General features: G+C 41.6%; 1 protein-coding gene and 1 pseudogene across 2 annotated transcripts; both read left to right on the top strand.

Annotated features, from left to right (window-relative positions):
- The first annotated feature begins 20,075 nt into the window (after nucleotides 1-20,075).
- On the top strand, nucleotides 20,076-30,380 carry LOC106582495 (guanylate-binding protein 6-like; annotated as a pseudogene). The gene is made up of 8 exons (XR_014382077.1): nucleotides 20,076-20,218; nucleotides 20,861-20,970; nucleotides 21,582-21,778; nucleotides 25,074-25,316; nucleotides 25,437-25,717; nucleotides 26,896-27,107; nucleotides 27,273-27,375; nucleotides 29,606-30,380. The product of XR_014382077.1 is annotated as a guanylate-binding protein 6-like (transcript).
- Nucleotides 30,381-50,281: 19,901 nt separating this feature from the next.
- LOC106582503 (guanylate-binding protein 1) lies at nucleotides 50,282-66,376 on the top strand. Its single transcript, XM_082967236.1, has 9 exons — nucleotides 50,282-50,453; nucleotides 54,491-54,618; nucleotides 55,748-55,857; nucleotides 56,438-56,634; nucleotides 61,465-61,707; nucleotides 61,828-62,108; nucleotides 63,122-63,334; nucleotides 63,502-63,604; nucleotides 64,463-66,376. Exons 1-9 carry the CDS (start codon nucleotides 50,282-50,284, stop codon nucleotides 64,924-64,926), a joined length of 1,911 nt encoding a protein of 636 aa, XP_082823362.1. The 3' UTR covers nucleotides 64,927-66,376.
- Nucleotides 66,377-72,089: the final 5,713 nt, after the last annotated feature.

Here is a 72,089-nt window from a genome sequence, read left to right as displayed (position 1 = left end):
TAGGTCTATTGATACACCATCCAAAGTGTAATAACTTCACCATGCTCAAAGGGATATTCAATGTCTTTAAAACATATATATTAAGTTATCTACCAATAGGTGCCCTTATTTGCGAGGCATTGGAAAATCTCCCTAGTCTTTGTGGTTGAATCTGTGTTTGAAATTCACTGTTCGGCTGAGGGACCCTTACTTTTTTTTGTCCATGCAATTTATTATGTCACTTGAAGTCTCCTTTTATCTCCACTTCCTGTCTGAACAACATGCCCAAAGTAAACTGCCTGTTGCTCTGGCCCTGAAGCCAGGATATGCATATAATTGTTACCATTGGAAAGAAAACACTTTGAAGTTTGTAGAAATTGTAAAATATGTAGGAGAATATAACACAATAGATATGGTAGGAGAAAATCCAAAGAAAAACCAACCAGTATAAGGGCATACTCAATTCTAGCTCCCATGATGCAATTCCTATGGCTTTCACTGGGTGACATCAGTCTATGTTCAAGGTTTCAGGCTTGTAACTTTAAAAACGAGTTAGAAATTACAGTTTTAGTAAAGGGACATAGTCTTGTAAATCCGTGCTTGCGTGCGCCAAGAAGACAAGACGCACCTGCTAAAATCGGTTTCCTATTGAACATACTTCTTTCCGTAAGAAATATTATAGTTTGATTACATTTTAGGGTATCTGAGGAATATATAGAAACGTATTTTGACTTGTTGAAACAAAGTTTAGGGGTAGATTTTGGGATTCCTTTCTTTGCATGTTGAACGAGTGGATTACTCAAATCGATGGCGCCAATTAAACAGACTTTTTGGGATATAAAGAAGGATTTTATTTAACAAAACGATACTACATGTTATAGCTGGGACCCTTTGGATGACAAATCAGTGGAAGATTTTCAAAAGGTAAGTGAATATTTAATCGCTATTTGTGAATTTATGAAACCTGTGCCGGTGGAAAAATATTAATATATGGGGCGCCGTCCTCAAACAATCGCATGGCATGCTTTCGCTGTAAGAGCTACTTTAAATCGGACAGTGCAGTTAGATTAACAAGAATTTAAGCTTTCAACCGATATAAGACACTTGTATGTACCTAAATGTTTAATATCCATAATTTTAATGATTATTTATTTGAATTGCGCGGCCTCCAGTTTCACCGGAAGTTGTCCCGCTAGTAGGCTTAATTAAGGAAATGTTTACTCTTGAACTTATGGCATGCTTTCTCTGTAATAGCTACTTTAAATCGGACAGTGCAGTTAGATTAACAAGAATTTAAGCTTTCAACCGATATAAGACGTATATACCTAAATGATTCAAATCCACCATTTCTATGATTATTTATTTGAATGCGCACCCTCCAGTTTCACCGGAAGTTGTCCCGCTAGTGGGCCGCCTAGGCTTAATTAAGGAAATGTTTACTCCTGAACTTATTTAGGCTTGCCATAACAAAGGGGTTGAATACTTATTAACTCAAGACAATTCAATTTTTAATTTTAACATTTTGAAAACATAATTCCACTTTCACATTATGGGGTATTGTGTGTAAATCAGTGAAAAAAACATCTCAATTTAATCCATTGTTTATTCAGGCTGTAACACAACAAATTGTGGAACAAGTAAAGGGCTGTACATAATTTCTGAAGGCATTTGCAATGTATCAACAGTTATTTATTTCAATTCAATCCAGGGATCAACTAAAAATAGACAATACATAAGCTTAGGGTTTCAAGCGTTGGTTGATTTCAAATGTAATCTTGAAGTTAATCATGAATATGTTGAATTCACTTCTCCATTTCAACCAAAAATCTCAATTTAAAGAATAGGACTAAATCAAATCAGACTTTATTTAAAATGCATTTAAGATTAGATTAAGTCCTATTGTTAAACTAAGATTCTTTTGGGCTGAGATGTAGACCAACATGTCAATTATTCATTTGTAGACAAACTGGATATTGAATTATGTTTGGTTGTCAACTCAACCAAATATCAACATTTGAAGGGGATGTACTATGTCTTCGTATTGGATAGTTCCATCTGTTCCGCTGACTTAGTTTGTCTACAAATGTATTTGATTTAGTCCTATACTTCAACGTTTATTCTTGGTTGAGATAGAGACGTGTATCCAATATATCAATTATTAATGTGGAGTTATATACAGGGGATACCAGTTCCAGATCAATGTGGAGTTATATACAGGGGGTACCAGTACCAGATCAATGTGAAGCTATAGTACCGGTACCCCCTGTATAAATCAATGTGGATCTATATATGGGGGGTACCAGTACCAGATCAATGTGGAGCTATATACAGGAAGTCCCAGTACCAGGTCAATGTGCAGAGGTACGAGGAATTTGAGGTAGATATGTACATGAAGGCAAGGTAAAGTGACTAGGCATCAGGATATATAATAATAAGGTATTTGAGGTAGATATGTACATGAAGGCAGGGTAAAGTGACTAGGCATCAGGATAGATAATAATAAGGTATTTGAGGTAGATATTTACATGAAGGCAGGGTAAAGTGACTAGGCATAAGAATAGATAAGAGTAAAATAAAGAATAGAGTATGTCGTGGATGAATCAGAATTAGTTGGGTAACATAGATAATTAAGATGTTTTATTAGTATAATATGCTTATGTGAGATACTTGTCATTAGAAAGTGTCCATTGGACTCTGGTGTTTTTCAGTTGCACGACACTTGGGGCCCAGAGAGGGGAGAGGTCAGACTTGTCGTCATGGGAATGTGTCTTTACCTATTCTTAAACCATGTGAAGGGATGGCGTGATTAATAGGGAACCAATGACTTGTCTCCACAATGTCTGTGAGCAAGTCACTCCCTCCTTTTCTTTATAGTGGGGAGGATTATGGCAGTGTCTGGACCATTGTATGTCCTCTGTTAGATCTCGCACTTATCCTGGGATAGTATATGGCCTAGAGGCTCACTCCCCCCAGTGAGCCTGTCCAGGAGTGGGGTCAAGAGGGGGTTTGCTTGAGATAGGAGTATCTAGAGTTGACAATTGATATATGCCATTGGATGAAATGGTGTTTTTGTTCTGTACCGTACCAGGGAGGGACGGTTCTAAGGAGACCAGATACTGGGCTATACAATGAACCCTGTTGACATAGCAGTTACTGTCTGTTGTATTTTATGGATATCTGTCATACAAAACTTAATATTGTGACCCATTCTATGTATCTGTGGTTTGTCAATTTGTAAGTCGCTCTGGATAAGAGCGTCTGCTAAATGACTTAAATGTAAATGTAAATGTCAATGAACGTTGAAGGGGGTGTATCTTTGCTATAAAAGATCTCTGTAGCCATTGTGTAATTACCTTATGCCATGGTTCATTCGAGAGAGTGCATTAATGAAGGTGAAGTGCTTTTGCAAAAGTATCTTAATTAAGTATTAAAGATTTAGTTTAACTCAGACTGGTGTGTTGTAACTCTCTTCATTTGGTAATACAGAAATTAGCCACCACTAGTAGCAGCAGCAAATGATGTGTGTAAAGTATACAGTGCCTTGAATAAGTTCTTCCACCTTGGTGTTTTTCCTATTTTATTGCATTACAACATGTAATTTAAATTGATATTTATTTGGATTTCATGTAATGGACATGAACAAAATAGTCCAAATTGGTGAAGTGAAATTAAAAAAATTACTTGTTTCAAAAAACAAAAAAATCAAACGGAGAAGTGATGCATGCACATGTATTCACCCCCTTTGCTATGAAGCCCCTAAATAAGATCTGGTGCAACTAATTGCATTCAGAAGTCACATAAGTAGTTAAATAAAGTCCACCTGTGTGTGATCTAGGTGTTACATGATCTATCACATGATCTCTGTTTATATATATATATATATATATATATATATATATATATATATATATATATATATATAAACCTGTTCTGAAAGGCCCCAGAGTCTGCAACACCACTAAGCAAGGGGCACCAGCAAGCAAGCGGCACCATGAAGACCAAGGAGCTCTCTCTCCAAACAGGTCAGCGACAAAGTTGTGGAGAAGTACAGATCAGGTTTGGGTTATAAAAAAATTGCAGAAACTTTGAACATTCCACGGAGCACCATTAAATCCATTATAAAAAATTGAAAGAATATGGCACCACAACAAACCTGCCAAGAGAGGGCTGCCCACAAAAACTCATGGACTAGGCAAGGAGGGCATTAATCAGAGAGGCAGCAAAGAGACCAAAGATAACCCTGAAAAAGCTGCAAAGCTCCACAGCTGAGATTGGAGTATCTGTTCAAAGGACCACTTTACGCCGTACACTCCACAGAGCTGGGCTTTACGGAGGAGTGGCAAGAAAAAAGCAATTTCTTCAAAAAATAAATAAGCAAACACGTTTGGTGTTTGCCAAAACGCATGTGTGGAGACTCCCCAAACATATGGAAGAAAGTACTCTGGTCAGATGAGACTAAAATTGAGCTTTCTGGCCATCAAGGAAAATGCTATGTCTGGTGCAAACCCAACACCTCCCATCACCCCGAGAACAGCATCCCCACAGTGAAGCATGGTGGTGGCAGTATCATGCTGTGGGGATGTTTTTCATCGGCAGGGACTGGGAAACTGGTCAGAATTGAAGGAATGATGGATGGCACTAAATACAGGGAAATTCTTGAGGGAAACCTGTTTCAGTCTTCCAGAGATTTGAGACTGGGACGGAGGTTCACCTTCCAGCAGGACAATGACCCTAAGTGTACTGCTAAAGCAACTCTCAAGTGGTTTAAGGGTAAACATTTAAATGTCTTGGAATGGCCTAGTCAAAGCCCAGACCTCAATCCAATTGAGAATCTGTGATTGCTGTACACCAGCGGAACCCAGCCAACATGAAGGAGCTGGAGCAGATTTGCCTTGAAGAATGGGTAACAATTCCAGTGGCTAGATGTGCCAAGCTTATAGAGACATACCTCAAGAGACTTGCTGCTGTAATTGCTGCAAAAGGTGCCTCTACAAAGTATTGACTTTGGGGTGGGGGTGAATAGTTATGCATGTTCAAGTTTTTTGTCTTTTTCTTGTTTGTTTCACAATAAAAAATATTTAGCATCTTCAAAGTGGTAGGCATGTTGTGTAAATCAAATGATACAAACCCCCCAAAAATCCATCTTCATTTCAGGTTGTAAGGCAACAAAATAGGAAAAATGCCAAGGTGGGTGAATACTTTCGCAAGCCACTGTATGTCTGTGTTTTGTGTGTGCATGTGAGTGGGTGCGTATATATAGTCGAGTGAGTGAGTGTGTGTGTATACAGTCTAATGAGTGTGTGTATATAGTTTAGTGAGTGTGCGTAGGGTCAGTGCAAGGTAGAGTCAGTGCAGTTCATTTGTGTACCATTAATTTACTATTTAGCAGTCCTATGGCTTAGGGGTGGAAGCTGTCTCGGAGCCTGTTGGTCCGAGAGCCGATGCTTCGGTACCGTTTGCCGGACTGTATCAGAGTGAACAGTCTATGACACGGGTGGCTGGAGTTTTTGGCAATTTTTCTGGCCTTCCTCTGACACCGCCTGATATAGAGGTCCTGGATGGCAGGGAGCTCGGCCCCAGTGATGTACTGGTCTGTCCGCACCACCCTCTGTAGCGCTTTGCGGTCAAGGGCAGTGCGTTTGCCACTCCAAGTGGTGATGCAGCCAGTCAAGATGCTCTCGATGGTGCAGCTGTAGAATGTTCTGAGGATCTGAGGGCCCATACCAAATATTTTCATCCTCCTGAGGGGGAGGAGGCCCTGCTGTGCCCTCTTCATGACTGTGCGGGTGTGTGTAGACCATGTTAAGGTCTTAGTGATGTGGACACCATGGAACTTGAAGCTCTTGACCCGCTCCACAACTGCCCCGTTGATGTAGATGGGGGAATGCTCTCCCTTCTTTCTGCTGTAGTCAGCGATCAGCTCCTTGGTCTTATTGACGTTGAGGGAGAGGTTGTTGTCCTGCCACCACACTGCTAAGTCTCTGACCTCCCTGTAGGCTGTCTCATCACCTTCGGTGATCAGGCCAAACACCATTGTGTCATCAGCAATCTTGATGATAGTGTTGGATTCATGCGTGGCCACGCAGTCGTGGGAGAACGGGGAGTACAGGAGGGGACTAAGCACACACCCCTGAGGGTGTTGAGGGTTAGCGTAGGAGAGATTTTGTTGCCTACCCTCACCACCTGGAAGCCGGCCCATCAGGAAGTCCAGGATCTAGTTGCAGAGAGAGAGGTTGAGTCCCAGGGTCTGTAGTTTGGTGATGAGCTTGGAGGGGACTATCATGTTGAACGCTGAGTTGTAGTCTAAGAACAGCATTCTCACATAGTTATTTCCCCTCATGTCCAGATGGGAGAGGGCAGTGTGAAGTGCAATTCAGATTGCATCATCTGTGGATCTGTTGGGGCTGTAAGTGTATCCTAGTACAAATTCCCTGTCTTAGGTCAGTTAGGATCACCACTTTATTTTAAGAATGTGAAATGTCAGAATAATAGTAGGGAGAATGTTTTATTTCAGCTTTTATTTCTTTCATCACATTACCAGTGGGTCAGAAGTTTACATACACTCAATTTGTCTTTGGTAGCATTGCCTTTAACTTGTTTAACTTGGGTCAAATGTTTTGGGTAGCCTTCCAAAAGCTTCCCACAATAGGTTGGGTGAATTTTGGCCCATTCCTCCTGACAGAGCTGCTGTAACTGAGTCAGGTTTGTAGGCCTCCTTGCTCGCACACACTTTTTCAGTTCTGTCCACAAATTTTCTATAGGATTGAGGTCAGGGCTTTGTGATGGCCACTCCAATAGCTTGACTTTGTGGTCCTTAAGCCATTTTTCCACAACATTGGAAGTATGCTTGGGGTCATTGTCTATTTGGAAGACCCATTTGCGACCAAGCTTTAACTTCCTGACTGATGTCTTGAGATGTTGCTTCAATATATCCACATAATTTTCCACCCTCATGATGCCATCTATTTTGTGAAGTGCACCAGTCCCTCCTGCAGCAAAGCACTCCCACAACATGATGCTGCCACCCCCGTGCTTCACGGTTGGGATGGTGTTCTTCGGCTTGCAAGCCTCCCCCTTTTTCCTCCGCACATAATGATGGTCATTATTGCCAAACAGATCTATTTTTGTTTCATCAGACCAGAGGATATTTCTCCAAAAAGTACAATCTTTGACCCCATGTTCAGTTTGTGGCGGATGAATCAGAATTAGTTGGGTAACATAGATAATTAAGTTGTTTTATTTGCATAATATGCTTATGTGAGATACTTGTTGTATGTGAATGTATCTGTTAAACCATGTGAAGGGATGGCGTGATTAACCTCTTACATCTAGACGTTCCGCTAGCGGAACACCTGCTCCAATATCCAATGATAGGCGTGGCGCGAATTACAAATTCCTCAAAAATACAAAAACTTCCATTTTTCAAACATATGACTATTTCACAGCATTTTAAAGATAAGACTCTCCTTTATCTAACCACACTGTTCGATTTCAAAAAGGCTTTACAACGAAAGCAAAACATTAGATTATGTCAGCAGAGTACCAAGCCAGAAATAATCAGACACCCATTTTTCAAGCTAGCATATAATGTCACAAAAACCCAGAAGACAGCTAAATGCAGCACTAACCTTTGATGATCTTCATCAGATGACACACCTAGGACATTATGTTATACAATACATGCATGTTTTGTTCAATCAAGTTCATATTTATATCAAAAAACAGCTTTTTACGTTAGCATGTGACGTTCAGAACTAGCATACCCCCCGCAAACTTCCGGAGGAATTTGCTAATAATTTACTAAATTACTCACGATAAACGTTCACAAAAAGCATAACAATTATTTTACGAATTATAGATACAGAACTCCTCTATGCACTCGATATGTCCGATTTTAAAATAGCTTTTTGGTGAAAGCACATTTTGCAATATTCTAAGTACATAGCCCAGGCATCACGGGCTAGCTATTTAGACACCTGGCAGGTTTAGCCTTCACCAAAATCAGATTTACTATTATAAAAGTTTGATTACCTTTTGTTGTCTTCGTCAGAATGCACTCCCAGGACTGCTACTTCAATAACAAATGTTGGTTTGGTCCAAAATAATCCATCGTTATATCCAAATTGCGGCGTTTTGTTCGTGCGTTCCAGACACTATCTGAAAGGGTAAATAAGGGTCGCGCGCATGACGCAATTCGTGACAAAAAAAATCTAAATATTCCATTACCGTACTTCGAAGCATGTCAACCGCTGTTTAAAATCCATTTTTATGCCATTTTTCTCGTAAAAAAGCGATAATATTCCGACCAGGAATGTCCATTTAGCTAAACAGAGGAAAGTAAACAAAGCTTTCGGTCGACGCGGGCACGAGCCTGAGTCTCACAGTACTGTAACCAGCCACTACCCAAACGCGCTACTTTGTTTCAGCCAGAGCCTGCAAAGCCACGATTCCGCTTTTTGCCGCCTTCTGAGAACATATGGCAGCCGTAGGAAGTGTCACGGGACAGCTAAGATCCTCACTCTTCAATAAACAGAGACAAGAAGAACGACACCTTGTCAGACAGGCCACTTCCTGAATGAAACCTTCTCAGATTTTGGCCTGCCATATGAGTTCTGTTATACTCACAGACACCATTCAAACAGTTTTAGAAACTTTAGGGTGTTTTCTATCCATATGTAATAAGTATATGCATATTCTAGTTACTGGGTAGGAGTGGTAACCAGATTAAATTGGGTACGTTTTTTATCCAGCCGTGAAAATACTGCCCCCTAGCCATAACAGGTTAATGGGGAACCAATTACTTGTCTCCACAATGTCTGTGCGCAAGTCACTCCCTCCTTTGGCATTGGGGGAAGGTGTATGGCAGTGTCTCGACCATTGTATGTCCCCTCTGATGTTACACTTATCTTGGGATAGTGTATGACCTAGAGGCTCACTCCCCTCAGTGAGCTTGTCCAGGAGTGGAGTCAAGAGGGGGTTTACTTGAGATGGGAGTATCTAGAGTTGTCAATTGATTTATGAAATTGGATGAGCTAATGGTTCTGTTCTATACCGTACCATCGAGAGACGGTTCCAGTTTGGAGTAGGAGGACCAGACACTGGTCTATACAATGAAAACTGTTGACACAGCAGTTGCTGTCTGCTATGTTTTATAGATATCTTTCATACAAAACTTAACCTCTCTAGGGCTGGCGGGACGAAATCGTCCCACCTACGTAACAGCCAGTGGAATCCTGTGGCGCATTAATCAAATACCTTAGAAATGCTATTACTTCAATTTCTCAAACATATGACTATTTTACAGCATTTTAAAGACAAGACTCTCGTTAATCTAACCACACTGTCCGATTTCAAAAAGGCAAACTATTTACTATTTATTATTGTTACAGATCATTATTGGAAGTAAAATGGTTCATGATGACAAACTGTGTTGTATTTTGCTATTGACACGACAAGGAATAGCATCATAGAGGTTAAATAAGTATTAATGATGATTAACTTGTATCAACCATTTACTTTGAAGCGATCTTGTGAAGCCACTTGACCATGGACTCCCCAATGTGCCTCGTTAAAAACTCTGACGGAGAGCTTTGCGTAGAACCAGAGGCCATCGACTACCTGATGGGACTGAAACAGAAAGTCGTAGTTGTGGCGGTGGTTGGGCTGTATCGCACCGGCAAGTCCTACCTCATGAACAAGCTGGCTCAGAGAAAAAGAGGTGAGAGACAAATATATCTTACTTAACAAACAGGTTTGGACATCATCTGTGCCTCAAAGTCTTTTTTTGGTAACACTGTACATAAAGTTTCCCCTACTACTTTGTAACTACACAGTATTAACTGTAGAAACATAGTAGGACAGGGAATCTTGAAACTCGTACAATATTTGTATGGCAGGAAGACATTATCTGTGCTTAACCTCTTAGATAAATTGGCAAAATGTTGATTTCCCCCAAAATAGACATCCCCAAAAGTAGCTGCTATTCGTGTGTTATTAGATGATTCTGACATGCCAAAACTTGGTATGTTTGGAAAGAAGAGATCTGGGAGATTATGGGGAAATTATCATAAAATAGATAGGAGTTACATAGTTCAGAATACACAAGATCAAGCACACACAAAATAACCGTTTATTTTTTATTTTGAATGTCATCTTTCATTGACAAGCTATAAGTGAATTATTGATTCCCAGAGCTGGAAACACATCAGAAGGCATCCACATCATGTGAACAATATCAGAAACAAAATGGGATTGATAGATCCAACAACTAGAAATGGGCAGATGTTTTAGTAAGTGGTGTCAGGTGTGGTCACGGGACGTTTCCAAGTGTCCCTAAACCTCTCCAAAGTGGCAGATGTCTGTAAATGTGAAAATTCCAGTGCTATTACATATCTGCAATCCCTAAATGCTATTTGTTCAGTATAAAAACACAATTTCTACCATATTTTTACATTTTATTTAACCTTTATTTTACTAGGCAAGTCAGTTAAGAACAAATTCCTATTTACAACGACGGCCGACCAGAGAACAGTGGGTTAACTGCCTTGTTCAGGGGCAGAACCTCACTCAAACTGTGGTGGTATTATGGGTTATCCAGGGTACATTCATGTGCCCTTTAAACCTTTCAAAATTGTCTGAATGTGGTAATTGCACTGTTTTTGCACACTGGATGTGCCCAAAAGTTATTGTTCAGTATAAAAACTACATTTCTACAACACCAACCTCTCTCAAACGTTGTGCTGGTGTCAGAGGACGTACAAGGGATATCCAAATGGTTTTTCAACCTCTCCAAAATGCCTGAACGTTTAGCCTAGGCCTATCCAATGTATTGGCCCCATATACAAATTAACTGTTCACAAAAACATTTACATTTTAGTCATTTAGCAGACGCTCTTATCCAGAGCGACTTACAGTAGTGAATGCATACATTTCATTTCATGCATTTTTTTTTTTTGTACAATATAAAAGCAACACATATACATTAAAGAATATATCAATGTCTTATCAAACACAAACTTGGTTACATATGTGTCCTTCACAAAAAAAAGTCTAAAAATAGACATGAGCTATGCACCAGAGCCGCCACCGACACTAGACACCCCCCTAACCCTCCCTTTTGGTTTCAGGTTTTGCATCCGGAGTCCGCCCCTTTGGGGGGGATACTGTCACGTCCTGACCATAGAGAGTTCTTATTTTCTATGATGGAGTAGGTCAGGGCGTGACTGGGGGGGTTAGTCTAGTTTATATTTTCTATATGGGGTTCTAGTTTCTTTTTTCTATGTTGGTGTTTTGTATGATTCCCAATTAGAGGCAGCTGGTAATCGTTGTCTCTAATTGGGGATCATATTTAAGTAGTTGTTTTTCCCACCTGGGTTTGTGGGATATTGTTTGTGTAGTTGCATGTTAGCACTCCATTGTCGTCACATTTCGTTTATTCTTTATTGTTTTTGTATTTTGCTAAGTTTCACTTTATAATAAAGATGTAGAACGCTACTCACGCTGCGCCTTGGTCCAATCATTACGACGATCGTGACAGCTGAACTATTTACCAAATGGCATTCGTGTTTGTTTTACATCCCAAGTGTAGATGATTAAATTTCACTTTCACCGTAGCTTGTGCATATCGTGATAGTCTTTGAAGGAGGCTCTCTCTGACAGGAAACAAAAAGAGAACTGGCATTTCGGACAGAAGATCTGGCATTGCACCCTTTTTTCCTGTCTGTGTTTAGTGAAATGCTTGCAGTTCTTTCTTTTTGTCTTTTGGCATGTGTGTTGGATAGTGGCACTCACCTTGAGTGGGGGGTCTTGTGATGGTTGTGAGGTTGCTTTGGGACCCCAATTCAGCCATTTCCCACACCAGCTGCTATCGGAAGGCCAACTGGGAGAGAGGGGTTTGACTTTTTGTTTTGGCCATATGCTTGTGGAGAATGAAAGTATTTACTGTAGCAATGTCCACAAAGTGGTAAGTAAAGAAAAGTTTTATACCACTTCCTGGTCTTGTGGAGGCTACTACCAGGTCCTATCAGACCATCAGATAGGTTGACACGCCCCCATGCTGGCATTGTAAGTCCTTCACAGAAACAGGAATGGGGACATTCTTCCTTTTTCACCCTCCTTGAGACATGGTAGTTATTGAATGCCTTATGCTGTGTGGTGAGCATGGTTACTTCCCTAGTGTCCTTCCATTTCACAGAAAGCAGCTTGTTGGGGAGAGGTAGCTCCCAAATGTCATCATCCAAATCCTCTGCATCCTCCACTCTGTAGTGAATCAAATAAAGGGATATATTGTTGTAAGACACACAGAATTACAGTTGACTAAGTTTACAAAACAACATCACTGTAAAGTAAAAACACCAAGCCTGAACTTCATCTGTACAGTTCACCTAATACATTTTTTGCACTGTTGGTTAGAGCCTGTTAGTAAGCATTTCACTGTAAGGTCTACACCTGTTGTATTCGGCATTTCACTGTAAGGTCTACTACACCTGTTGTATTCAGCGCACGTGACAAATAAACTTTGATTTGATTTGACTCACATAGAAGGTGTGAAGCACACACACAATGCAAACAAATAAGCAATGGCCTTGAGAGTTTAGTGGCCTCTGCAAAGTAACAAGGATGAAACTTAGAACAGCAAACAGTGAACTAATATGAAACAAAAGACAAAAACTACATTGGAATTGTATAACATTGACATTTCTTGTTACATAGGCCTATGTAAACTAAATCCAAAGCACAAAAAGCAGACAATTCACCAAAAACAAAATACATTTACATTACATTTACATTTAAGTCATTTAGCAGACGCTCTTATCCAGAGCGACTTACAAATTGGTGCATTCACCTTATGATATCCAGTGGAACAACCACTTTACAATAGTGCATCTAAATCTTTTAAGGGGGGGGGGGGGTTAGAAGGATTACTTTATCCTATCCTAGGTATTCCTTAAAGAGGTGGGGTTTCAGGTGTCTCCGGAAGGTGGTGATTGACTCCGCTGTCCTGGCGTCGTGAGGGAGCTTGTTCCACCATTGGGGTGTCAGAGCAGCGAACAGTTTTGACTGGGCTGAGCGGGAACTGTGCTTCCTCAGAGGTAGGGGGGCCAGCAGGCCAGAGGTGGATGAACGCAGTGCCCTTGTTTGGGTGTAGGGCCTGATCAGAGCCTGAAGGTATGGAGGTGCCGTTCCCTTCACAGCTCCGTAGGCAATCACCATGGTCTTGTAGCGGATGCGAGCTTCAACTGGAAGCCAGTGGAGAGAGCGGAGGAGCGGGGTGACGTGAGAGAACTTGGGAAGGTTGAACACCAGACGGGCTGCGGCGTTCTGGATGAGTTGTAGGGGTTTAATGGCACAGGCAGGGAGCCCAGCCAACAGCGAGTTGCAGTAATCCAGACGGGAGATGACAAGTGCCTGGATTAGGACCTGCGCCGCTTCCTGTGTGAGGCAGGGTCGTACTCTGAATACAAAATACATGTAGTAAATTAGCTATATAAAGTATATTAGCTATATAAAGTATATTATATATATATATATAAAGTCATGAAAATAATTTCCTTACAGATCTCAAAATGATCTTTCCCTTTCCTTTGAGAAAGAAAAATAACAATAATAATAAAAATCACCATGGTCACCATCATAACCTGTCATCTCCATCTCTCTTATGAAACTAAATAAATACTGCACTCTGAACGCCAAATATATTTACTAGATTCATGATAGGAACGTGAATTTAAAACATGATGCTGTTTTATTGTATTACCATGGTAATACACAGGTGACATTCCAACATGTAATTACAAAGCACAATAGTTACATATTGATAACATTTAACAAAATCAATGGGAAACCCCCTGGAGGTCAGGGTCCCTGAGCACATGCCATGCTTGTCCGGTCGGTTATTTGGTGATGATTAAGCCTACTACAAGGGTTAGATAACTGTCTGGACTACCTTACCTTGCAATCTACAGTAAAAGCTGACATGGGCTAATTGAGTGTCACGTCCTGACCAGTAAAGGGGCTGTTTGTTATTGTAGTTTGGTCAGGGCGTGGCAGGGGGTGTTTGTTTTAGAGTGTTTCGGAGTTGTTTGGGTTATGTTCTATGTTAGTATATTTCTATGTTTTTCTAGTTGGTCTATTTCTATGTTTAGTTAATTGCGTTGACCTTCAATTGGAAGCAGCTGCTCCTCGTTGCTTCTAATTGAAGGTCCTATTTAGTAGGGGTGTTTTGTCATGGGATTTGTGGGTAGTTGTTCCATGTGTAGCTGTGTGCCTCACAGGACTGTTTGTCGTCGTCGTTTTTGTTCTAGTGTTTTTGTTTCATTTTCTTTAATAAATAAGAAAGATGAGCATACACATTCCCGCTGCGTCTCCTTACGACGGCCGTGACATTGAGTGAATGACGTACAGTAACAAGAGGGAAACTGCTGATGCACTAATATATTTTGAAGGTGCACTTTGTGTATTCTACATTTCTGACTCTCAACAGTAAGTTGAGATCCCGACTGAGTTACAAAAATATATATACAGTGAGCTAACAAAGTATTGGTACACATTGTTTGTTGTTTTGGCTCAGTACTCCAGCACTTTGGATTTGAAATGATACAATGAATATGAGGTTAAACTTTAGACTGTCAGCTTTATTTTGGCCACCCCTCATAGCCTGGTTCCTATCTGGTTCCACTCTAGGTTTCTTCCTAGGTTTTGACCTTTCTAGGGAGCGTTTCCTAGCCACCGTACTTTTACACGTGCTTTTACACCTGCATCGCTTGCTGTTTGGGGTTTTAGGCTGGGTTTCTGTACAGCACTTTGAGATGTCAGCTGATGTAAGAAGGGCTTTATAAATTGATTTGATTATCATCCATACCAAGTGAACCATTTAGAAATGTTTGCTCTTTTTGTACATATTATTAAGGGACCAAAAGTATTGGGACAAATCCATGTGTATTAAGTATTTGGTCCCATATTCCTAGCACACAATGATCACATCAAGCTTGTGACTCCATTTGCTGTTTGTTTTGGTTGTGTTTTAGATTATTTTGTGCCCAATAGAAATGTGTGGTAAATAATGCATTGTGTCATTTTGGAGTCTCTTTTATTGTAAATAAGAAAATAATATGTTTCTAAACACATCTACATTAATGTGGATGCTACCATGATTACAGATATTCTTGAATGAATCGTGAATAATGATGATTGCAAATATCTTACCCCCTGTCGTGTCTTTGGCATCATTAAACTGAAGACTTATTTATCAAATAACTCTCTGTAATTATTATTAATCGATTAACCTGATTAATTATGTAACTGTAATTAACTAGGAAGTCGGGGCACCAAGGAAAATATTCAGATTACAAAGTTATAATTTTCCAAATATAACTTTCAGATATTTTAATATCTGATCAATTAGTCTTCGAGTTAATGAATTTATTTACCTCACGTTAGTCTCATTCCAAACATCGTAAATTGTTGGTTATCTGCACGAACCCAGTCTTCACTATGAGTCATCCATATATCAATTGTCTTAAAATCATTTATTTACTAACTAGGTAATTCACAGAAATGCATATCAAACAAACAATGGTTACAAGGAAATGATAGGGGAATGTGCCCTAGTGGGCTAAACTGACATGGCGGCTTGTTAGACAAAAGGGGAGTGGGGGGTCAGCTGAGGAGACACTACAGAGTTAAATATTATAACAATTGAAATACTAATCCTTTGCACATGAACGCTCACTCATTCGGGAACAATTGCAATCAATATATATATATTTACGCTCAGTGTGTCGTCGGAATCTCTGTTGTGTCTGTAGGAGAGTCTGTCCGCTCTCTCTCTCTCTCTCGTGGTTAGAATGGATAGTTCAGAGTGACATTCATTCATGTCGTTATAGATAGATGTTTTTGCGGTTGTCGGTCTTCGCGTTCAATGATACCGAATTCCTAGCTGCAGACTAGTAATTAATATCAAAGACTTGTTCTTATTCTGTCGGTATCGATAGTCTAAGAGTTTAACCACGTGGTATGGTTAAAAGTTCAGCAAGAGAAATGCATGGTCAAACCTTGGCCCTCTCGTTATTGAGGTAAGCTGGTCTCCAACCTTTAGCCATCTCGTAATTGAGGTAAGCTCGGTCTCCAATCTTTAGCCATCTCGTAATTGAGGTAAGCTCGGTCTGGTGATAGAAAACCTAGTTGGGGGTTTTAGTTGGGACATAGAAAAAGGCTGTCTCATGATTCCAGGTCCTGTCTGTGTCCCTGGGGGCGTGCCAAGCACTTAGTGAAACTTTAACCTGTCTGGGCTAGGGGGCAGTATTTTCACTTTTGGATGAAAAGCGTGCCCAGAGTAAATGGCCTAATACTCGGGCTCAGAATCAAAATTTTGCAAATTATTAGTAGATTTGGATGGAAAACACTCTAAAGTTTCCAAAACTGTTTGAATGATGTCTGTGAGTATAACAGAACTAATATGGCAGGCAAAAACCTGAGAAAAATACAACCAGGAAATGAAAATCTGGTTCCTGTAGTTTTTTCAAGTCCTTGCCTTTCTGACACACAGTGAGTTAGGGTTAATTTTGCACTTCCTAAGGCTTCCACTAGATGTCAACAGTCTTTAGAAAGTTGTTTGAGGCTTTTGCGGTAAACACAGACCGAAGGAGAAGGCTGGGAAGTAGGTGACTCAGAAAATCACATCAGTTCATTGCGCGCGTTCACGTGAGAAGGGACCTGTGTTCCAAAATTTTTTTTCAAGACAATCGAATCGTCCGGTTGGAATATTACTGAAGTTTCACGTTATAAAGGCCCTAAAGATTGATGCTATACAACGTTTGACATGTTTGAACGAACGTAAATCAAACTTTTTTAAAACTTTTCGTCGTGAAATTTTCCTCGCGCGTCCTACATTTTGAGTAGCTTACTGAACGCGCAAACAACATGGAGTTATTTGGACGTAAATTATGAACTTTATCGAACAAAACAAGAATTATTGTGGACCTGGGATGCCTGGAAGTGCCTTCTGATGAAGATTATTAAAGATAAGTGAATATTTCTAATGCTATTTATGCATTTAGATGACTCCAAAATGGCGGGTATCTGTATTTGCCTGAGGTTTTTTTCTGAGCGCAGTACACAGATTATTGCAGTGTGCTTTCCCAGTAAAGTTATTTTGAAATCTGTCAATGCGGTTGCATTCAGGAGATGTTAATCTATAATTCTTTGAATAACAGTTTAATATTTTATCAACGTTTATAATGAGTATTTTTTTGTAAATTGTTGTGCTGATTCACTGGCAGTTTTGGGGGAAATACATTTTCTGAACGCCACGCGCCAATGTAAAATGGGGTTTTTGGATATAAATATGAACTTGATAGAACAAAAAATGCATGTATGGCATAACATAATGTCCTAGGAGTGTCATCTGATGAAGATTGTCAAAGGTTAGTGCATCATTTTAGCTGGTTTTCTGCTTTTGGTGACGCTTGTCCTTGCATTGAAAATGGCTGTGTGTAATGTTTTGTCTATGTACTGTCCTAACATAATCTAACTTTATGCTTTCACCGTAAAGCCTTTTTGAAATCGGACAACGTGGTTGGATTAACCTGTCTGGGCTTGGGGGCAGTATTTTCACGGCCGGATAAAAAACGTACCCGATTTAAACTGGTTACTACTCTTGCCCAGAAATGAGAATATGCATATAATTAGTATATTTGGATAGAAAACACTCTAAAGTTTCTAAAACTGTTTGAATGGTGTCTGTGAGTATAACATAACTCATATGGCAGCCAAAAACCTGAGAAGATTACAAGAAGGAAATGGCCTGTCTGACAATTTGTGGTCCTTCCGTTGCATCTCTATCGAAATTACAGTATCTCTGCTGTTACGTGACACTTTCTAAGGCTTCCATTGGCTCTCTAAAGCCGCCAGAAAGTGGATTGGGGCGTCTCCTGTCTCTGGGCAAAGTACAGGAGCACTGTTTGTCAGTGGCCTGCCTGGTGGCTCAGAGACAGGAGATGCGCGTTCACGAGACTTGACATGCTTCTAAGTACGGTAAAGGAACATTTTGAATTTTTTTGTCACGAAATGCGCCCGCGCGTTACCCTTTGGATAGTGACCTGAACGCATGAACAAAACGGAGGTATTTGGATAATATTTATGGATTATTTGGAACCAAAACAACATTTGTATTTGAAGTAGAAGTCCTGGGAGTGCATTCTGACGAAGAACAGCAAAGGTAATCCAATTTTTGTAATAGTAATTCTGAGTTTACTGAGCCTCGACGTTGGCGGGTGTCTGAATAGCTAGCCTTGATGGCCGAGCTATGTACTCAGAATATTACAAAATGTGCTTTCGCCGAAAACCTATTTTAAAATCTGACACCGCGATTGCATAAAGGAGTTCTGTATCTATAATTCTTAAAATAATTGTTATGTATTTTGTAAACGTTTATCATGAGTAATTTAGTAAATTCACCGGAAGTTTTCGGTGGGTATGCTAGTTCTGAACATCACATGCTAATGTAAAAAGCTGGTTTTTGATATAAATATAAACTTCATTGAACAAAACATGCATGTATTGTATAACATAATGTCCTAGGAGTGTCATCTGATGAAGATCATCAAAGGTTAGTGCTGCATTTAGCTGTGGTTTGTGTTTTTGTGACATATGTGCTTGCTTTGAAAATGGCTGTGTGATTATTTTTGGCTGGGTACTCTCCTGACATAATCTAATGTTTTGCTTTCGCTGTAACGCCTTTTTGAAATCGGACAATGTGGTTGGATTAACGAGAGTCTTATCTTTCAAATGGTGTAAAATAGTCATATGTTTGAGAAATTGAAGTTATAGCATTTTTAAGGTTTTTGTATTTCGCGCCACGGTATACCACTGGCTGTTGAATAGAATGGGACACTGACGTCCCACCTAGCGCAGACAGGTTAAGAGGATGTTTATCTATGAAATGGTGTAAAATAGTTGTATGTTTGAGAAATTTGAATTATGACATTTTGTTGTTTTCGAATTTGGCTCTCTGATTTTTCACTGGCTGTTGAATAGTGTGCACGGTGGGTGGGACGCCCACTAGCCTCAAAAAGTACAATTCTCTCACATTTACATCATTACATAGCATCCCATCATCTCACAAATAGCTTAATCCTTATTCATTCATTTTATACAACTCATACCTGAGACTCTTCTATAAACATGATTATGGTGATGTGGCCGTATTGTCTCTCATGAGTTTCGCAAAATTGTACCAAACGGACCAGTTCATAGCTGGATTCTTCACCGATCTTTTATACCTTCTCCAGAACATAAGTGTCGGTGTTCTCCAGTTCTGTGAGGTGGAAGAAATTCCTTTGTTCTCTCTATGAAACTCACTCTCTCTCTAGCCTGTGTCCATGAGGAGAGGATCTCCTCATAGGAATTTACAACCTCTTCTGCAGAGCCTGGTGTCAGGAGTATAGAGGGAGAGGGGGATGGTGCTCGCTGTACCCAAAGAGGGCAACGTCATGACACCCCCCAAAAATGCTAACCTCCCCTGTTATTGTAATAGTGAGAGGTTAGCATGTCTTGGCGGTTTGAACTTCCTCACTCATTATTATTCACGATTCATTCAGGACTATGCGTAACCATGGTAGCATCCACATTAATGTAAAAGTGTTTACAAATATATACTATTGTTATTTACAACAAAAGTGACTCAAATATGACACAATACTTTATTTACCATTAATTTCTAAATTAATTTGTCCAAATACTTTTATGTCCCCTAAAATGGAGCATCTATCTTCCCCTCCCAACTAACTCTGGTCCGCAGTAGTTCTGGTCCACACTAACGAACTCTGGTCTAGGGCTTTGCTAGTAGCTAGCTAGTTCTGGTCCGCACTAACTAACTCTGGTCTAGGGCTCTACTAGTAGCTAGCTAGTTCTGGTCCACACTATCTAACTCTGGTCTAGGGCTTTGCTAGTAGCTAGCTAGTTCTGGTCCAGACAAACTAACTCTGGTCTAGGGCTTTGCTAGTAGCTAGCTAGTTCTGGTCTGCAGTAGCTCTGGTCCAGCTCTGTAACAGTGTTATAGTCTGGTTAAATATTTAAACTGTAAATGTCCTCAATAATCTCTGTTGATTTAGGTTTTGCCCTTGGAGCCACCATCCAGTCCGAGACTAAGGGCATCTGGATGTGGTGTGTCCCTCATCCTGAAAAAACAGACCACACTCTGGTGCTGCTGGATACAGAGGGGCTGGGGGACGTGGAGAAGGTGGGGGTCAAGGTTCAATCTCTTTACAATCCACATTAAAGATTCATATTCCTCTTAGATTACTAACTAAGCACAGTGAACACATATCTGCACACTCATCATGTAAATTAAATGATTACTTAGTCAGAGATGTTGGAAGGCCCTAAAAAGGGTCAAAGACTCCAGCCACCCTAGTCATAGACTGTTCTCTCTGCTACCGCACGGCAAGCGGTACTGGAGCGCCAAGTCTATGTCCAAGAGGTATCTAAACAGCTTCTACCTCCAAGCCATAAGACTCCTGAACATCTAATCAAATGGCTACCCAGACTATTTGCATTGCCCCCCCCCTTTTACACCGCTGCTACTCTCTGTTTATTATCTATGCATAATCACTTTAATAACTCTAACTACATGTAAATATTACCTCAGTTACCTCGACCAACCGGTGTCCCCGCACATTGACTCTGTACTAGTACCCCATGTATATAGTCTCACTATTGTTACTTACTGCTGATCTTTAATTATTTGTTACTTTTATTTCTTTTTTTTAAAGTATTTTTGGTTAAGGGCTCGTAAGTAAGCATTTCACTGTAAGGTTGTCTGTTGTATTCGGCGCATGTGACAAAGAAAATTTGCTTTGATTTGACGTGATAATTGTTTCAGGGGGATTCTAAGAATGACGCCTGGATCTTCTCCCTGGCCATTCTGTTAAGCAGTACTCTGGTCTACAACAGTCGAGGGACCATCGATAATGATGCTGTGGAGAAGCTTCAGTATCCTTTTGGGTCAACATTTGGCTCCATTCTGTGGCATCTTGTGGACATAATCTGTTGTGGTATTTGATATGATAGTTTGTTTGTTAGGCTTTTGACAGTCATCTCAGCTATATTAGTGGTAGCCTAGCTAATTGTGATGGACATTTTCATGAATTTGTATGTATATTTTTTACATTTTTTAATTGTAGGTTAGACCTAATCATTGATATGGTAGAGAATTTAAATGTTCATAATTCGCCAACTAAATATGTTCCATTTAATTAAATATGCTATATGCAAGTTGCATATGTTGTGTTGATCAGTACTACGTAGTAATTTACTTCTCTGGAAACGGTAAAGGGCTTGAGAAATCTCAGGATGCCGGTTCCCGTGATTGATTCTTAGCTTTAGTGAACATGAAGAGCTGGTGTTGACTAAAAGCAATGTCTGTGACTTTCAAGCAAATGACGTTACTGTGTCAATTTAAATCTAAACTGAAAATTACTTGTTTTGTTTGTTTTTTTGCTTGTTTGTAACTTCCCTGAAATTCAAGCCCCTGTACGCAAACTGTGCATGACATTGACATGAGCTTTGGGAACTCCTGTATCAATCCTCAACCGGTCCTATAGATATGTGAACGAGCTGACAGAGATGATCAAGGTGAAGTCTACCACTGACGATGAGGAGGAAGGAGAGGGCACCCAATTTGCGCAGTTCTTTCCTAATTTTGTGTGGACCGTCAGAGATTTCACTCTACAGCTCGAGATCGACGGCAGAGAAATCACTCCAGACGAGTATCTGGAGAATTCCCTGCGACTCAAGAAAGGTGATTTTCATTACTATAAACCAGGTAGTTTGAGACCTAGATGCTGATTGACTTAAACAGCATTCCAGCTGTGTGTATATCAGATAATATACCACGGTATGATGCAAAGCGTAGCATTATGACTATAACTACTGTTCCCTGAAGGTGTACAACATACTATGGGGAGTCGCACTCTTGCGACTTTGGTTGAAGGATCTACAATCACGCCTGACAAGGCCAATGAAATCCTGGGACCTGGAGAGATTCTTCCACCAATCTTGACAACTGTCTGTCTGAACGTGGAGATGGGACACTTTTCATCTAACTCATATGTGGGAGACACAACACGTTTTACACCCGTGAACACTGTGGAACTCAGTTGAAACAGACTCCAAAACAAAAACAGTCACCTCAGGCAGAACAGACTCCAAAACAACAGACTCCAAAACAAAAACAGTCACCTCAGGCAGAAAACAGACTCAGGAAGCGGGATTCCTGACACAGACAGCTCATTTGGGGGCTCATATGAACCACAGAGGCTTTGTGTGGGATAATAGGGTGGTTGTGTACAACCCTGCTTGTTCCCTCAACTCCGCTACCAACAACTAATCACCTATAGAGACCATAACCTGTATCACTAGACACCAGAGGCCAGTGAGCTACAGGCAGGGATCAGCAATAAATCTCAGTAATGAGCCAACTATGGGGGAGGGGCGCCCCCTTGTGGACAAAGACCCAACTTCTCACTCTCACCCTGGAGAGATTGATTTAGCCCCTGAACCCCATTGACACCGTGGAACGTGGGGTAACAAAGGGTGGAACATTAAACACAGACAAGCTTCCAACATACGTAGTGCTTCTATGAAACTGTATAACCTGCGTGAAGCAAAAAGGGCTCTGGCAAGGTAGGCTAGCTAGCATCTTTGACCGAAGTATCTATTTAGAATAACCAAGCGACTTTACGCTATGTATTCTTAACAAGAGAGCTACCCCAGCAACTCCACCGTGGGCAGGTAGGAATAGCTAGTTATATGCAGTGCTTGTTTAGCTAGCCCAGTCTCGAAAGTCCAAGTAGGAAACGGTTTACTGGGGTGGGACCGGACCGTTCATCAACATGTCTGGGAAGAGAGGCAAACGGTGCTTGACCGAGGCAGACACAGGCAGCGGGGGGGTACCCACCGAACCTGGCCGCCCTCTCTCTTCGAGTAGCCTCATCCTAACTGGCGATGGAGCGCACAGGAGCCGGGTTGTCCCAAACCGGCGTGATTTATTACCTTCAGCCCCTTTTAAACATTGTGTGTTTGAGCTACATATGTATTTTTTGCATCGGATTTGTCTATTCCTTCTGTATCTGCAGATACCAATCATTAACCTGTGTGGGGGCTGAGATAGAGTGGAGTTTGTGTGACAAGGGCGGATCCCGAAAACAGTTCTCCTCACAAAAAACGTCTGTAATGTCCGAACAGTTTGAGCTACAGACTATTATGACCCCAATATGAAAAGCTGAGACACTCACAAACACACACATTTAAGAGTCGTTAGAAGCTAAGGGGTGCTTCCACATAGAAGATCATAGGAAATCCCAGGTGGTCTTCCCAGGTGTCTATAATACTGTAAGGGGTTCTTCTACATAGAAGACCATAGGAGATCCCAGGTCATAGTGTCTATAATACTGTAAGGGGTTCTTCTACATAGAAGATCATAGGAGATCCCAGGTCATAGTGTCTATAATACTGTAAGGGGTTCTTCTACATAGAAGATCATAGGAAATCCCAGGACATAGTGTCTATAATACTGTAATAAGATCACATAGTTCCTGTCACAAACTCCAAACTCCACACAGTTATCACTGAGTAGTTGGATATTCATTTCCCACTAAGCAAACAATTTCTGGACTTACAGCATTTTTTATAAATTCATTTTTAGTCAGGTTTCTCTTAAGGCGGACCGTATTTTTTATTTTTTTTACATTTGCAATAAAACTCACAAATGTAACTGTTTATATCAAATGGTTGTTCTACGTGTAGCCCTGGTTGTCCTGAAAAGAGCATGGTAAAACACTTCAATGTGAGGTTACATATAAGAGCCAGCAGATGAATGAAACAGCGGCGGTCGGTGACGTTTAAGATGAGGGAGGATTATCTTTTTTTCATGAACATGGCCTTATTTCTATTACAGCATATTGGATGACTGTCATTCATATTCCATTCACCCAGTTTAATTACTTCTTCGGGATTGGTGTCCCTCCCATGGGACGGTTGAGCTAACGTAGGCTAATGCGATTAGCATGAGGTTGTAAGTAACAAGAACATTTCCCAGGAGACATATCTCATATTGGCAGAAAGCTTAAGAAATGGTTTTCAACAGAATCGGCGGAATTAATACACCCCTGATCACACGCAAACACTGTTCACTTTCATAGCAGCTACATACAAACAGCATTATCATTTTGCTCATTTTATATATATATATATATATATACAGTCTATATATACTACACAGTCTATATATATATATATATATATATAAATATATATAATATATATATATATAATTCCTTCTCGCGTCTACACGCTCTCCTCCTCTCACCTTTTCCCTTCACTTGTAGACTTCAGTGCAAAACAAATCGGCTGTCTGTGACCGGACAACAAGAAAAAAATCCTAGCCAAACCTTCATATCATACCCGCTAACTACTACACACAGTCTACATCATTGTCACCATATTAGCTAATGTCATAGGCAACATAGCTAATAGAAGTAAGGTGTTACTAAACCCACTACATTCATATAGTAACGTTACAGTTAACAGTCAGGAAGCAGTTTAGCAGTTAAACCGGCAGGCCACGGTTTGCAATAAATTAGTAAAACCAAAATCTTACCTTGGAAGAGTTCCAGTGTTGGATAGACATTCAGCTAGGTAACATAGCATCCCTCTTTGTTTTAGCTGGTTGTTTGAGTAGGCTAAACTAACAAGCTGCATGCACTAGCTAAGTTAAAGTGGAAAAAAATAAAACAAAATATACACTCTATCGTTTCTCCTTAATTTTTAAAGAGATTAATTTGTTAAAAACTGCTAAACTATTGTCTTTCTCTTTGAGTCAATTACTCACCATACTTCATACACTGCAGCGCTAGCTACCTGTAGCTTATGGTTTCAGTACTAGATTAATTCTCTGATCCTTTGATTCGGTTGACAACATGCCAGTTCATGCTGTAAGAGCTCTTGATAGGTTGGAGGAGAAAGGAGATTTTATTGGGACATACCCAAGATCTGCTTGTACTATAAAATCCAGTAATGCCAATGTTATCTTTCAGGTTATGGTAAAAAGATCAATGACTACAACGTTCCGCGAGAGTGCATCCGGAACTTCTTCCCCTCACGCAAGTGTTTTGTGTTCCCCTCCCCTACAACTCCTGATAACATGCACCGACTGGACTCCATGGACGAGGCTGAGCTTTCTGAAAGCTTCAGAGAGGTCGCAGATACTTTCTGCAGCTTCATTTACCAGGAAAGCCGTATGAAGACTGTTATAGGGGGACACACATTGACCGGAGAGAGTGAGTCAGACATCTACCTACAGTACAGTATGTGAAAATGGATACACATATTGATTCTGAATTGTATTGTGCCACTAAATTCAAACGTTAATATTTTTCCTGCCACCTGTCTGATTGCAGTGCTAGGCCACCTGGTCAACACCTATGTGGAGACCATTGCCAAAGGCAATGTGCCCTGTCTGGAGAATGCGGTGCTGGCCATGGCTAAAATTGAGAACCAGGCTGCTGTGGATGAGGGCCTGGCGGTGTACCAGAAGGGAATGGAGAATGTGAAGGCCTTATTCCCGGTGGACATCAATCAGCTGTCAGAGAACCACCTTTGCTCAGAGGCTAAGGCCACACAGGCGTTCATGAAGCGATCCTTCAAAGACGAAAATGGGGAGTTCTTGAAAGCTCTGGTGGTAAGAGTCATCATTTGAGATCTGTGCCTGGTTCTAACACAATGCATTTTTAACATCGTCAAGGCCATTCAATATAATAAATGACTGATTAGCTGATGCAACAACATGATAATCACCAGTGACAGTAACACCAGTAGGATCCAAAGACACCAGGTGGAATATGTCCAAGCAGTGCAATTCCTCAATCAATTAACTTATAGAGACAAAAGAACACTACTGTGAAAATCAGTGCTCAGATTAGATTTTTAATCTTGGATTAAAAATAACACAACATTGAATAAAAGCCTAATAAAGATATGTAATAGGTAACCAATATGTAACCCTTTATCGCTATAGGAACATGGCATACCGGGGTTCACATGTCTGAAGCTAGTGTCAGTTCATACCAGGGTTCACATGTCTGAAGCTAATATCAGTTCATACCAGGATTCACATGTCTGAAGCTAGTGTCAGTTCATACCAGGGTTCACATGTCTGAAGCTGGTGTCGGTTCATACCAGGGTTCACATGTCTGAAGCTAATATCAGTTCATACCAGGATTCACATGTCTGAAGCTAGTGTCAGTTCATACCTGGGTTCACATGTCTGAAGCTGGTGTCAGTTCATAACAGGGTTCACATGTCTGAAGCTAGTTTCAGTTCATACCAGGGTTCACATGTCTGAAGCTGGTGTCAGTTCATACCAGGGTTCACATGTCTGAAGCTAGTTTCAGTTCATACCAGGGTTCACATGTCTGAAGCTAGTATCAGCTCATACCAGGGTTCACATGTCTGAAGCTGGTGTCAGTTCATACCAGGGTTCACATGTCTGAAGCTAGTATCAGCTCATACCAGGGTTCACATGTCTGAAGCTGGTGTCAGTTCATACCGGGGTTCACATGTCTGAAGCTAGTGTCAGTTCATACCAGGGTTCACATGTCTGAAGCTAGTATCAGCTCTTACCAGGGTTCACATTTCTGAAGCTAGCGTCAGCTGAAGGTCAACCTGACCTTGTACGCTATAAAATGTTGCTTCTTGGAGAACATTCTGATCTACAACGTGTTATTGTATTGAGGTTGACTTACAGCTGCTGTGTTTCCCATGTGGTATTTATGGTATTCTCCAATGTTAGCATCCGGTAATAAATGATTTCTAGAACTGTATTTATATAATTGTCTGATTTTTTATCTTATCTTTCAGGAGGCCATTGGCAACCACTCCGCCGACCTTTTCAAAGAAAACAAGGATGCGTCAGAGAAGAAGTGCAAGGCCTTTCTGGAGAATCTGTCTGCTAAGATGGATCAGGGGATGAAGGAGGGGAGGTACGCCACACCGGGAGGCTATGAGCTTTACTACAATCACCTGACAACATAGTGGCACAGTACCGGGCTGAGCCCAACAAAGGAGTCAGGGTAAGAGCTAGAAACCAAACAACATCAACAACGTTGTGTATTAGAGAATCAAAAAACATCCATCATTAGTCAGTAATGATGACCAACATTTAAACTATTTTCAGTCAGCTGGTTACGGTTTCAATCAAAATCAGTGCCACAACCTTTAAGGCCTGTTTTCTGCAGGCTGAGGAGGTTCTGGAGCAGTTCCTGAAAGGAAAGAGTGCAGAGTCCAACTCCATCCTGCAAGCTGACAAAAAACTGACTGAAAATGAGAAAAAAATCCAAGGTAAGCCACACCTCAATCTTTTTTTACTTCCAATTATAAAATAAAAAAGCTACTGTGGTAGGCTAACATTCGGAAGATGCAAATAAGACCAGTGGCCCCGCCCTAATGCCAGGCCCCGCCCAAAATGACAACTTCTAAGTATTATGGAGTAAAAATATCCAAATATATCCAAATTGGATTGTGTACTTGACTTTTTCCACATTTTGCTGTGTTTCAGCCTGAATTTAAAATGGATTAAATTCAGATGTTTTGTCATTGGCTACACACAATACCACACAATGTCAATGTGGAATTATGGTTTTAACATGGGTTACGAGTTAATTAAACATTACAAGCTGAAATGTCTTGAGTCAGTAAGTATTCAACCTTTTTGTTATGGCAAGCCTAAATAATAGTGTTTAACTTGATTTTTGAATGATTACCTAATCTCTGTACCCCACACATATAGATATCTGTAAGGTCCCTCAGTCGAACAGTGAATTTCAAAAAACAGATTCAACCACAAAGACCAGGGAGGTTTTCCTACATTTTGAAAATTACGGCACCTATTGGCAGAAATTGAATATCCGTTTGACCATGGAAAAGTTATTAATTACACTTTGGATGGTGAATCAAGTCTTTACAAAGATACAGGCGTCCTTCCTAACTCAGTTGCAGGAGAGGAAGGAAATCGGTCAGGGATTTCATCATGAGGCTAATAGTGACTTTAAAACAGTTACAGAGTTTAATGGCTGTGATAGGAGAAAACTGAGGATGGATCAACAACATTGTAGTTACTCCACAATAATAACCAAATTGAATAACCAATTTCGTGATATCCAATTAGTAGTTACAGTCTTGTCCCATCGCTGCAACTCCCGTACGGACTCGGGAGAGGCGAAGGTCGAGAGCCATGCGTCCCCCGAAACATCTGCACTGCTTCTTGACACACTGCCCGCTTAACCCGGAAGCCAGCTGCACCAATGTGTCGGAGGAAACACAGTACAGCTGGTGACCGAAGTCAGCGTGCACTGCGCCCGGCCCTCCACAAGTAGTTGCTAGAGCGTGATGGGACAAGGACATCCCGGCCGGCCAAACCCTCCCCTAACCCGGATGACACTGGGCCAGTTGTGCGCCCCCTCATGGGTCTCCCTGTGGCGGTCGGCTGCGACACAGCCTGGGATCAAACCCAGGTCTGTGGTGACGCCTCTAGAACTGCGATGAAGTGCCTTAGACTGCTGTGCCCTTTGGAGGCCTTTGTAGAATATCTTGATAGTGGAATAAATGTTTTACTCATATCGATAAGCTATTTTCTAAAAAAGAAGTTGTTTTTTTTACGGGCAATTGCTCTTTAAAATACAAGTTGAATACACCAGGCCCTAGATATGAACCAGACTACCTGCAAAGCTCCCCTCTTCAAACTGCATAGCTGTACATGCAAGATGTGCTGTTGTGGGTGATTTCCAGTGGGGATCAATTTGATTTACAAAATAACATTCATCAAAATGTGTTTACTTGGTCTAGCAATGATCCCCTCGCTCAAGTACACATTTTCTGTTCGATTCGTACCTTTAGACGTGTTACCTGTAGACGAGCCTGTGGGTAACCTTTAGACGAGCCCACGGGTTACCTGTAGATTAGCCCGTGGGTTACCTGTAGACGAGCCCGTGGGTTACCTGTAGACGAGCCCGTGGGTTACCTGTAGACGAGCCCGTGGGTAACCTTTAGACGAGCCGTGGGTTACCTGTAGATGAGACCGTGAGTTACCTGTATACGAGCCCATGGGTTACCTGTAGACGAGCCCGTGGGTTACCTGTAGACAAGCCCGTGACACTTGTGGTAGAGCAAAATGAAGAACACCCTCGTGTTCGTGAGAGTCTCCCCTTTTTGATCATTGATCATATTAGTTTTTAGGCCAAACCGTTCGGATGCTACAGATGTTTTTATAAGAAGAACGATTTGCGGGATGTTTCCTGGTCTGACAAACAGTGCAGTAGCTCTGCCCCTTTCCACCTTCTGATGCGGAATGGCAACATAGGTGGATGCGGTGGATTGAGGCGCAGCCCAATGCAAAAATACATATCTCTAGCTTTAACTGCCAGATTTTAATGGGATGTTTTTAATTATGTTACTTAGATTGATACACTGTTGTTCCAATATACTCTAGGGGGTTTTAATGTGTGTGAATCTGTATGAGAAAATGAGTTGTCCAGTTTTCCTACTTATTTATCTCTCTCCTTGGCTCATCCAGCTGAGAAGAAGAAAACAGCTGAGCTGGAGCAGGAGAAAGCAGCATCCAAGGAGAAACAGGCAGAGATGGAGCGCAGAATTGAGAACATTGGCAGGGGCCAGGAGAAGTACTTCAAGGAGATTAAAAAGAAGATGGAGGAGGAGAGGAAGCAACAGCAGCAGGAGTTCAACAGGACCCTGGACCGCAGGATGCAGGAGCAGAAAGATCTCCTTGAGATGGGCCATAAGGAGAAGGGTGACCTAATGAGACAAGAGATCAAGGAGTTAAAGAAGAAGAATCAATTGGAAAGGGACGCCAATACTCAGAATCAGAAGGCTCTGCTGAATGACTACAAGCGGCAGGCTGAGGAACATACAAGAGAGATGAGTGCGTTAAAGGAGGCGCTCAACGATAGATCACAGGCCCCCGTAGATGATTCTGAATCACTCTGTACACTCTTGTGATCCACTTTGAACCTATGGAAAGCTAACTGATATTGAATTTTGAAGCTTTGAAGTGTTTGTCTTCTATAGCCATCGCTGTTTTTATCTCTCCCTGCTGGTTGTCTATGAAAGTTTGAACGTCTTGAAAATCTATCTGGTGTTCATGGCCGCATGAGCCTGGTTCCTCTGTAGGTTTCTTCCTAGGGTTCTGCTTCCTTGGGACTTTTTCCTAGCCACTGTGCTTCTGCCTCTGCATTGCTTTCTCTTTGGAGGTTTAGGCTGGGTATCTGTAAAGCACTTTGTGACAACTGCTGATGTAAAAGAGCTTTATGAAATAAAGTTTGATTGATTGACCTCTTGTGAACCTTATATCTTAGTTTAAGATGTCATAGGCCCTGCAATCAAATGTGTGTTTTATGCCACATGGCAAATGGCCCAAAACACAAAGACACTTTTTGGGGCCAATCCGCCCTTCTCCTGTCAAGAGGACAAAATGTCTCTCTGTTACAGTACCCAGATGAATGACTATTGAGATGTGTGTTACACTAATATCCATGTTTGTTATCTACAGTGTCTGAAATGTGTTCTCGGAGAAGAACTTGGATGCCATTCACATGGATGTATGATCTCTGTATGCTTTTTGTTTATCCAGATATTAATAAGCTGGACCATGATCAATGTGGGCACCATCCACATTTTTAAGTGTTTTGGAAAACAACATTCTGTACACTTGGTTTTATCTGCATTAAGTACCAATTTCAGTTCAACAAAGATTTTCTGGAAAGCAACAAATGCAGACTGTAGCTCTGAAAGAGATTGGTCAACCGTGGGGGAAATAGCATATACAACAGTGTCATCGGCATACAAGGGCAGGTACAAGTTAAACCGATATTATTCATGTAAATAGTGAAAAGAAGTGGACCAAGAATCGATCCTTGTGGGCCACCCTTTGTTGTGTCCAGAAAACCTGATTTAACACCATCAGTAAGTAAACATTGTGTTCTTTCCGTTAAATCATTTTCAAACCATCTACAAAGCCTCTGAATGAGTAACAAGTGATCCGTAGTGTCAAAAGCCTTAGACACTTCAATGAAAAGGGCCGCACAGTGTTTCTTCTTATCAATACAAATAATAACATAATTTCAAACCAGAGAAGCAGCAAGAGAGGATAATGACCAGGTCATAGCACCATATGTTAACATGTAAAAAACATCTTCACAAAATGACATGCTTTAGAAACAAAATGAATGTAATTAATACAATTCTAAACAATAGAGTAATGACTTACATTGTTAAATTATATTACACAACTTTTTTAATACATCACAATAACCAAATATAACCTATTAATAGTGGAATATAGACAGAAACCATGCCAACCTATAGACCCTGCATGACCCCAATGCATTTAAAAACTACACTATGTCGGGCCAGTAGAAATTCTGTTCGGGACAGTAGATCTTTGGCCAACAGGCCCAGTCGGGGAGGAAAACTTTATGTTGGACCCTGTCATAGCCTACAAATAGGACCCAGAGGACCCAGAGTTTTACCTAACCAGGACATGAGATCAGGAAAAACTCCAGACCACGGAAAAGACATTTACACATTTTTCTCACACCACTTTTGAAACTGAGGTGCCATCTCTGGGAAGGAGGTTTGTCAAGAGTAGTCTCTCAGAGGCCAGCACTCATGCATGATTTTATTCTGGGCTCCCTAGAATAATCAAGACTTTTCCAACATTAACTATAGAGGACAGAAGAATTATAGTAGACGGTTTGTGTCCGAAGGTGATTGATGACCTATTTTATGTGTCACATTGTTATGCCCATTTATGTACATCCGTTCCGGATGTTCACACACTATCGAGTAAGTACTTATGTAATCTGATAGTGCAGCTGTTTTGGGTAAAGCCTGTGTTTCCACTAAAGCTGTCCTGGTGAATGGTGTGTAGTGTCCTTGTTGAACTGTGGAATATGTTTGAACATTTGAAAGAGTTGTGACCTTTTTTGTAGTGAACTTATGGAGCTGCTGTTTAGGGAGCTTGTGAAATGAAAAAGTATTTTCCAGGTAGGTCTGTCTGAGTATAAGTAACTGTTAGACTTGTCCTATTTGTATTTATTATGGATCCCCACTCTTCCTGGGGTCCAGCAAAATTAAGGCAGTTTATACAATTTTAAAACATTACAATACATTCACAGATTTCAGAACACACTGTGTGCCCTCAGGCCCCTACCACATATCTACAGTACTAAATCCATGTGTATGTATAGTGTGAATGTTATCGTGTGTGTGTGTGTGTGTGTATGCATGTGTCTGTGCCAATGTTTGTGTTGCTTCACAGTCCCCGCTGTTCCATAAGGTGTTTTTTTATCTGTCAGGTTAAATCAAATGTTACTGCTTGCATCAGTTACTTGATGTGGAATAGAGTTCCATGTAGTCATAGCTCTATGTAGTACTGTGTGCCTCCCATAGTCTGTTCTGGACTTGGGGACTGTGAAGAGACCTCTTGTGGCATGTCTTGTGGGGTATGCATGGGTGTCCGAGCTGTGTGCCAGTAGTTTAGACAGACAGCTCGGTGCATTCAACATGCCAATACCTCTCATAAATAAAAGTAGTGATGAAGTCAATCTCTTCTCCACTTTCAGCCAGGAGAGATTGACATGCATATAATTAATATTAGCTCTCTGTGTACATCCTGTGTTGCCCTGTTCTGAGCCAATTGCACATTTCCTAAGTCATTTTTTGTGGCACCTGACCACATGACTGAACAGTAGTCCAGGTGCAACAAAACTAAGGCCTGTAGGACCTGCCTTGTTGATAGTGTTGTTAATAAGGCAGAGCATCGCTTTATTATGGACAGACCTCTCCCCATCTTAGCTACTGTTGTATCAATATATTTTGACCATGACAGTTTACAATCTAGTGTTACTCCAAGCATTTAGTCAACTCAACTTGCTCAATTTCCACATTATTTATTACAAGATTTAGTTGAGGTTTAGGGTTTAGTGAGTGTCCGATGAGAAGTCACAGATGAACCACAGAAATCTACAGAAAACATAATCCTAGACCAATTCTAGGTGTATTGTGATTTACCTTCAATGAATGAAATCGGTTTCCCTCCCCTTGTGGTATTTGTGAGGCCTGGTTACATGGATGGTGACAGGTTACAAGCTGTGGGGTTACAAGCAGAGAGAGAGAGAGAGAACCCTTCCCAAAGATCTGTCTTTCCAACAATTAATAATAATTATACATTTGAAATATATATTTTGTAGTAATGTGTGATAATAATATATATGATATAAATAAAAGGTTTAGTAAAAAACAGAGCTATAGTTTAATAGTGCGTAGTGCACTTTTAATAATAGTGATATGTTTAAATGTTGGTAGTAACATTTGTGAAGAAATAAAGAGTTTTGAAATGTAATTTACCTTTAATGAAATATAAGGCTATAAGTATGTTTCTGTGTGTGCGTATGCGTGTGTGTGTGTGTGTGTGTGTGTGTGTGTGTGTGTGTGTGTGTGTGTGTGTGTGTGTGTGTGTGTGTGTGTGTGTGTGTGTGTGTGTGTGTGTGTGTGTGTGTGTGTGTGTGTGTGGCAAGGCGTTAGGTTACAAGCAGAGAAACTTGCTGAAAACATTATTTTCTAAGGCAAATACATGGGGTTGTGTGTGTCTCTGTATGTGTGCTTGTACCAGCATTTGTTAAACCTGTCGAACCTCTGAGCTTCCAAAAGACTTCTCGGCATATCCATATGAAGGGTCAACAAATGTTTACAATCCTCAGGAGACCACATAACAAATGTTTACAACCTTACACCTCAGGAGACCACATAACAAATGTTTGAAAAACAGTTATGTGTTGTCGTGGGGGTGGCTGTCTCAGTCAATCACACCATCCTCTTTTTGAAAGGGTAATTGTACTCTTTAAGATGGGCCCTTCACTTATGACTTAAAGAGATCACTTTTACCCCCCCTTAATAACAGGTACAGGATGGCAACAACAACTGCCCGAGTTACACCAGGAACGCACAATCCCTCCATCAGTGCTCAGACTGTCCGCAATAGGCTGAGAGAGGTTGGACTGAGGGCTTGTAGGCCTGTTGTAAGGCATGTCCTCACCAGACATCACCGGCAACAATGTCGCCTATGGGCACAAACCCACCGTCGCTGGACCAGACAGGACTGGGAAAAAGTGCTCTTCGCTGACGAGTCGCGGTTTTGTCTCAGCAGAGGTGATGGTCGGATTTGTGTTAATCGTCGAAGGAATGAGGGTTACACCGAGGCCTGTACTCTGGAGCAGGATCGATTTGGAGGTGGACCTGATAGTGCAGCTGTGGTCTGGGGCGGTGTGTCACAGCATCATCGGACTGAGCTTGTTGTCATTGCAGGCAATCTCAACGCTGTGCCTTACAGGGAAGACATCCTCCTCCCTCATGTGGTACCCTTCCTGCAGGCTCATCCTGACATGACCCTCCAGCATGACAATGCCACCAGCCATACTGATCATTCTGTGCGTGATTTCCTGCAAGACAGGAATGTCAGTGTTTGCCATGGCCAGCCAAGAGCCCAGATCTCAATTCCATTGAGCAAGTCTGGGACCTGTTGGATCGGAGTGTGAGGGCTAGGGCCATTCCCCCCAGATATGTCCGGGAACTTGCAGGTGCCATAGTGGAAGTGTGGGGTAACATCTCACAGCAAGAACTGGCAATCTGGTGCAGTCCATGAGGAGGAGATGCACTGCAGTACTTAATGCATCTGGTGGCCACACCAGATACTGACTGTTACTTTTGATTTTGACCCCCCCTTTGTTCAGAGACACATTATTCCAGTTCTGTTTGTCACATGTCTGTGGAACTTGTTCAGTTTATGTCTCAGTTGTTGAATCTTGTTATGTTCATTCACATATTTACACATGTTACGTTTGCTGAAAATAAATGCAGTTGACAGTGGGACATTTCTTTTTTGCTGAGTTTATCTTTACAGACGTTTGTCCTTAACAAGGCCTAGGAGGCCCCGATAGTGTTCAAAAATCTCTCCAAATTGTCAAATGTTTTAAGCATCTTTATTTTCATGCATATAACTTGTCAAAACGTTTTTTTATTACCAAATTCATACTCTTTAGTGTAGACACCACACTCTAGCTTTCATTTGTGTTATAATAGTGATTTACAAATGAAAAAGTCAATAGTTCATTGCATATAGGCTAAATAATGAAAAATAATCAAATCCACAATTACATATTATAACACAAATGAAAGCTAGAGTGTGGTTTATATAGCCAAGGGGTGAATGCAAAAAGTTGTATATATATTAGGTTGTTTTAAGATCTTAGATTACATGTAAAAAAAAATAAACTCAATGCTGAATTTATACTCAGCCATACCTACCCTGGAAATTGCTGTTTCATATACAAGAGAGCCATAAGTTCACTACAACATTGCCCAACTCTTTCAAATGTTCAAACACATAACACACTGCACAGCTATCAGGTTACATAAGCACTCACTCCATAGAGTGAGAACATCCGGACAGGATGTACATAAATGGGCATAACAATGTGACACATAAAATAGGTCACCAATCACTTTTGGACACATGCCGTCTACTGTATTATCTCTTTTACACATTAACCACGTTTTATTTTACACACAGAGACTGATCATGTAGATCATATTCTTTGTTGTTTAATTAGTTATAACCTGAATTTCACCCTAGCAGGGATTTTTTTGCGTGTTTCAGTGCAAAAAAAAAGTGTCATCTTTTTGGGCCCTCACCAGTTTGCATCCCTGCACTATGCTTAAATATGGGGAGTGGTACTCAGTAATGTGTTGTATTGGATTTGCCCCAAACATTACACTTTGTATTCAGGTCAAAAAGTGAATTGATTTGCCATATTTTTTTGCACTACTACTTTAGTGTCTTGTTGCAAACAGGATGCATGTTTAGGAATATTTTTATATTTTTATTCCGTACAGGCTTCCTTCTTTTCAGTCTGTAACTACAGTGTTGTTGATCCATCCCCAGTTTTTTCCTATCAGAGCCATTAAACTCTGTAACAGTTTAAAAGTCACCATTGGCCTCATGGTGAAATCCCTGAACGGTTTCCTTTCTCTCCAGCATCTGAGTTAGGAAGGACGCCTGTATCTTTGTAATGAATAGGTCTATTGATACACCATCCAAAGTGTAATAACTTCACCATGCTCAAAGGGATATTCAATGTCTTTAACCTCTATGGGACCGGCGGGACGAATTCGTCCCACCTACGTAACAGCCACTGCCATCCTGTGGCGCGATTTTCAAAATCTTCAAAATCATATTACTTCAATTTCTCAAACATATGACTATTTTACAGCCATTTAAAGATAAGACTCTCGTTAATCTAACCACACTGTCCGATTTCAAAAAGGCTTTACAACGAAAGCAAAACATTAGATTATGTCAGCAGAGTACCAAGCCAGAAATAATCAGACACCCATTTTTCAAGCCAGCATATAATGTCACCAAAACCCAGAAGACAGCTAAATGCAGCACTCACCTTTGATGATCTTCATCAGATGACAACCCTAGGACATTATGTTATACAATACATGCATGTTTTGTTCAATCAAGTTCATATTTATATCAAAAACCAGCTTTTTACATTAGCATGTGACGTTCAGAACTAGCATACCCCCCGCAAACTTACGGGGAATTCGCTAACATTTTACTAAATTACTCACGATAAACGTTCACAAAAAGCATAACAATTATTTTAAGAATTATAGATACAGACCTCCTCTATGCACTCGATATGTCCGATTTTAAAATAGCTTTTTGGTGAAAGCACATTTTGCAATATTCTAAGTACATAGCCCAGGCATCACGGGCTCGCTATTTAGACACCCGGCAAGTTTAGCACTCACCATAATCATATTTACTATTATAAAAATGTCATTACCTTTTGTTGTCTTCGTCAGAATGCACACCCAGGACGTCTACTTCAATAACAAATGTTGGTTTGGTCCAAAATAATCCATCGTTATATCCGAATAGCGGCGTTTTGTTCGTGCGTTCCAGACACTATCCGAAATAGTAAAGAAGTGTCGCGCGCTTGGCGCAATTCCTGACAATAAAATTCAAAGTATTCCATTGCCGTACGTCGAAGCATGTCAACCGCTGTTTAAAATCAATTTTTACGTCATTTTTCTCGTAGAAAAGCGATAATATTCCGACAGGGAATCTCCTTTTCGGCAAACAGAGGAAAAAATCCCAAAGGCGGGGGCGGTCGGGGTCACGCGCATAAGCTAGTGTCTCTTGATGGGCCACTTGAGAAAGGCGATAATGTGTTTCAGCCTGGGGCTGGAATGACGACATTCTCTTTTTTCCCGGGCTATGAGAGCCTATGGGAGACGTGGGAAGTGTCACGTTAGAGCAGAGATCCTTAGTAAATGATAGAGATGGCAAAGAAGTTCCAGAAATGGTCAGACAGGCCACTTCCTGTAAAGGAATCTCTCAGGTTTTGACCTGCCATTTGAGTTCTGTTATACTCACAGACACCATTCAAACAGTTTTAGAAAATTTAGGGTGTTTTCTATCCATATGTAATAAGTATATGCATATTCTAGTTACTGAGTAGGAGTGGTAACCAGATTAAATCGGGTATGTTTTTTATCCAGCCGTGTCAATGCTGCCCCCTAGCCCTAACAGGTTAAAACATATATATTAAGTTATCTACCAATAGGTGCCCTTATTTGCGAGGCATTGGAAAATCTCCCTAGTCTTTGTGGTTGAATCTGTGTTTGAAATTCACTGTTCGGCTGAGGGACCCTTACTTTTTTTTGTCCATGCAATTTATTATGTCACTTGAAGTCTCCTTTTATCTCCACTTCCTGTCTGAACAACATGCCCAAAGTAAACTGCCTGTTGCTCTGGCCCTGAAGCCAGGATATGCATATAATTGTTACCATTGGAAAGAAAACACTTTGAAGTTTGTAGAAATTGTAAAATATGTAGGAGAATATAACACAATAGATATGGTAGGAGAAAATCCAAAGAAAAACCAACCAGTATAAGGGCATACTCAATTCTAGCTCCCATGATGCAATTGCTATGGCTTTCACTGGGTGACATCAGTCTATGTTCAAGGTTTCAGGCTTGTAACTTTAAAAACGAGTTAGAAATTACAGTTTTAGTAAAGGGACATAGTCTTGTAAATCCGTGCTTGCGTGCGCCAAGAAGACAAGACGCACCTGCTAAAATCGGTTTCCTATTGAACATACTTCTTTCCGTAAGAAATATTATAGTTTGATTACATTTTAGGGTATCTGAGGAATATATAGAAACGTATTTTGACTTGTTGAAACAAAGTTTAGGGGTAGATTTTGGGATTCCTTTCTTTGCATGTTGAACGAGTGGATTACTCAAATCGATGGCGCCAATTAAACAGACTTTTTGGGATATAAAGAAGGATTTTATTTAACAAAACGATACTACATGTTATAGCTGGGACCCTTTGGATGACAAATCAGTGGAAGATTTTCAAAAGGTAAGTGAATATTTAATCGCTATTTGTGAATTTATGAAACCTGTGCCGGTGGAAAAATATTAATATATGGGGCGCCGTCCTCAAACAATCGCATGGCATGCTTTCGCTGTAAGAGCTACTTTAAATCGGACAGTGCAGTTAGATTAACAAGAATTTAAGCTTTCAACCGATATAAGACACTTGTATGTACCTAAATGTTTAATATCCATAATTTTAATGATTATTTATTTGAATTGCGCGGCCTCCAGTTTCACCGGAAGTTGTCCCGCTAGTAGGCTTAATTAAGGAAATGTTTACTCTTGAACTTATGGCATGCTTTCTCTGTAATAGCTACTTTAAATCGGACAGTGCAGTTAGATTAACAAGAATTTAAGCTTTCAACCGATATAAGACGTATATACCTAAATGATTCAAATCCACTATTTCTATGATTATTTATTTGAATGCGCACCCTCCAGTTTCACCGGAAGTTGTCCCGCTAGTGGGCCGCCTAGGCTTAATTAAGGAAATGTTTACTCCTGAACTTATTTAGGCTTGCCATAACAAAGGGGTTGAATACTTATTAACTCAAGACAATTCAATTTTTAATTTTAACATTTTGAAAACATAATTCCACTTTCACATTATGGGGTATTGTGTGTAAATCAGTGAAAAAAACATCTCAATTTAATCCATTGTTTATTCAGGCTGTAACACAACAAATTGTGGAACAAGTAAAGGGCTGTACATAATTTCTGAAGGCATTTGCAATGTATCAACAGTTATTTATTTCAATTCAATCCAGGGATCAACTAAAAATAGACAATACATAAGCTTAGGGTTTCAAGCGTTGGTTGATTTCAAATGTAATCTTGAAGTTAATCATGAATATGTTGAATTCACTTCTCCATTTCAACCAAAAATCTCAATTTAAAGAATAGGACTAAATCAAATCAGACTTTATTTAAAATGCATTTAAGATTAGATTAAGTCCTATTGTTAAACTAAGATTCTTTTGGGTTGAGATGTAGACCAACATGTCAATTATTCATTTGTAGACAAACTGGATATTGAATTATGTTTGGTTGTCAACTCAACCAAATATCAACATTTGAAGGGGATGTACTATGTCTTCGTATTGGATAGTTCCATCTGTTCCGCTGACTTAGTTTGTCTACAAATGTATTTGATTTAGTCCTATACTTCAACGTTTATTCTTGGTTGAGATAGAGACGTGTATCCAATATATCAATTATTAATGTGGAGTTATATACAGGGGATACCAGTTCCAGATCAATGTGGAGTTATATACAGGGGGTACCAGTTCCAGATCAATGTGGAGTTATATACAGGGGGTACCAGTTCCAGATCAATGTGGAGTTATATACAGGGGGTACCAGTACCAGATCAATGTGAAGCTATAGTACCGGTACCCCCTGTATAAATCAATGTGGATCTATATATGGGGGGTACCAGTACCAGATCAATGTGGAGCTATATACAGGAAGTCCCAGTACCAGGTCAATGTGCAGAGGTACGAGGAATTTGAGGTAGATATGTACATGAAGGCAAGGTAAAGTGACTAGGCATCAGGATATATAATAATAAGGTATTTGAGGTAGATATGTACATGAAGGCAGGGTAAAGTGACTAGGCATCAGGATAGATAATAATAAGGTATTTGAGGTAGATATTTACATGAAGGCAGGGTAAAGTGACTAGGCATAAGAATAGATAAGAGTAAAATAAAGAATAGAGTATGTCGTGGATGAATCAGAATTAGTTGGGTAACATAGATAATTAAGATGTTTTATTAGTATAATATGCTTATGTGAGATACTTGTCATTAGAAAGTGTCCATTGGACTCTGGTGTTTTTCAGTTGCACGACACTTGGGGCCCAGAGAGGGGAGAGGTCAGACTTGTCGTCATGGGAATGTGTCTTTACCTATTCTTAAACCATGTGAAGGGATGGCGTGATTAATAGGGAACCAATGACTTGTCTCCACAATGTCTGTGAGCAAGTCACTCCCTCCTTTTCTTTATAGTGGGGAGGATTATGGCAGTGTCTGGACCATTGTATGTCCTCTGTTAGATCTCGCACTTATCCTGGGATAGTATATGGCCTAGAGGCTCACTCCCCCCAGTGAGCCTGTCCAGGAGTGGGGTCAAGAGGGGGTTTGCTTGAGATAGGAGTATCTAGAGTTGACAATTGATATATGCCATTGGATGAAATGGTGTTTTTGTTCTGTACCGTACCAGGGAGGGACGGTTCTAAGGAGACCAGATACTGGGCTATACAATGAACCCTGTTGACATAGCAGTTACTGTCTGTTGTATTTTATGGATATCTGTCATACAAAACTTAATATTGTGACCCATTCTATGTATCTGTGGTTTGTCAATTTGTAAGTCGCTCTGGATAAGAGCGTCTGCTAAATGACTTAAATGTAAATGTAAATGTCAATGAACGTTGAAGGGGGTGTATCTTTGCTATAAAAGATCTCTGTAGCCATTGTGTAATTACCTTATGCCATGGTTCATTCGAGAGAGTGCATTAATGAAGGTGAAGTGCTTTTGCAAAAGTATCTTAACCTCTTGGGGCTAGGTGGGACGCTAGCGTGCCACCCGTGGTGCACTCCATCAACAGCAGGTGCATTTCAAGAGCGGCAAATTTGAATCCAAATAAATGTCAAAATTCAAATTTTTCAAAAATACAACTATGTTACACCATTTGAAAGATAAACATCTCCTTAATCTAACCACGTTTTACGATTTCAAAAAGGTTTTACGGCGAAAGCATAAATTTAGAGTATGTTAGGACAGTACATTTACAAGAGTTGTGTGTAATGTTTTGTCAAGTCAAAGACAGGGTCACCAAAACCATAAAACCAGCTAAAATGATGCACTAACCTTTTACAATCTCCATCAGATGACACTCCTAGGACATTATGTTAGACAATGCATGCATTTTTAGTTCTATCAAGTTCATTTTTATATCCAAAAACAGCGTTTTACTATGGCATTGATGTTGAGGAAATCGTTTCCCTCCAATAACCGGCAGTCAAGTCAGCGTCACAAATTAAATAATTAAAATTAGAAAACATTGTTAAAATATTATATTGTCATTTAAAGAATTATAGATTTACATCTCTTGAACGCAATCAACTTGCCAGATTTAAAAATAACCTTACTGGGAAATCACACTTTGCAATAATCTGAGCACTGCGCCCAGAAATATACGCGTTGCGATACAGACTAGACGTCATGTTGGGGAGATCTAAAATCGAAAATACTATGTAAATAATCCATTACCTTTGATTCTCTTCATCAGATGTCACTTCCAGGTATCACAGGTCCATAACGAATGTAGTTTTGTTCAAAAAAGCTCATCATTTATGTCCAAAAATCTCCGTCTCGTTAGCACATGATGTAAGCCAGCCGGACTTCTCGTCATGAACGAGGGGAAAAAATATATTTCCGTTCGTTCAAACATGTCAAACGTTGTATAGCATAAATCATTAGGGCCTTTTTTAACCAGAACATGAATAATATTCAAGGTGGACGAATGCATACTCTTTCATAACGTATTGGAACGAGGGTACCCAACATGAAGTAGCGCGCCAGGTGTCTAATGGGACATCACCGTTCCATGGCTCTTGTTCGGTCAGATCTCCCTCCAGAAGACTCAAAACACTTTGTAAAGGCTGGTGACATCTAGTGGAAGCAATAGGAAGTGCCAAAATATTCCTAAACCCCTGTGTTTTTCAATGGGATAGGTTTAAAGTCAATACAACACATCAGGTATCCACTTCCTGTCAGAAAATGTCTCAGGGTTTTGCCTGCCAAATGAGTTCTGTTATACTCACAGACACCATTCAAACAGTTTTGGAAACTTTAGAGTGTTTTCTATCCATATATAATAAGTATATGCATATTCTAGTTACTGGGTAGGATTAGTAACCAGATTAAATCGGGTACATTTTTTTTATCCAGACGTGCAAATGCTGCCCCCTAGACCCAACAGGTTAATTAAGTATTAAAGATTTAGTTTAACTCAGACTGGTGTGTTGTAACTCTCTTCATTTGGTAATACAGTAATTAGCCACCACTAGTAGCAGCAGCAAATGATGTGTGTAAAGTATACAGTGCCTTGAATAAGTTCTTCCACCTTGGTGTTTTTCCTATTTTATTGCATTACAACATGTAATTTAAATTGATATTTATTTGGATTTCATGTAATGGACATGAACAAAATAGTCCAAATTGGTGAAGTGAAATTAAAAAAATTACTTGTTTCAAAAAACAAAAAAATCAAACGGAGAAGTGATGCATGCACATGTATTCACCCCCTTTGCTATGAAGCCCCTAAATAAGATCTGGTGCAACTAATTGCATTCAGAAGTCACATAAGTAGTTAAATAAAGTCCACCTGTGTGTGATCTAGGTGTTACATGATCTATCACATGATCTCTGTTTATATATATATATATATATATATATATATATATATATATATATATATATATATATATATATATATATATATATATATAAACCTGTTCTGAAAGGCCCCAGAGTCTGCAACACCACTAAGCAAGGGGCACCAGCAAGCAAGCGGCACCATGAAGACCAAGGAGCTCTCTCTCCAAACAGGTCAGCGACAAAGTTGTGGAGAAGTACAGATCAGGTTTGGGTTATAAAAAAATTGCAGAAACTTTGAACATTCCACGGAGCACCATTAAATCCATTATAAAAAATTGAAAGAATATGGCACCACAACAAACCTGCCAAGAGAGGGCTGCCCACAAAAACTCATGGACTAGGCAAGGAGGGCATTAATCAGAGAGGCAGCAAAGAGACCAAAGATAACCCTGAAAAAGCTGCAAAGCTCCACAGCTGAGATTGGAGTATCTGTTCAAAGGACCACTTTACGCCGTACACTCCACAGAGCTGGGCTTTACGGAGGAGTGGCAAGAAAAAAGCAATTTCTTCAAAAAATAAATAAGCAAACACGTTTGGTGTTTGCCAAAACGCATGTGTGGAGACTCCCCAAACATATGGAAGAAAGTACTCTGGTCAGATGAGACTAAAATTGAGCTTTTTGGCCATCAAGGATAATGCTATGTCTGGCGCAAACCCAACACCTCTCATCACCCCGAGAACACCATCTCCACAGTGAAGCATGGTGGTGGCAGCATCATGCTGTGGGGATGTGTTTCATCAGCAGGTACTGGGAAACTGGTCAGAATTGAAGGAATGATGGGTGGCGCTAAATACAGGGAAATTCTTGAGGGAAACCTGTTTCAGTCTTCCAAGGATTTGAGACTGGGACGCAGGTTCACCTTCCAGCAGGACAATAACCCTAAGCATACTGCTAAAGCAACACTCAAGTGGTTTAATGGTAAACATTTAAATGTCTTGGAATGGCCTAGTCAAAGCCCAGACCTCAATCCAATTGAGAATCGTGGTATGACTTAGAGATTGCTGTACACCAGCGGAACCCAGCCAACATGAAGGAGCTGGAGCAGATTTGCCTTGAAGAATGGGCAACAATCCCAGTGGATAGATGTACCAAGCTTATAGAGACATACCCCAAAATACTTGCTGCTGGAATTGTTGCAAAAGGTGGCTCTACTAAGTATTGACTTTGGGGGGGGTGAATAGTTATGCATGTTCAAGTTTTGATTTTTTTGTATTTTTCTTGTTTGTTTCACAATAAAAAAATATTTTGCATCTTCAAAGTGGTAGGCATGTTGTGTAAATCAAATGATACAAACCCCCCCAAAATCCATCTTCATTTCAGGTTGTAAGGCAACAAAATAGGAAAAATGCCAACCTGGGTGAATACTTTCGCAAGCCACTGTATGTCTGTGTTTTGTGTGTGTGTGTGTGTGTGTGTGTGTGCGTGCGTGTGTGTGTGTGTGTGTGTGTGTGTGTGTGTGTGTGTGTGGGTGCGTATATATAGTCTAGTGAGTGAGTGTGTGTATATACAGTCTAATGAGTGTGTGTATATGGTGTGTATATATAGTCTAGTGAGTGTGTGTATATAGTTTAGTGAGTGTGCGTAGGGTCAGTGCAAGGTAGAGTCAGTGCAGTTCATTTGGGTACCATTAATGGACTATTTAGTAGTCCTATGGCTTAGGGGTGGAAGCTGTCTCTGAGCCTGTTGGTCCGAGAGCCGATGCTTCGGTACCGTTTGCCGGACTGTATCAGAGTGAACAGTCTATGACACGGGTGGCTGGAGTTTTTGGCAATTTTTCTGGCCTTCCTCTGACACCGCCTGATATAGAGGTCCTGGATGGCAGGGAGCTCGGCCCCAGTGATGTACTGGTCTGTCCGCACCACCCTCTGTAGCGCTTTGGGGTCAAGGGCAGTGCATTTTCCATACCAAGCGGTGATGCAGCCAGTCAAGATGATCTCGATGGTGCAGCTGTAGAATGTTCTGAGGATCTGAGGGCCCATAGCAAATCTTTTCAGCCTCCTGAGGGGGAAGAGGCACTGCTGTGCCCTCTTCATGACTGTGTGGGTGTGTGTGGACCATGTTAAGGCCTTAGTGATGTGGACACCATGGAACTTGAAGCTCTTGACCCGCTCCACAACTGCCCCGTTGATGTAGATGGGGGAATGCTCTCCCTTCTTTCTGCTGTAGTCAGCGATCAGCTCCTTGGTCTTATTGACATTGAGGGAGAGGTTGTTGTCCTGCCACCACACTGCTAAGTCTCTGACCTCCCTGTAGGCTGTCTCATCACCTTCAGTGATCAGGCCAACCACCATTGTGTCATCAGCAATCTTGATGATAGCGTTGGATTCATGCGTGGCCACGCAGTCGTGGGTGAATGGGGAGTACAGGAGGGGACTAAGCACACACCCCTGAGCGTGTTGAGGGTTAGCGTAGGAGAGATGTCGTTGCCTACCCTCACCACCTGGAAGCCGGCCCATCAGGAAGTCCAGGATCCAGTTGCAGAGAGAGAGGTTGAGTCCCAGGGTCTGTAGTTTGGTGATGAGCTTGGAGGGGACTATCATGTTGAACGCTGAGTTGTAGTCTAAGAACAGCATTCTCACATAGTTATTTCCCCTCATGTCCAGATGGGAGAGGGCAGTGTGAAGTGCAATTCAGATTGCATCATCTGTGGATCTGTTGGGGCTGTAAGTGTATCCTAGTACAAATTCCCTGTCTTAGGTCAGTTAGGATCACCACTTTATTTTAAGAATGTGAAATGTCAGAATAATAGTAGGGAGAATGTTTTATTTCAGCTTTTATTTCTTTCATCACATTACCAGTGGGTCAGAAGTTTACATACACTCAATTTGTCTTTGGTAGCATTGCCTTTAAATTGTTTAACTTGGGTCAAATGTTTTGGGTAGCCTTCCAAAAGCTTCCCACAATAGGTTGGGTGAATTTTGGCCCATTCCTCCTGACAGAGCTGCTGTAACTGAGTCAGGTTTGTAGGCCTCCTTGCTCGCACACACTTTTTCAGTTCTGTCCACAAATTTTCTATAGGATTGAGGTCAGGGCTTTGTGATGGCCACTCCAATAGCTTGACTTTGTGGTCCTTAAGCCATTTTTCCACAACATTGGAAGTATGCTTGGGGTCATTGTCTATTTGGAAGACCCATTTGCGACCAAGCTTTAACTTCCTGACTGATGTCTTGAGATGTTGCTTCAATATATCCACATAATTTTCCACCCTCATGATGCCATCTATTTTGTGAAGTGCACCAGTCCCTCCTGCAGCAAAGCACTCCCACAACATGATGCTGCCACCCCCGTGCTTCACGGTTGGGATGGTGTTCTTCGGCTTGCAAGCCTCCCCCTTTTTCCTCCGCACATAATGATGGTCATTATTGCCAAACAGATCTATTTTTGTTTCATCAGACCAGAGGATATTTCTCCAAAAAGTACAATCTTTGACCCCATGTTCAGTTTGTGGCGGATGAATCAGAATTAGTTGGGTAACATAGATAATTAAGTTGTTTTATTTGCATAATATGCTTATGTGAGATACTTGTTGTATGTGAATGTATCTGTTAAACCATGTGAAGGGATGGCGTGATTAACCTCTTACATCTAGACGTTCCGCTAGCGGAACACCTGCTCCAATATCCAATGATAGGCGTGGCGCGAATTACAAATTCCTCAAAAATACAAAAACTTCCATTTTTCAAACATATGACTATTTCACAGCATTTTAAAGATAAGACTCTCCTTTATCTAACCACACTGTTCGATTTCAAAAAGGCTTTACAACGAAAGCAAAACATTAGATTATGTCAGCAGAGTACCAAGCCAGAAATAATCAGACACCCATTTTTCAAGCTAGCATATAATGTCACAAAAACCCAGAAGACAGCTAAATGCAGCACTAACCTTTGATGATCTTCATCAGATGACACACCTAGGACATTATGTTATACAATACATGCATGTTTTGTTCAATCAAGTTCATATTTATATCAAAAAACAGCTTTTTACGTTAGCATGTGACGTTCAGAACTAGCATACCCCCCGCAAACTTCCGGAGGAATTTGCTAATAATTTACTAAATTACTCACGATAAACGTTCACAAAAAGCATAACAATTATTTTACGAATTATAGATACAGAACTCCTCTATGCACTCGATATGTCCGATTTTAAAATAGCTTTTTGGTGAAAGCACATTTTGCAATATTCTAAGTACATAGCCCAGGCATCACGGGCTAGCTATTTAGACACCCGGCAGGTTTAGCCTTCACCAAAATCAGATTTACTATTATAAAAGTTTGATTACCTTTTGTTGTCTTCGTCAGAATGCACTCCCAGGACTGCTACTTCAATAACCTCTATGTGACCGGCGGGACGAATTCGTCCCACCTACGTAACATCCACTGCCAGCCTGTGGCGCGATTTTCAAAATCTTCAAAATCCTATTACTTCAATTTCTCAAACATGTGACTATTTTACAGCCATTTAAAGATAAGACTCTCGTTAATCTAACCACACTGTCCGATTTCAAAAAGGCTTTACAACGAAAGCAAAACATTAGATTATGTCAGCAGAGTACCAAGCCAGAAATAATCAGACACCCATTTTTCAAGCCAGCATATAATGTCACCAAAACCCAGAAGACAGCTAAATGCAGCACTCACCTTTGATGATCTTCATCAGATGACAACCCTAGGACATTATGTTATACAATACATGCATGTTTTGTTCAATCAAGTTCATATTTATATCAAAAACCAGCTTTTTACATTAGCATGTGACGTTCAGAACTAGCATACCCCCCGCAAACTTACGGGGAATTCGCTAACATTTTACTAAATTACTCACGATAAACGTTCACAAAAAGCATAACAATTATTTTAAGAATTATAGATACAGACCTCCTCTATGCACTCGATATGTCCGATTTTAAAATAGCTTTTTGGTGAAAGCACATTTTGCAATATTCTAAGTATATAGCCCAGGCATCACGGGCTCGCTATTTAGACACCCGGCAAGTTTAGCACTCACCATAATCATATTTACTATTATAAAAATGTCATTACCTTTTGTTGTCTTCGTCAGAATGCACACCCAGGACGTCTACTTCAATAACAAATGTTGGTTTGGTCCAAAATAATCCATCGTTATATCCGAATAGCGGCGTTTTGTTCGTGCGTTCCAGACACTATCCGAAATAGTAAAGAAGTGTCGCGCGCTTGGCGCAATTCCTGACAATAAAATTCAAAGTATTCAATTGCCGTACGTCGAAGCATGTCAACCGCTGTTTAAAATCAATTTTTACGTCATTTTTCTCGTAGAAAAGCGGTAAAATTCCGACAGGGAATCTCCTTTTCGGCAAACAGAGGAAAAAATCCCAAAGGCGGGGGCGGTCGGGGTCACGCGCATAAGCTAGTGTCTCTTGATGGGCCACTTGAGAAAGGCGATAATGTGTTTCAGCCTGGGGCTGGAATGACGACATTCTCTTTTTTCCCGGGCTATGAGAGCCTATGGACGACGTGGGAAGTGTCACGTTAGAGCAGAGATCCTTAGTAAATGATAGAGATGGCAAAGAAGTTCCAGAAATGGTCAGACAGGCCACTTCCTGTAAAGGAATCTCTCAGGTTTTGACCTGCCATTTGAGTTCTGTTATACTCACAGACACCATTCAAACAGTTTTAGAAAATTTAGGGTGTTTTCTATCCATATGTAATAAGTATATGCATATTCTAGTTACTGAGTAGGAGTGGTAACCAGATTAAATCGGGTATGTTTTTTATCCAGCCGTGTCAATGCTGCCCCCTAGCCCTAACAGGATAACAAATGTTGGTTTGGTCCAAAATAATCCATCGTTATATCCAAATTGCGGCGTTTTGTTCGTGCGTTCCAGACACTATCTGAAAGGGTAAATAAGGGTCGCGCGCATGACGCAATTCGTGACAAAAAAAATCTAAATATTCCATTACCGTACTTCGAAGCATGTCAACCGCTGTTTAAAATCCATTTTTATGCCATTTTTCTCGTAAAAAAGCGATAATATTCCGACCAGGAATGTCCATTTAGCTAAACAGAGGAAAGTAAACAAAGCTTTCGGTCGACGCGGGCACGAGCCTGAGTCTCACAGTACTGTAACCAGCCACTACCCAAACGCGCTACTTTGTTTCAGCCAGAGCCTGCAAAGCCACGATTCCGCTTTTTGCCGCCTTCTGAGAACATATGGCAGCCGTAGGAAGTGTCACGGGACAGCTAAGATCCTCACTCTTCAATAAACAGAGACAAGAAGAACGACACCTTGTCAGACAGGCCACTTCCTGAATGAAACCTTCTCAGATTTTGGCCTGCCATATGAGTTCTGTTATACTCACAGACACCATTCAAACAGTTTTAGAAACTTTAGGGTGTTTTCTATCCATATGTAATAAGTATATGCATATTCTAGTTACTGGGTAGGAGTGGTAACCAGATTAAATTGGGTACGTTTTTTATCCAGCCGTGAAAATACTGCCCCCTAGCCATAACAGGTTAATGGGGAACCAATTACTTGTCTCCACAATGTCTGTGCGCAAGTCACTCCCTCCTTTGGCATTGGGGGAAGGTGTATGGCAGTGTCTCGACCATTGTATGTCCCCTCTGATGTTACACTTATCTTGGGATAGTGTATGACCTAGAGGCTCACTCCCCTCAGTGAGCTTGTCCAGGAGTGGAGTCAAGAGGGGGTTTACTTGAGATGGGAGTATCTAGAGTTGTCAATTGATTTATGAAATTGGATGAGCTAATGGTTCTGTTCTATACCGTACCATCGAGAGACGGTTCCAGTTTGGAGTAGGAGGACCAGACACTGGTCTATACAATGAAAACTGTTGACACAGCAGTTGCTGTCTGCTATGTTTTATAGATATCTTTCATACAAAACTTAACCTCTCTAGGGCTGGCGGGACGAAATCGTCCCACCTACGTAACAGCCAGTGGAATCCTGTGGCGCATTAATCAAATACCTTAGAAATGCTATTACTTCAATTTCTCAAACATATGACTATTTTACAGCATTTTAAAGACAAGACTCTCGTTAATCTAACCACACTGTCCGATTTCAAAAAGGCAAACTATTTACTATTTATTATTGTTACAGATCATTATTGGAAGTAAAATGGTTCATGATGACAAACTGTGTTGTATTTTGCTATTGACACGACAAGGAATAGCATCATAGAGGTTAAATAAGTATTAATGATGATTAACTTGTATCAACCATTTACTTTGAAGCGATCTTGTGAAGCCACTTGACCATGGACTCCCCAATGTGCCTCGTTAAAAACTCTGACGGAGAGCTTTGCGTAGAACCAGAGGCCATCGACTACCTGATGGGACTGAAACAGAAAGTCGTAGTTGTGGCGGTGGTTGGGCTGTATCGCACCGGCAAGTCCTACCTCATGAACAAGCTGGCTCAGAGAAAAAGAGGTGAGAGACAAATATATCTTACTTAACAAACAGGTTTGGACATCATCTGTGCCTCAAAGTCTTTTTTTGGTAACACTGTACATAAAGTTTCCCCTACTACTTTGTAACTACACAGTATTAACTGTAGAAACATAGTAGGACAGGGAATCTTGAAACTCGTACAATATTTGTATGGCAGGAAGACATTATCTGTGCTTAACCTCTTAGATAAATTGGCAAAATGTTGATTTCCCCCAAAATAGACATCCCCAAAAGTAGCTGCTATTCGTGTGTTATTAGATGATTCGGACATGCCAAAACTTGGTATGTTTGGAAAGAAGAGATCTGGGAGATTATGGGGAAATTATCATAAAATAGATAGGAGTTACATAGTTCAGAATACACAAGATTAAGCACACACAAAAAACGGTTTATTTTTTATTTTGAAAGTCATCTTTCATTGACAAGCTATAAGTGAATTATTGATTCCCAGAGCTGGAAACACATCAGAAGGCGTCCACATCATGTGAACAATATTAGAAACAAAATGGGATTGATAGACCCAACAACTAGAAATGGGCAGATGTTTTAGTAAGTGATGTCAGGTGTGGTCACGGGACGTTTCCAAGTGTCCCTAAACCTCTCCAAAGTGGCAGATGTCTGTAAATGTGATAATTCCAGTGCTATTACATATCTGCAATCCCTAAATGCTATTTGTTCAGTATAAAAACACAATTTCTACCATATTTGTACCATATTTGTAGAAATAAGCAATGGCCATGAGAGTTTAGTGGCCTCTCCAATGGCCATGAGAGTTTAGTGGCCTCTCCAATGGCCGTGACAGTTTAGTGGCCTCTGCAAAGTAACGAGCATGAAACTTAGAACAGTAAACAGTGAACTAATATGAAACAAAAGACAACTACTTTGGAATTGTATAACATTTACATTTCTTGTTACATAGGCTTATGTAAACTAAATCCAAAGCACAAAAAGCAGACAATTTACCAAAAACAAAATTAGCTATATAAAGTATAGTGTGTGTATGATAAAAATAATTTCATAAATACTGCACTCTGAACGCCAAATATATTTGCTAGATTCATGATCGGAACGTGAATTTAAAACATCATGTTGTTTTATTGGAATTTGCAGCTATTGTTGGTAAATAATAATATCTGCTGACTTCTGAAATTACTTTATCAACTTTGAAAAAAAAGTCAAACTGAAAAATGTTCTCCTGTCTCCTAATTTCTCCTGGTTAGGTCTGTTGTCTGCAAAGGTTGTTACATTGTAACTACATAGTAATTAAAAATGTAAGGTCTTGGGTTAAATAAGAAAGACACATTTCAGTTGAATACATTCAGTTGTACAACTGACTAGGTATCCCCATTTCCCTTTCCATTGAGCCAGGTCATAACATATTAATAAACCTATTGAATATAACCAGTAGTTAATGACAGAGTATGCCTTGTTACAATTGTTGTTACCAGGTCCTAGCCTTGGACCGGCACCGCATAGTTACATTTAACAAAATTAGGAGTTATTACCATGGTAATACACAGGTGACATTCCAACATGTAATTACAAAGCACAATAGTTACATATTGATAACATTTAACAAAATCAATGGGAAACCCCCTGGAGGTCAGGGCCCCTGAGCACATGCCATGCTTGTCCGGTCAGTCATTTGATGATGATTAAGCCTACTCTAAGGGTTAGATAGCTGGCTAGGCTACCTTACCTAGCAATCTACAGTAAAAGCTGACATGGGTTAATTGAGTGAATGACGTACAGTAACAAGAGGGAAACTGCTGATGCACCAACACATTTTGAAGTTGCACTTTGTGTATTCTACATTTATGACTCTCAATAGTAAGTTGAGACACCGACTGAGTTCTCATTTACAACTGCGACCTGGCCAAGATAAAGCAAAGCAGTTCGACACATATAACACAGAGTTACACATGGAGTAAAACAAACATACAGTCAATAATACAGTAGAAAAATAAGTCTACATAAAATGTGAGCAAATAAATAGGCCATGGTGGCGAAGTAAATACAATATAGCAATTAAAACACTGGAATGGTAGATTTGACAGTAGATGAGTGTGTAAAGTAGAAATACTGGGGTGCAAAGGAGCTAAATAAAATACAGTAGGGGAAGAGGTAGTTGTTTGGGCTATTTATAGATGGGCTATGTACAGGTGCAGTGATCTGTGAGCTGCTCTGACATCTGGTGCTTAAAGCTAATGAGGGAGATAAGTGTTTCCAGTTTCAGAGATTTTTGTAGTTCGTTCCAGTCATTGGCAGCAGAGAACTGGAAGGAGAGGCGGCCAAAGGAGGAATTGGCTTTGGGGTGACAAGTGAGATATACCTGCTGGAACGCGTGCTACGGGTGGGTGCAGCTATGGTGACCAGTGAGCAGAGCTAAGGCGGGACTTTACCTAGCAGGGTCTTGTAGATGACCTGGAGCCAGTGGGTTTGGCGACGAGTATGAATCGAGGGCCAGCCAATGAGAGCGTACAGGTCGCAGTGGTGGGTAGTATATGGGGCTTTGGTGACAAAACGGATGGCACTGTGATCCAAGACTGCATCCAATTTGTTGAGTAGGGTGTTGGAGGCTATTTTGTAAATGACATCGCCAAAGTCGAGGATCGGTAAGATGGTCATATATACATGTATATATACAGTATATATACAGTGAGCTACCAAAGTATTGGTACACATTTTTTGTTGTTTTGCCTCAGTACTCCAGCACTTTGGATTTGAAATGATACAATGAATATGAGGTTAAACTGTAGACTGTCAGCTTTATTTTCAGGGTATTTTCATCCATACCAAGTGAACCATTTAGAATTTTTTGCACTTTTTGTACATAGTCCCCCCATTTTAAGGGACCAAAAGTATTTGGACAAATTCATGTGTATTAAAGTAGGTTTAGTATTTGGTCCCATATTCCTGGAACACAATGATTATATCAACCTTGTCACTCTACAAACTTGTTGGAGCTATTTGCTGTTTGTTTTGGTTGTGTTTTAGATTATTTTGTGCCCAATAGAAATGAGTGGTAAATAATGTCTTACCCCCCCAAAAAATGCTAACCTCCCCTGTTATTGTAATGGTTAGAGGTTAGCATGTCTTGGAGGTATGATATAAAATGCTAACCTCCCCTGTTATTGTAATGGAGAGAAGTTAGCATGTCTTGGAGGTATGAACTTCCTCACTCATCATTATTCACGATTCATTCAGGACTATGCGTAACCATGGTAGCATCCACATTAATGTAAAAGTGTTTACAAACATATACTATTCTTATTTACATAAAAAATGACTAAAATATGACACAATACTTTATTTAGCATTTACTTCGAAGTGAATTTGTCCCAATACTTTTTATCCCATAAAATGGGGCATCTATCTTCCCCTCCCCCCTAGCTCTGGTCTGCAGTAGTTCTGGTCCGCACTAACTAACTCTGGTCTAGGGCTTAGCTAGTAGCTAGCTAGTTCTGGTCCACACTAACTAACTCTGGTCTTGGGCTTTGCTAGTAGCTAGCTAGTTCTGGTCCGCACTAACTAACTCTGGTCTAGGGCTTTGCTAGTAGCTAGCTAGTTCTGGTCCGCACTAACTAACTCTGGTCTAGGGCTTTGCTAGTAGCTAGCTTGTTCTGGTCCGCACTAACTAACTCTGGTCTAGGGCTTTGCTAGTAGCTAGCTAGTTCTGGTCCGCACTAACTCTGGTCCACACAAACTAACTCTAGTCTAGGGTGTAGCTAGTAGCTGGCTAGTGCTGGTCTGCACTAGCTCTGGTCTGCACTAACTAACTCTGGTCTAGGGCTTTGCTAGTAGCTAGCTAGTTCTGGTCCGCACTAACTAACTCTGGTCTAGGGCTTTGCTAGTAGCTAGCTAGTTCTGGTCCACACTAACTAACTCTGGTCTAGGGCTTTGCTAGTAGCTAGCTAGTTCTGGTCTGCAGTAGCTCTGGTCCAGCTCTGGAACAGTGTTATAGGCTGGTTTAATATTTATACTGTAAATGTCCTCAATAAGCTCTGTTCATTTAGGTTTTGCCCTTGAAGACACCATGCAGTCCAAGACTAAGGGCATCTGGATGTGGTGTGTCCCTCATCCTGAAAAATCAGACCACACCCTGGTGCTGCTGGATACAGAGGGGCTGGGGGACGTGGAGAAGGTGGGGGTCAAGGTTCAAACTCTTTACAATCCACATTAAAGATTCATATTCCTCTTAGATTAATAACTAAGCACAGTGAACACATATCTGCACACTCATCATGTAAATTAAATGATTACTTAGTCAGAGATCCAATACATGTTGGAAGGCCCTAAAAAGGGTCAAAGACTCCAGCCACCCTAATCATAGACTGTTCTCTCCGCTACCGTACGGCAAGCGGTAACGGAGCGCCAAGTCTATGTCCAAGAGGCATCTAAACAGCTTCTACCTCCAAGCCATAAGACTCCTGAACATCTAATCAAATGGCTACCCAGACTATTTGCATTGCCCCCCCCCCCCCCCCTTACACTGCTGCTACTCTCTGTTTATTATCTATGCATAATCACTTTAATAACTCTACCTACATGTAAATATTACCTCAGTTACCTCGACTAACCGGTGCCCCCGCACATTGACTCTGTACCGGTACCCCCTGTATATAGTCTCACTATTGTTGTTGTAACGGTCGTCGTGAGGAATGGACCAAGGCGCAGCGGGTTGAGTGCTCATATTTAACTTCTAATGTGAACACTTAATTAACAAAACAAGAAACCGATGAACGCCGACAAACAGTCTTGAAGGCAACACACAGCAGTACAAGAACAACCTCCCACAATACCCCTAACAAACACATACCTAATTATAGGACCTTCAATCAAAGGCAACAAGAAACAGCTGCCTCCAATTGAAGGCTCAACCCCCAATTATCTAAACATAGAAATAGACTAGACTAGACAGAACATAGAAATACACTAACATAGAACAGTGCCCAAAAACCCCAGAATACATAAATCAAACACCCCTCTACATAGACACACACCCCGAACCACATAAACCAAATACCCCCCTGCCACGTCCTGACCAAACTACAATAACAAATAACCCCTTACTGGTCAGAACGTGACATTTATTTACTGCTGCTCTTTAATTATTTGTTACTTTTCTTTATTTTTATTTTGTTTGTATTTTTCTTAAAACTGCACTGTTGGTTAAGGGCTCGTAAGTAAGCATTTCACTGTAAGGTTGTCTGTTGTATTCGGCGCATGTGACAAATAAAATTTGCTTTGATTTGACGTGATACTTGTTTCAGGGGGATTCTAAGAATGATGCCTGGATCTTCTCCCTGGCCATTCTGTTAAGCAGTACTCTGGTCTACAACAGTCGAGGGACCATCGATAATGATGCTGTGGAGAAGCTTCAGTATCCTTTTGGGTCAACATTTGGCTCCATTCTGTGGCATCTTGTGGACATAATCTGTTGTGGTATTTGATATGATAGTTTGTTTGTTAGGCTTTTGACAGTCTTCTCAGCCATATTAGTGGTAGCCTAGCTAATTGTGGTGGACATTTTCATGAATTTGTATGTATATTTTTAACATTATTTAATTGTAGGCTAGACATAATCATTGACATGGTAGAGAATTTTAATTTTAATAACGCGGCAACTAAATATGTTCCGTTTAATTAAATATGCTATATGCAAGTTGCATATGTCGTGTTTATCAGTACTACATAGTAATTTATTTATCTGGAAACTGTACAGGGCTTGAGAAATCTCAGGATGCCGGTTCCCGGGATTGATTCTTGGATTTAGTGAACATGAAGAGCTGATGTTTACTAAAACCAATGTCTGTGACTTTCAAAGAAATCTAATCTGAAAATTACTTATTTTGTTTGGTTGTTTTTCACTTCTCTGAAATTCAAGCCCCTGTACTCAAACTGTGCATGACATTGACATGAGCTTTGGGAACTCCTGTATCAATCCTCAACCGGTCCTATAGATATGTGAACGAGCTGACAGAGATGATCAAGGTGAAGTCTACCACTGACAATGAAGAGGAAGGAGAGGGCACCCAGTTTAAGCAGTTCTTTCCTAATTTTGTGTGGACCGTCAGAGAGTTCACTCTAAAGCTCGAGATCGACGGCAGAGAAATCACTCCAGACCAGTACCTGGAGAATTCCCTGCGACTCAAGAAAGGTGATTTTGATTATTATAAACAAGGTAGTTTGAGACCAAGATGCTGATTGACGTAAACAGCATTCCAGCTGTGTGTATATCAGACAATATATCACGGTATGATGCAAAGCGTAGCGTTATGACTAAAACTACTGTTCCCTGAAGGAGAACAACATACTATGGGGAGTCGCACTCTCACAACTTTGGTTGAAGGATCTACAATCACGCCTGACATGACCAAGGAAATTCTGGGACCTGGAGAGATTCTTCCACCACTCTTGACAATTGTGTGTCTGAACGTGGAGATGGGACACTTCATCTAACTCATATGTGGGAGACACAACACTTTTTACATCCGTGAACACTGTGGAACTCAGTTGAAAAACCTGTGTTCATGTGCCAAGGTTTGCCTAAAGCCTGGCCTGCTCTGGGTACACAGGCTCCGGCGATCAGTGATGAGCCTCACTTGGTTTAGGCGGTAAGATGCGTTCCGACAACCGGCTGGCACCCAGCGCTGGAACGCATGCATTACAAATAGACCTAGGGAAAAAGCCTTATCATGGAGGTTACCCTACCGACCAGTCATAGGTACTGGCGACAAAATACCTTGTAACATAGCTGGGAATGGGACAGACAGCTGTTGTAACAGACCGGGCGAATCGTAATTGAATCTAACTCCCAGGAATGAAGTGTTGAGCTGGAGACAGACAGCTCATTTGGGGGCTCATATGAACCACAGAGACTTTGTGTGGTATTATAGTGTCCAACCCTGCTTGTTCCCTCAACTCCGCTAACAACAACTAATCACCTATATAGCCCATAACCTGTATCAGTAGACACCAGAGGCCAGTGAGCTCCAGGCACGGATCAGCAATAAATCTCAGTAATGAGCAACCTATGGGGGAGGGGCGCCCCCTTGTGGACAAATACCCAACTTCTCACTCTCACCCTGGGGAGATTGATTTAGCCCCTGAACCCCATTGACACCGTGGAACGTGGGGTAACAAAGGGTGGGAAATTAAACATAGACAAGCTTCCAAAATACGTAGTGTTTCCATGAAACTGTATAACCTGTGTGAAGAAAAAAGGGAACTTGCAAGGTAGGCTAGCTAGCATCTTTGACCGAAGCAGTCTATTTAGAATAACCAAGCGACTTTATGCTATGTATTCTTAACAAGACAGCTACCCCAGCAACTCCACCGTGGGCAGGTAGGAATAGCTAGTTATATGCAGTGCATGTTTAGCATGCCCAGTCTCGAAAATGTCCAAGTAGGAAATGGTTTACTGGGGTGGGACCGGACCGTTCATTAACATGTCTGGGAAGAGAGGCAAACGGTGCTTGACCGAGGCAGACAGGCAGCGAGGGGTACCCACAAAATCTGGCCGCCCTCTCTCTTCAAGTAGCCTCACCCTAACTGGCGACACAGGAGCCGGGTGGGGGCGCGGGTAGGGACTCGCTTTGAGTCCCACAATCACACCGGAATGATTTATTACCTTCAGCCCCTTTTAAACATTGTGTGTTGAGCTACATACATATTTTTTGCATCGGATTCGTCTATTCCTTCTGTATCCGCAGATACCAACCATTAACCTGTGTGGGGGCTGAGATAGAGAGGAGTTTGTGTGACACGGGCTGACAAGTTTAATGCTAGCTTGCAACTTACCTTGGCTTCTTGCTGCCCTCGCGTAACAGGTAGTCAGCTTGCCACGCAGGCTCCTCGTGGAGTGCAATGTAAGGCAGGTGGTTAGAGAAACCGGAAGGTTGCAAAAACGAATCCCCGAGGTGACAAGGTAAAAATCTGTTGTTCTGCCCCTGAACAAGGCAGTTAACCCCCGTTCCTAAACCGTCATTGAAAATAAGAATGTGTTTTTAATCTGACTTGCCTAGTTAAATAAAGGTGTAAAAAAAATATATATATTTAATCGTTGTCCAAAAATACTGATTATGATTGGCTCATGAAAAAAAAGAATCGCCCTCCCTCATCTTAAACGTCACCGACCACCACTGTTTCATTCATCTGCTTGCTCTTATATTTAGCCTCACATAACATTGGAATTACTAGGCATTACTATTACTTGAAGTGTTTTACCATTTTCAGGCTAAATAAAAGATTAAGCAGATGAACGAAACAGTGGTGGTCGGTGACATTTAAGATGAGGGAGGGCGATTCTTTTTTTTCATGAGCTTGGCCTTATTTCTATTACAGCATGTTGGATGACTGTCATTCATGTTCCATTCACCCATTCAATGTAACATCGATAGGTTTAGGCGACTACATGATACTCAAAAAGTTGCTACAACTTAGCCTATGATTGACAGTTTACAACGTACAGTTGAAGTCGGAAGTTTACATACACTTAGGTTGGAGTCATTCAAACTCGTTTTTCAACCACTCCACACATTTCTTGTTAAGAAACTATAGTTTTGGTAAGTCGTTTAGGACATCTACTTTGTGCATGACACAAGTAATTTTTCTAACAATTGTTTACAGACATATTATTTCTCTTATAATTCACTGTTTCACAATTCCGGTGGGTCAGAACAGAACATACACTAAGTTGACTGTGCCTTTAAGCAGCTTGGAAAATTCCAGAAAATGATGCCATGGCTTTAAAAGCTTCTGATAGGCTAATTGACATCATTTGTGTCAGTTGGAGGTGTACCTGTGGATGAATTTCAAGGCTAACCTTCAAACTCAGTGCCTCTTTGCTTGACATCATGGGAAAATCAAAAGAAATCAGCCAAGACCTCAGAATAAAATTGTAGACCTCCACAAGTCTGGTTCATATTTGGGAGCAATTTCCAAACGCCTGAAGGTACCAAGTTCATCTTTACAAACAATAGTACGCAAGTATAAACACCATGGGACCACACAGCCATCATACCGCTCAGGAAGGAGACGTGTTCTGTCTCCTAGAGATGAACGTACTTTGGTGCAAAAAGTGCAAATCATTCCCAGAACAACAGCAAAGGTTCTTGTGAAGATGCTGGAGGAAACAGGTACAAAAAGTATCTATATCCACAATAAAACGAGTCCTATATCGACATAACCTGAAAGGCCGCTCAGCAAGGAAGAAGCCACAATAAAACCAAAAGCTTACCTTGGAAGAGTTCCAGTATTTGATAGACATTCAGCTAGGTAACATAGCACCACTCTCTGTTTGAGCCGGTTGTTTGAGTAAGCTGAACAAGCTAGCTGCATTTGCTAGCTAAGTGAAAGTGGAAAAAATACATCCAAATATAGCACTCTCTCTCACTTCTCCTTCATTTTTAAAGAAATTAATTTGTTAACATTTTTTAAACTATTGTCTTTCTCTTTGAGTCAACTACTCACCACACTTTGTGCACTGCAGTGCTAGCTAGCAACTTCTTTTGGATCGGTTTCCATTCCACGGGACGGTTGAGCTAGCGTAGGCTAATGTGATTAGAATGAGGTTGTAAGTAACAAACAACATTTCCCAGGACATAGACATATCTGATATTGGCAGAAAGCTTAAATTCTTGTTACTCAAACTGCATTGTCCTATTTACAATAGCTATTACAGTGAAAGAATACCATGCTATTGTTTGAGGAGAGTGTGCAATTTTGAACATGAAAAGTTATTAATAAACAAATTAGGCACACTTGGGCAGTCTTGATACAACATTTTGAACAGAAATGCAATGGTTTTTGGATCAATCTAAAACTTTGCACATACACTGCTGCCATCTAGTGGCCAACATCTAAATTGCACCTGGGCTGGAATAATACATTTACATTTACATTTAAGTCATTTAGCAGACGCTCTTATCCAGAGCGACTTACAAATTTGTGCATTCACCTTATAATATCCAGTGGAACAACCACTTTACAATAGTGCATCTAAATCTTTTAAGGGTTGGGGGGGACAGTTAGAAGGATTACTATATCCTATCCTAGGTATTCCTTAAAGAGGTGGGGTTTCAGGTGTCTCCGGAAGGTGGTGATTGACTCCGCTGTCCTGGCGTCGTGAGGGAGCTTGTTCCACCATTGGGGTGCCAGAGCAGCGAACAGTTTTGACTGGGCTGAGCGGGAACTGTGCTTCCTCAGAGGTAGGGAGGCGAGCAGGCCAGAGGTGGATGAACGCAGTGCCCTTGTTTGAGTGTAGGGCCTGATCAGAGCCTGAAGGTACGGAGGTGCCGTTCCCCTCACAGCTCCGTAGGCAAGCACCATGGTCTTGTAGCGGATGCGAGCTTCGACTGGAAGCCAGTGGAGAGAGCGGAGGAGCGGGGTGACGTGAGAGAACTTGGGAAGGTTGAACACCAGACGGGCTGCGGCGTTCTGGATGAGTTGGAGGGGTTTAATGGCACAGGCAGGGAGCCCAGCCAACAACGAGTTGCAGTAATCCAGACGGGAGATGACAAGTGCCTGGATTAGGACCTGCGCCGCTTCCTGTGTGAGGCAGGGTCGTACTCTGTACCGTCTTTCTCCTGCATTTCAAAGACGGTACAAAAAAAATACAAAAAACAATTGTTTTTTTCTTTGTATTATCTTTTACCAGATCTATTGTGTTATATTCTCCTACATTTCTTTCACATTTCCACAAACTTCAAAGTCTTTCTTTTCAGATGGTACCAAGAAAATACATATCCTTGCATCAGGGCCTGACCTTAGATTTGGGTATGTCATTTTAGGTGAAAAATGGGCAGATCCTTAAGAGGTTTTAATATTTCAGTACTAAATTCATTCTCTGATCCTTTGATTGGGTTGACAACATGTCAGTTCATGCTGCAAGAGCTCTGATAGGTTGTAGGAGAAAGGAGGTATTATTGGGATGCACCCAAGATCTGCTTGTACTATAAAATCTAGTAATGCCAATGTTATCTTTCAGGTACAAGTAAAAAGATCAATGACTACAACTTCCTGCGAGAGTGCATCCAGAACTTCTTCCCCTCACGCAAGTGTTTTGTGTTCCCCTCCCCTACAACTCCTGACAACATGCACCGACTGGACTCCATGGACGAGGCTGAGCTTTCTGAAAGCTTCAGAGAGGTTGTAGATACTTTCAGACGCTTCATTTTCCAGGAGAGCCCTATGAAGACTGTTATAGGGGGACACACATTGACCGGAGAGAGTGAGTCAGATATCTTCCTACAGTACAGTATGTGAAAATGGATACACATATTGATTCTACATTTGATTGTGCCACTAAATACACAGATTCATATTTTTCCTCCCATCTGTCTGATTGCAGTGCTGAGGCACTTGGTCACCACCTATGTGGAGACCATTGCCAAAGGCAATGTGCCCTGTCTGGAGAATGCGGTGCTGGCCATGGCTAAAATTGAGAACCAGGCTGCTGTGGATGAGGGCCTGGCGGTGTACCAGAAGGGTATGGAGGATGTGAAGGTCTTATTCCCGGTGGACATCAATCAGCTGTCAGAGAACCACCTTCACTCAGAGGCTAAGGCCACACAGGCATTCATGAAGCGATCCTTCAAAGACGAAAATGAGGAGTTCTTGAAAGCACTGGTGGTAAGAGTCATCATTTGAGATCTGTGCCTGGTTCTAACACAATGCATTTTTAACATCGTCAAGGCCATTCAATAGAACAAATGATTGATTAGCTGATGCAACAAAATGATAATCACCAGTGACAGTAACAACAGTAGGATCCAAAGACACCAGGTGGAATATGACCAATCAGTGCAATTCCTCAATCAATTAACTTATAGAGACAAAAGAACACTACTGTGAAAATCAGTGCTCAGATTTGTTATTTAATCTCAGATAAAAAATGACACTATATTGAATAAAAGTTCAATATAGATATGGAGCTAATATGTAACCTTTATCACTCTAGGAACATGGTCCACATGTCTGAAGCTAGTGTCAGCTTATACCGGGGTCCACATGTCTGAAGCTAGTATCAGCTTATACCGGGGTTCACATGTCTGAAGCTAGTGTCGGTTCATACCAGGGTTCACATGTCTGAAGCTAGTGTCAGTTCATACCAGGGTTCACATGTCTGAAGCTAGTAGTCAGCGTTCATACCAGGGGTCCACATGTCTGAAGCTAGTGTCGGTTCATACCAGGATTCACATGTCTGAAGCTAGTGTCAGCTCATACCAGGGTCCACATGTCTGAAGCTAGTGTCGGTTCATACCAGGATTCACATGTCTGAAGCTAGTGTCAGCTCATACCAGGATTCACATGTCTGAAGCTAGTGTCAGCTCATACCAGGGTTCACATGTCTGAAGCTAGTATCAGTTCATACCGGGGTTCACATTTCTGAAGCTAGCGTCAGCTGAAGGTCAACCTGTCCTTGTACTCTATAAAATGTTGCTTCTTGGAGAACATTCTGATCTACAATGTGTTATTGTATTGAGGTTGACTTACAGCTGCTGTGTTTCTCATGTGGTGTATATGGTATTCTCCAATGTTAGCATCCGGTAATAAACATTTTCTAGAACTGTCTTTACATAATTGTCTGATCTTTTATCTTATTCTACGCACCTGAATCTGAAAATTCCCAATAAATCTTTCAGGGGGCCATTAGTAACCACTCCGCCGACCTTTTCATACAAAACAAGGATGCGTCAGAGAAGAAGTGCAAGGCCCTTCTGGAGAATCTGTCTGCTAAGATGGATCAGGGGATGAAGGAGGGGAGGTACGCCACACCGGGAGGCTATGAGCTTTACTGCAATCACCATGACAACATAGTGGCACAGTACCGGGCTGAGCCCAACAAAGGAGTCAGAGTAAGAGCTAGAAACCAAACAACATCAACAACGTTGTGTATTAGAGAATCAAAAACATCCATCATTAGTCAGTAATGACCAATTAAACATTTCAACTAATCTCAGTCACCTGGTTACGGTTTGAATCAAAATCAATGCAACAACCTATAAGGCATGTTTTTTTGCAGGCTGAGGAGTTTCTGGAGCAGTTCCTGAAGGGAAAGAGTGCAGAGTCCAACTCCATCCTGCAAGCTGACAAAAAACTGACGGAAAATGAGAAAAAAATCCAAGGTAAGCCACACCTCAATCTTTTTTTACCTCCATTTATAAAATAATAAATCTACTGTGGTAGGCTAACATTCGGAAGATGCAAATAAGACCAGTGGCCCCGCCGTAATGACAGGCCCTGCCCAAAATGACAACTTCTATGTATTATGGAGTAAAAATAACCAAATATATCCAAATTGGATTGTATTATTGGTGGCCGACTAGAACATGTAAATAGCAGATTTGACCAATAAGCATTTAGTTAGTTTCTACTATTTTGAAGGAAGAATTAAAATCAAAGCAAATCAGATTTTATTTACAGAGCCTTCAGAATGTATTCACACTCTTTGACTTTTTCCACATTTTGCTGTGTTTCAGCCTGAATTTAAAATGGATTAAATTCAGATGTTTTGTCACTGGCCTACACACAATGTCAAAGTTGAATTATGGTTTTAACATGGGTTACGAATTAATTAAACATTACAAGTTGAAATGTCTTGAGTCAGTAAGTATTCAAGCCCTTTGTTATGGCAAGCCTAAATAATAGTGTTTAACCTGATTTTTGAATGATTACTTAATCTCTGATTTACGATTTGCCGGATGTCTCCTGGTCTGACAAACAGCGCAGTAGATCTGCCCCTCTCTACCTTCTGATGCAGAACGGCGACATAGGTGGATGTGGTGGATTGAGACGCAACCGATGCAAATATACATATCTCTAGCTTTAACTGACAGATTTTAATCTGTATTTTTTTATTATGTTACTTAGATTGACACTGTTGTGCCAATAGACTCTAGAGGGTTTTAATGTGTATGAATCTGTATGAGAAAATGAGTTATCCAGTTTTCCTACTTATTTATCTCTCTCCTTGGCTCTTCCAGCTGAGAAGAAGAAAACAGCTGAGCTGGAGCAGGAGAAGGCAGCATTCAAGGAGCAAAAAGCAGAGATAGAGCGCAGAATTGAGAACATTGGCAAGGGCCAGGAGAAGTACTTGAAGGAGATGAAAAAGAAGATGGAGAAGGAGAGGAAGCAACAGCAGCAGGAGTTCGACAGGACCCTGGACCGCAGGATGCAGGAGCAGGAAGATCTCCCGGAGAAGGCTGAGCTAATGAGACAAGAGATCGAGGAGATAAAGAAGATGAATCAATTGGAAATGGACGCCATTACCCAGAATCAGAAGGCTCTGCTGCATGTCTACAAGCGGAAGGCTGCGGAACATAAAAAACAGATGAATGCTTTAATGGTGGTGCTCAACGAGAGATCACAGGCCCACGTACAAGTAGTTGAACCACTCTGTATGGTGATGACACTGTTGTGTATGCAACACTCTTGTGATCCTTGTTGAACTGTGGAATGTGTTTGAACATTTGAAAGAGTTGTGACATTTTTTGTTGTGAACTTATGGAGTTGCTGTTTAGGGAGCTTGTGAAATGAAAAAGTATTTTACAGGTAGGTCTGTCTGAGTATAAGTAACTGTTAGACTTGTCCTGTTTGTATTTATTATGGATCCCCATTAGCTGCTGCCAAAGCAGCAGCTACTCTTCCTGGGGTCCAGCAAAATTAAGGCAGTTTATACAATTTTAAAACATTACAATACATTCACAGATTTCAGAACACACTGTGTGCCCTCAGGCCCCTACCACATATCTACAGTACTAAATCCATGTGTATGTTGTCATGACGTTGACCTCTTTGGGTTTTCTATGCACCATCCCCTACCTCTGTCTCCCCCACCCAGGCTCTGTGAGAGCGGTCGTAAATTCCTAAGAAAATGTCCTGCCTCATGGCCCCAGTATAAAGAGAGAGTGGGTTTCATAGAAAGAACCAAGGGATTCTTCCACCTCACAGGACTGGAGAACAAAACAACATTTATGTTCTGGAGAAGGTATAAAAGATCGGTGAAGAATCCAGCTACGAGCTGGTCCATTAGGTACAATTTTGTGAGACACCTGAGAGACAATACGGCCATATTACCATTGCGCTGTTTATATAATAGCCTCAGTTATGAGACTTACATCTAATGGTTGTATAAAATGAATGAATAAGGATGTAGCTATTTGGGATATGATGGGATGCTATGTAATGATGTTAATGTGAGAGAATTGTATTTCTGTTTAAAGTCTCACTAAGTCATGGGCACGCTCCCATGAACAGACAGGACCTGGCATCATGACACAGCCTTTTCCTGCTATTCCGAATAAAAACCCCACCAGGGTTTTCTATCACCAGACCGAGCCTACCTCCATTACGAGTTGGCTGAAGGTTTGACCATGCATTCCTCTTACTGAACTTTAACCATACCACGTGGTTAAACTCTTAGACTATCAATACCGACAGAATAATAACAAGTCTTTGATATTAATTACTAGTCTGCAGCTAGGAATTCGGTATCATTGAACGCGGAGACCGCCGAAACATCTGTCCTATAACGACATTAATGAATGTCACTCTGAACTACCCATCCTAACCAAGAGAGAGAGAGAGAGAGAGAGAACGCGAGGACAAAACTCTACAACAGAAACAAACTTTTCAACAAAGATCCCGACGACACACTGAGCGTAAATATATATATTGATTGCAATTGTTCTTGAATGAGTGAGCGTTCATGTGCAAAGGATTAGCGTTTCAATTGTTATAATTATCAACTCTGTAGTGTCTTCTCAGCCTCCCCCACTCCCCTTTTGTCTAACAAGCCGCCATGCCGGTTTAGCCCACTAGGGCACATTCTCCTATCATTTCCTTGTAACCATATCTACTGTTTGTTATGCATTTCTGTGAATTACTTAGTTAGTAAATAAATGATTTTAAGACAATTGATGTATGGATGACTCATAGTGAAGACTGGGTTCGTGCAGATAACCAACAATTTACGACTTTTGGAATGAGACTGACGAGGTAAAGAATACATCATTAATCTGAAGACTAATTGAGCAGATATTATGATATCTGAAAGTTATATTAGGAAAATTATAACTTTGTAATCTGAATATTTTCCTTGGTGCCCCGACTTCCTAATTAATTACAGTTACACAGTTTAATCGTGTAATAATAATTACAGAGAGTTATTTGATAAATGTGTCTTCAGTTTTAATGATGCCAAAGACACCACAATGTATAGTTATATGTTATCGTGTGTGCGTGAGTGTGTATGCGCCAATGTTTGTGTTGCTTCACAGTCCCCTCTGTTCCATAAGGTGTTTTTTTATTTGTTATTTTTTCCTCTGTTTGCCGAAAAGGAGATTCCCTGTCGGAATATTATCGCTTTTCTACGAGAAAAATGTCGTAAAAATTGATTTTAAACAGCGGTTGACATGCTTCGAAGTACGGTCATGGAATACTTAGAATTTTATTGTCACGAATTGCGCCAAGCGCGTGACACTTCTTTACTATTTCGGATAGTGTCTGGAACGCACGAACAAAACGCCGCTATTCGGATATAACGATGGATTATTTTGGACCAAACCAACATTTGTTATTGAAGTAGCTGTCCTGGGTGTGTATTCTGACGAAGACAACAAAAGGTAATGAAATTTTTATAATAGTAAATATGATTATGGTGAGTGCTAAACTTGCCGGGTGTCTAAATAGCGAGCCCGTGATGCCTGGGCTATGTACTTAGAATATTGCAAAATGTGCTTTCACCAAAAAGCTATTTTAAAATCGGACATATCGAGTGCATAGAGGAGGTCTGTATCTATAATTCTTAAAATAATTGTTATGCTTTTTGTGAACGTTTATCGTGAGTAATTTAGTAAAATGTTAGCGAATTCCCCGGAAGTTTGCGGGGGGTATGCTAGTTCTGAACGTCACATGCTAATGTAAAAAGCTGGTTTTTGATATAAATATGAACTTGATTGAACAAAACATGCATGTATTGTATAACCTCTCTAGGCTAGGCGGGACGAATTCGTCCCACCTACGTAACAGCCACGGCTATCCTGTGGCGCGATTTTCAAAACCTTAAAAATCCTATTACTTCAATTTCTCAAACATATGACTATTTTACAGCCATTTAAAGATAAGACTCTCGTTAATCTAACCACACTGTCCGATTTCAAAAAGGCTTTACAACGAAAGCAAAACATTAGATTATGTCAGCAGAGTACCAAGCCAGAAATAATCAGACACCCATTTTTCAAGCCAGCATATAATGTCACCAAAACCCAGAAGACAGCTAAATGCAGCACTCACCTTTGATGATCTTCATCAGATGACAACCCTAGGACATTATGTTATACAATACATGCATGCAATACATACATGCAAATTACTCACGATAAACGTTCACAAAAAGCATAACAATTATTTTAAGAATTATAGATACAGAACTCCTCTATGCACTCGATATGTCCGATTTTAAAATAGCTTTTTGGTGAAAGCACATTTTGCAATATTCTAAGTACATAGCCCAGCCATCACGGGCTAGCTATTTAGACACCCAGCAAGTTTAGCCTTCACCAAAATCAGATTTACTGTAACAAAAATGTTATTACCTTTGCTGTTCTTCATCAGAATGCACTCCCAGGACTTCTACTTCAATAACAAATGTTGGTTTGGTCCCAAATAATCCATCGTTATATCCAAACAGCGACGTTTTGTTCGTGCGTTCCAGACACTATCCGAAATGGTAAATCAGGGTTACGAGCATGGCGCATTTCGTGACAAAAAAAATCGAAATATTCCATTACCGTACTTCGAAGCATGTGAACCGCTGTTTAAAATAAATTTTTATGCAATTTATCTCGTAAAAAAGCGATAATATTCCGACCGGGAATCTGCGTTTCGGTAAATAGAGGGAAAAAAAGAAAGACGGGGGCGACCAGTGCACGCGCCTAAGCCCACTGTCCCCTGATCGGCCACTTGACAAAGGCGATAATGTGTTTCAGCCTGGGGCTGGAATGACGACATTCAGGTTTTTCCCGGGCTCTGAGAGCCTATGGGAGCCGTGGGAAGTGTCACGTTACCGCAGAGATCCTTTGTTTTGGAAAGAGATGTCAAAGAAAGCCAATAAATGGTCAGACAGGCCACTTCCTGTAAAGGAATCTCTCAGGTTTTTGCCTGCCATATGAGTTCTGTTATACTCACAGACACCATTCAAACAGTTTTAGAAACTTTAGGGTGTTTTCTATCCAAAGCCAATAATTATATGCATATTCTAGTTTCTGGGCAGTAGTAATAACCAGATTAAATTGGGTACGTTTTTTATCCGGCCGTGTAAATACTGCCCCCTAGCCCTAACAGGTTAAACAGACAGCTCGGTGCATTCAACATGTCAATAACTCTCATAAATAAAAGTTGTGATGAAGTCAATCTCTCCTCCACTTTTTAGCCAGGAGAGATTGACATGCATATAATTAATATTAGCTCTCCCTGTACATCCTGTGCTGCCCTGTTCTGAGCCAATTGCAATTTTCCTAAGTCCTTTTTTGTGGCACCTGACCACATGACTGAACAGTAGTCCTGGTGTGACAAAACTAGGGCCTGTAGGACCTGCCTTGTTGATAGTGCTGTTAAGAAGGTAGAGTAGCGCTTTATTATGGACAGACTTCTCCCCATGTTAGCTACTGTTGTATGAATATGTTTTATCCATGACAGTTTACAATCTAGTGTTACTCCAAGCAGTTTAGTCGTCTCAAATTGCTCAATTTCCACATAATTTATTACAAGATATAGTTGAGGTTTAGGGTGGTACCAGGTTACAAGCAGAGAGAGAGAGAGAGAGAGAGAGAGAGAGAGAGAAGAGAGAACCCTTCCCGAGTCCTTCTTTTCTAAGACATTAAAAGATCTGTCTTTCCAACAATTAAAAATAATTATACATTTTAAATATATATTTTGTAGTAATGTGTGATAATAATATGTATGATATATATAAAGGTTTAGTTAAAAAACACAGATATTGTTTAATTGTAACGGCTGTCTTCTGTGGAAATGGACCAAGGCGCAGCAAGTATGTGAATACTCATCTTTAATAAAAATAAAGGAATAGAGCATCCACTTAACAATACAAACAAAATATAAGACAGGAACAGTTTTGCAGGCACACAACACGCAGTGCAAAAACAACTACCCACAAAACCAAGTGACAAACATACTCCAACATATATGACTCCCAATCAGGAACAACGATCCCCAGCTGTTCCTGATCAGGAGTCACAAGACCAACACAGAACAATCACACACACAAGACTGCCACGTCCTGACCCCAAAACTACAACAACAGCTCCATCTGCTGGTCAGGACGTGACAGTACCCCCCCTCAAGGTGCAGACCCCGGAATGCACCTAACAACGAAAAAACACCAACAAACAAAATCCCCAACAAAACCCATAAACAATAACCCCTAAACAATAAGGGAGGGAAGGGAGGGTGGCTGCCGTCAACGATGGCACTGTGCTACACCCTCCCTCCCCAACCCACCTATCCTGGAGGTGGCTCCGGTGCAGGACGTGGACCCTGCTCCACCCTCGGCGTCGCCCACTTCGGTGGAGCCGATAGCTGCGCCAGGCAGACGGACCCCTCGAGCCGGGCCGGAGGACAGGAGGGCCCCTCGGGCTGGGCCGGGGGGCAGGAGGGCCCCTCGGGCTGGGCCGGGGGGCAGGAGGGCCCCTCGGGCTGGGCCGGGGGGCAGGAGGGCCCCTCGGGCTGGGCCGGGGGGCAGGAGGGCCACTCGGGCTGGGCCGGAAGGCATGCGGGCCACTCGGGCTGGGCCGGAAGGCATGCGGGCCACTCGGGCTGGGCCGGAAGGCATGCGGGCCACTCGGGCTGGGCCGGAAGGCATGCGGGCCACTCGGGCTGGGCCGGAAGGCATGCGGGCCACTCGGGCTGGGCCGGAAGGCATGCGGACCACTCGGGCTGGACCGGAGGGCAGGAGGACCACTCGGGCTGGACCGGAGGGCAGGAGGACCACTCGGGCTGGACCGGAGGGCAGGAGGACCACTCGGGCTGATCCTGACAGGCCGGGCACCCTGGCAGATCAGGGCAGGCGGGCACCTCTGGCAGAACCGGGCAGTCCGGCCACTCCGGCAGAACAGGGCAGTCCGGCCACTCCGGCAGAACAGGGCAGTCCGGCCACTCCGGCAGAACAGGGCAGTCCGGCCACTCCGGCAGAACAGGGCAGTCCGGCCACTCCGGCAGAACAGGGCAGTCCGGCCACTCCGGCAGAACAGGGCAGTCCGGCCACTCCGGCAGAACAGGGCAGTCCGGCCACTCCGGCAGAACAGGGCAGTCCGGCCACTCCGGCAGAACAGGGCAGTCCGGCCACTCCGGCAGAACAGGGCAGTCCGGCCACTCTGGCAGAACAGGGCAGTCCGGCCACTCTGGCAGAACAGGGCAGTCCGGCCACTCTGGCAGTTCAGCGCAGTCCGGCCACTCCGGCAGTTCAGCGCAGTCCGGCCACTCCGGCAGTTCAGCGCAGTCCGGCCACTCCGGCAGTTCAGCGCAGTCCGGCCACTCCGGCAGTTCAGCGCAGTCCGGCCACTCCGGCAGTTCAGCGCAGTCCGGCCACTCCGGCAGTTCAGCGCAGTCCGACCACTCCGGCAGTTCAGCGCAGTCTGACCACTCCGGCAGTTCAGCGCAGTCTGACCACTCCGGCAGTTCAGCGCAGTCTGACCTCTCTGGCGACTGTTGACTGGCGGGCAGCTCTGACGACTGTTGACTGGCGGGCAGCTCTGACGATGACTGTTGACTGGCGGGCAGCTCTGACGATGACTGTTGACTGGCGGGCAGCTCTGACGATGACTGTTGACTGGCGAGCAGCTCTGACGATGACTGTTGACTGGCGAGCAGCTCTGACGATGACTGTTGACTGGCGGGCAGCTCTGACGATGACTGTTGACTGGCGGGCAGATCTGATGATGACTGTTGACTGGCGGGCAGCTCTGATGATGACTGTTGACTGGCGGGCAGCTCTGATGATGACTGTTGACTGGCGGGCAGCTCTGATGAAGACTGTTGACTGGCGAGCAGCTCTGGTGATGGTTGACTGGCGAGGCTGGGTTGACACACTAGACTCCTGATGCGCGGGGCTGGTATAGGACGTGCCAGCCCGGAGACACGCACCTCCATGCTAGTGCGTCTGGCGGGAAACACCGGACCGAAAGGGCGCACTGGTGGTCTTGAGCGCAGGGTTGGCATCACCCCTTCCGGCTCGATGCTTACTTCGCCCTGGCACATGCGGGGCGCTGGTACTGGGCGAAGTGGGCTGTGCGTCCGTATAGGCGAGATGGTGCGCACCTCAGCGTAACATGACGCCCTCCACCTCGTACGCACCTCCCTGTAGTCACGGGTAGCTGGCTTACGGCTCTTCCCTGGCCTGGCCAAACTACCCGTGTGCCCCCCCCCAAAAAAATCTTGGGGCTGCCTCTCGGGTTCCCTTAGCTCCCTTAACTTGTCCGCCCAGAATTTTCTTTCGTCCTGCCAGGTCCATTCTTCCATTTTCTTCTCCTGTGGCTTCCTCCTCTTCTGCTGCTTGGTCCTTTGGTGGTGGGTAGTTCTGTAACGGCTGTCTTC

The sequence above is a fragment of the Salmo salar genome, chromosome 21 (genome assembly GCF_965601325.2).
Source record: "Salmo salar chromosome 21, fSalSal1, whole genome shotgun sequence".
NCBI classification, from domain to species: Eukaryota; Metazoa; Chordata; class Actinopteri; order Salmoniformes; family Salmonidae; genus Salmo; species Salmo salar.
The sequence above is the reverse complement of the archived record's forward strand: the minus strand, read 5'-3'. Positions and strand labels throughout refer to the sequence as shown.

What these genes read in the sequence shown, in the direction of transcription:
- LOC106582503 (XM_082967236.1), top strand. Translation starts at nt 50,282, where the DNA reads ATGGACTCCCCAATGTGCCTCGTTAAAAACTCTGACGGAGAGCTTTGC. An exon ending in ACACACATTGACCGGAGAGA is followed by an intron (nt 61,708 to 61,827) that starts GTGAGTCAGATA and finishes GTCTGATTGCAG; the next exon opens with TGCTGAGGCACTTGGTCACC. An exon ending in AAATGAGAAAAAAATCCAAG is followed by an intron (nt 63,605 to 64,462) that starts GTAAGCCACACC and finishes TGGCTCTTCCAG; the next exon opens with CTGAGAAGAAGAAAACAGCT.